At 47.8% G+C, this 72,089-nt stretch overlaps 1 long non-coding RNA gene and 1 pseudogene across 1 annotated transcript; one reads left to right on the top strand and one right to left on the bottom strand.

The window, feature by feature from the left end:
• The first annotated feature begins 21,112 nt into the window (after nt 1-21,112).
• Nucleotides 21,113-21,423, top strand: LOC112303740 (ATP synthase subunit g, mitochondrial pseudogene; annotated as a pseudogene).
• A 6,962-nt stretch (nt 21,424-28,385) lies between these two features.
• On the bottom strand, nt 28,386-32,590 carry LOC123479664 (uncharacterized). The gene is made up of 4 exons (XR_006655350.2): nt 32,386-32,590; nt 32,134-32,262; nt 29,645-29,739; nt 28,386-29,485 (listed from the first exon to the last, which is right to left on the bottom strand). It is a non-coding gene; the product is annotated as an uncharacterized lncRNA (long non-coding RNA).
• Nucleotides 32,591-72,089: the final 39,499 nt, after the last annotated feature.

The raw sequence follows: 72,089 nt of genomic DNA, 5'->3' as shown, positions 1-72,089 counted from the left end.
AGGGGTCCACGGAAAACACCCAGACATCATGTGCCACCTGTGTTCAGTTTTTACTTCCCAGACCCCACCAGAATTGAAACAATCCTTCACAAGTGGGAGGGACCTTGTCAGCCTCATTCTCTGTGGTATCCCAGAACTGGGAGCACCTGGCACATAACAGGTGTCCAATCAATGCCTGGCAAACAAAGCATACATACATGAATGGATGGATGGATGAGTGAATGAGTGAATGAATGAACTAATGCACTCACAATCAACCCTGCTATTTCTTGAAGCTTCAGAGGAAGCCCTGTGTAAATGCTGTAGATGTTCACATAGGGGGAAGAGGAAAGGCTGTTTCTTGTCCCCTAAATACTATCCGGCAGGATGAACTCAACGGGGCTGCCGAGCCCTTCCCCCGCCAGTCCTAGGACAGCAGCTCAGAGCTTCTTCTTCCCACCTCCTCTTCCACTTTCCTCCCCTAAGAAAACCCATCCTGCGGGCATGTTTGGCCACTGCTTGTAGGCAGGACACTCACAGTGACTGGTGGGGAGCCTGGGGGTGTTCCTGCCCACCACCTTGCCTGACTGTGGACTGGCTCCTGGAGAAACTTGTGAAAAACATATATCCCTGGACCCCGCCCAGAAGGTCAGAGCAGGGCCTGGCAGTCAGCATGGTTTTCAAAATTGTAACAATCAGCTCAGCTTGCAGGGTGACCCACCCGCCTGGTTTACCTAGGACTTCCAATGTTAAACCAGGAAAGTCCCGGGGAAACCCGGCCCAGTGGGGCACCCTGTCTGCTCCTGTGCTGGGCCAATGAGCTGCCTCCTGTGCCGTCTCTTCCTTATTGCTGGAGGTTGTGGTCTGATCTGGTGAAGCAAGCTGTCTGAGAATGAACCTTAAGTTCAGCAGGAATGGAGACTATTGATTGAGATGTTCATTTGGAGAAAAAATAATTCTCCATGCATGCCCTCTGGGGGCCTGCCCTGCCATTCAGGGCCAGAGCTGATGACCATTCAACACAGCTCTGAGGGACTCCGCCTCCCTGTGCATTTCTCTCCCTGGGGGCTCTCCAAGGAAGGTGCTGGCTGGTGGGTGATGGACTCAGGTTTTCAGTAGCACAATGTTTAGGAAAGGCGAGTTGCTCCATTGTTCTTTGGGCAACTCCAGGGGCCCCTCAGACCACCTCCAAATGCTCAAGGACAGGGCTACCATCAATTCCCACTATCAGACACCCAAGGGAGACAGAGTAGCTACTCCAGCTCACATCCCAAGGCCACTTGTCCTGGAACTCTAGAAAGTCCTTCTCTGCTGCAGAAGAAGTCTCCCTGAGCCAATAGCAGGATGAAGGAGATCAGGTGCTACCTACAGAGGCAAGTCATCAAACCTCACTTTTGTCCCCCAGTTAAGGCTAAGGGGTCTGTCCCCATCTCCTTTAAAGGATGATGGATAGCATTTTGTCAAATTAACTGCTGACATTTACTGGGTCCCAACCTCTGGCCAGACACTAAGCCAACCACTTCATCATCAAAACAATCCAATGAGGCAAGGGCTATATTTATCCCCCTTTTACAGGTGAGAAAACAAAAGCACAGAGAGGTGACAACTTGCTTAAGTTTACCCAGCTGGTCAGTGTGAGAGCTGAACTGTAAAACCAGGTCTGGCCCCAAACCCTTCACACACAACCAGTGTGGTGCCTCAGTCTAGTGGAAATAGCAGGGGCCTGGACCCCAATCAGTTTGGCCCCAGTCTCCTCCTGTGTTAGAAAATTCATGTGTAAAAGCTACTGATGCTGTTAATGCTCCCCAGGCTACTGTCAAGGGTGCTGGCTGCACTCCTCCCATTATCTAAGAAGGCTTCCCTGCTGACTCCTACTAAAAGAGCAAAAGCCCTACCCCGCTGCCCCACCACACAGCCGCCCTTTCTGTCCTTACGCTCCTCAGCACTAGCTGGCCCACTGTGTGTGTGTGCCTGTGGGTACACCAGTGCACGTTTTGCTTACTAACCGACTCCCACACTCTATGTTGGGCCCCAGTAATGCAGGGACCTTGTCTGCCTTGTTTACCAACATACCCACGGCACTGAGAATGGCAGGTTGGCACATGGGACACGCTCAACAAATGTTTGAGAAGCAAATGAGCTAATAATGAATGGATAGTGCAAATGAACTTAAACTGTACGGTACTTGGCATGCGCTAGTCATGATTTTTTTCTTTTGTTGTGGTGAGAACACGTACCTTGCGTTCTGGCCCATCACGTAGTTTTAAAGGTGCCATGCGGTGCTGTTCTCTAAGGGGAAGACGCTGAACAGCAGATCTCTGGGACATATTTATCTCGCATAAATAAAATTCGATTAGCAACTCTGCCTTTCGGCCCCTGGCGCCACCCTTCTATTCTTTGCTTCAGTAAGTGTCACTGTTTTAAATGCCTCCTGTAAGCGGAAGCATGCAGTGTTTCATCTGAATCCTGGATGATTTGGAATGAGAGTTCCGGAAAACATACAAGTTTTGTTAGAAGACATAACCAAAACAAAAGGAGAAAAACAGTATGTAGAAGACGAAAGGAGTAGAAATATCTCAAGAACTTTTTAAATAAAAGTTACTACCCTGGAGTAAGAAAATCTGAATGAGATGCTACAGTTTTATTATCTGCAGGGAGCAGCGTACTATGACTTAACCCTAGAGTCTCAGTGAATGCCTCGGTGAGCCAAAGGTATTATGAGCCCCCTTGGCCTCAGTAGATCTGCTTGAAAAACATGACCCAGCATTTAACTCTTGTGGTCAGCTCAGACCTGCCTTCTCTTCTTTTCCCACCTGTATTTTTATCAGACACTCCCCCTCAGGAGGAAAATGCCTGGCTACATAGTTTTCCCTTCTGCACTGAGTAAAATGGGATACCTGCCCATCTCCTGGGTGGGCCAGGCACCCTCTGAGACTCCCATGACATTTCCTGGCAAGAGTCAGTTTACAAATGTAGCATGCCTCCTCAGCAGTGCCTGGACCCTAAAGGAGATACGCCTTGGGAGGACTAGGAATTTAGAGGCAAGAAACACAACCAGAGCGACCTCCCGAAGGTAGGAGCCATCGCCCCTTGAAACAGCAAACTCACCCACACCAGAAGGCTCCGGGACGGGGTGCATAAATGATGAATGATCCTGTGTTAAACCTAGACAATGGAAGGCAGCTGCAGCCCAGGGTGTGGCTGGGGGTCCAGAGGCTGGGAAGGGGTCAAAACAGAGGTTTCAATGACATATTTCTGTATGGCCTCTAGGAGGCGCCCCAGTGCAATGGGAGGACCTTAGGAGTCCATGGATCTTGGATTCAAATCCACCCTTCCTACTCATTAGCCACTTGCCCTTCAACACACAGTCTTACCTCTGCCTGTACAGTTTTTTCTCCATCCACTGACAGAAGTCATTACCATCTACCCTCTGCAGTGCAGGGGTTAAGAACACAGGTCTGGAGCCAGGCTGCCTGAGTTGAATTTCTAGCTTACTGGAGAGGTGCCTGTGGGTAAATACCTTTATGTTCTTCTTGATTTTCTCATCTATAAAACGGGTAGAGGAAAAAGATCTACCTCCTATGACTATGTGGAAGACTACATGTGATAAATCAGATGAAGTCTTTAAGACAGTGTCTGGTATGTGCTAAGTACAAAATAGTTGTTACTTTTGTTGTTTTGTTGCTCGCCAATGTTCAGGGCTTGTCATGGGCCTCACATAGCAGGATACGCGAATAGCCCTGGCTGGTGTGGCTCAGTTGGTTGAAGCATTGTCCCATGAACCAAACTGTTGGGTGTTCAATTCCTGGTCAGGGTACATACCTGGGTTGCAGTTTCGATCCCTGGTTGGGGCAGCTGTAAGAGGCAATCGATCAATGTTTCTCTATCACGTCAATGTTTCTCTCTCACATTGATGTCTCTCTCGCTCACTCACTCTCTCTCTCTCCCCCTCCCTCCCTGTCTCTCCAAAATCAATAAACATATTTTTTTAAAAGAAGAATATGTGAGTACACTGCACAGTACCTAACACTTAGCACTTATGTCCCTTTCTTAGGGAAAGTCAGACCCCAAGTCTAAGCCCAAAAGGGGTTCCTGGGACCGCTTGACAAGGAATGTCCAGGCCAGTGCTGTTCCTTGGATGCTGCGGTGGGAAGAGAGTGCACTGGGAAGGGGTTGGCCAGGGCCTGCCCCCCAGAGAGTCACAGGAACAAAAATAGGAAGCCCAGGATGGTATTTACAGTAAGTCCTCAGGCCCTGACCACATTGTCTTGTCTGTGGTGCATTTATTTTGGGGACAAGCACTGAAGTCATTGCTGCCCGAAAATGTTCCAAGCTGGCCCGTCTAGTCTCTGCTTTCCCAGGAGACCCCTGGGGTGAGGGAACCAGACCCACAGGCAGTACCAGAGGGCCCTTGAGTCTAGCAGGCCAACCACAGGCCCGGCTCAGGCTCCTCCCCAGAAAGAGACCCAGGCTCCCTGCAAGGTTTCCCAAGGTGCCTGTGGCAGGAAGCTCTGAGGCGGAGGTGGCGGAGGGGGAGCCCTGTTTCACCCACTCCTGCTTTTGGTCTCACTTTCCTTTTCCTCCAAGGCTGCCTCAGCCTGTCTTCCTGACTCTTAGGGCTCTTCTCTCTTCATTTCTTATAATTCAATAGGAAAAGGGAAGTGGATTCTTCAAAGCCACCTCCTGGCCTTGATAAGCAAACCCACAGACCCAGACTTGGATGCTGGCCTGGATGGGCCTCTGTTAGCTGCTCCCTGGGTTCAGCGACAGTCTGAAGTAGCCAGAGTCACTGAGCTTCTCCGGAGACAGGACTGGCTGTGACAAGGGGTTCCTTTCTGAGAGGTTGCGCTGGCCAGAGCCTCCCCTCTGCCCTGGTGTACTACTGGGGTGGGGCACTCCATAATCCACAAGCCTGTCTGACCCCTGGCCCCCAGGCCAAAGAATCCTGCTCCATTCCTACAGTGTAGCCTTAGGTCACCAGCTGCAAAATGGAGAGTTTGAATAGGACACTGGTTTACACGTCTCTTTATCTTTGAAGAAAATATCCCACAGAACCCTCCCCCACCCCTTGCTCTCACAAAATGTTTCTGGAGGCAAGTGCGGACCTGTAGCTACATCTGCTTGCCAGCATCCCTTACCCGCCTTCCAAAGTGAACTTTAAGGAACCCCTTACATAGAGCTGCCGTGGACAGTTGTGCAGGTTACGCACCGCACGACCTGAGACGGTGCTGTCCGCATCACATTGTGGACTATGAGGATGGCTCCTCCTCGGGCTGTTCAAGACTCAGCCAAACATGGCGGCCCCACAGCACCACAAAGCAGAATTTTTAAATTACTGGACTTAGCTCATTACCTTGCAAGCTTAGAAAGCTGATACTCCTCTATCACATAAGCATTCAGCAGCTACCTCTGTGACTCTTACTAAAGTGAGTTCATAAGGGTTTAATCCACTACCATTCCCTGTGCTATCTTTATATTCACGGGACACAAAAGCCTTTTGAATGCCCATGTTTAAAGGGCATAGCTGAAGAATTCTGGGCTTTGTCTAAGGCAGGAAGGAGATGCAAAAGGTCTACAAGTCTTACTTGTCCCTGACTATGTATTCCAGAACACAAATGCTCTGCATGTCTATGACTGGTACTTTCTAAGGGCCAAGAATTATGCTTCTTGGGCACTTTTACTTCCCCAGAAGACAATGTCATTTTTACTAAACCAAGGAGAGGAAGAAAGCAGATTTAGCCACCACCTACTTTTGGCCACAAATTATGTTAGCAATGCGACTGATGTCATCTCATTTATTTCCACTACCACCCTCTAGGTTTTCATCGTCACCTTTTGAAAACGAGAGATGTGAGGCTAAGATCAATCAAGCATATCAGGGTGCAAAGCTATGACCGGAACTCATGTGTGTGCAAGCCCAAAGCCTGTTCTTGCGCCTCGTCAGAGAGAATCCTACCTGTGTGCCAGGTACCAGAATCCCCAGAGGATTGTATTGAAATGTGTGTTCCACTTGAAATCTGAATTTCTGGAGGAGAGTCCCAGAAATTGCAATTTAATCTCCCTGGGATTCTGATGCCTCCCCTGGTTTGGAGACTGTTTTGGAAGATAAATTGCATTTGGTGGTAGAAATAATCTCACGGAGCATACTTTTCACACCTTTGTTCATGCATTGTTTTCTGCCTACAAGGATGTCTTCTGTCTCCCATCCTCAAAGGCCGACTTCTAATTCAACCTTCTCCAGGAAGCCTTCCTGGACTGTTTACCCAGCATGTGGTCTCTCCTTTGTTTCCCACAATTATCTCTTTCTGCTCCTCTAATGCACTAACCATTGCATGTCTTGTAGAGGGGATCCCCATGCTCTGCCAGCCTTAAACTCCTCCTGGACAAACCCCGAGTCCTGCATGTTAGTCTTCATTCACCCACACCACGAAGGACACCAGATGCCTGGGCAGAGCCCTAGATGTGAATCAAAAAGCATTTACTGAATTGAGTCGGGTTAAATCTAATGGTCAAGATACTTCATTACAAACCGGTTTATGCGTGGCCAGCCTACCGACCCCTCAAAACCCTTGCCTGTTTTGGGCCTCTTTGCCTTTGATGACCCAGATCCTTGGACCAGAAATAATCTTTCTCTCCAACGGTTCGATTTCTCTTTCTACTTCAAGCATCATCTGCACTGATCATTCCCACCCAAGCCAACTTTTATTACACCTGCCTCTGTGAAACCCTGGTCAAGATAAAACTTACCGTAAGTATATTTTCTTGTAAGCCTCTCCCACTGGGCTACAAAGTTCTTCGTATTGTGTTCCTAGGACAGGCACATATTAGAGGCCCAATATAGTTAGAATGAATGAGTAAATGAATGAATGAACCAAAGAATGGGTGGGAAAATAACCAGGCCTGGGTAACACTGCTTGCTCAAAAGATCGGCCAGTCTTTCTCCCCAGAGTCAGTGCTGCAGAACGGGAACACAGAGCAGCGGCCCGCTGCCCAGACCTGAGCTGCACAGACTTTCCCAGGAGTCATTTGGTAGTTCTGGGTGGAAATGGTTTTGCACGGACCCCTTTGGCCGGCTGCCCAACACCTAGACAAGGCCAGGGACGTGGTAGACAGTCTCATCTGTCTTTCCTTCTGACCTTCCTTCTTTCTCTCCCTTCTCCGTTGAGTCCTCCCTCCCCCAAGGTGCCACTGTGGACTACTGGGGGCATTTTCTGAAGTGGATCCCAGACTTCAACAATGACCTTCACAGCACCACTCATGACAGAACAGGGGCCGTGCGTGGACCTCTTCCTCCTGGCCTCCCTGCCCAAGTTCCACGGGCATCAGGAAGGACACACAGTCAGGGTCCCTGAGGTTTCGTCAGCAAGCCCAGACCCAGGTCACAGGGGTCAGTATCTGTCCCCATTTGTGCCTGTAATCAGGAACAAATGCGGCAACGACTCTGGACTTGCTTTTCTAGTACTTTTTAAGAGACCTTTAACCACAGAATTTTTATTAGCTCTCTCTCTCTCTCTCTCTTTGTCATTTAGCAAATGAGAAAAATCTCCACAAATTGAAACCAGATGTGTTTGCCTGGGCTATCAAAAGCTACGATGTTTTTATCATGTTCGTTTTTATTTATTCAGTCTCCTTAGCTCCCTAGTCATGAGGCTCCAGTGTTTCCTCGTTATTTTGAAAACCAGGAAATCTTGGCATGTGGTGAGCTGCTTCTCCACCAGGCCCGTAAGCCGAACCATTCTAGATGCTTCTTTGTTCAGGGAGGTGGGGGAAACATGGAAAATGAAAATCTCCGCTCCATTGTCATGCATTCGGGCAAATATGTCATCCTGTTTATATAATTAAGCCCTGATGTAGCTCCTAATTGTGAATCTGGCGTAATTTTGTATCTTATTAAAGTACGTGATGTGATTAGAACAGTGTAATGTATACCGTATGACTTCCTCCTTCCATGTATAAACCGGGCCAGGTTTTCCCGGTGTCTTCGAACTTTTACATAGTCCGGCCATCCCAGTGAGGCCGGGGCGCACAGAGACCACCCCATGCATTCAGTGTCATTGACATTCATGCAAGTTGGCACCACGCCCACCAGCTTGGTGTTCAGACCCATAGAGATTCATCTATTCAGCTCCATTCCAGGCCGAGTGAGGAGAAAAATTAATATTCCTAAGAGGAAAAAGACCAAATAAGCTGCTGAGAAAAGTTACTTTCATTTATATCTTTACCACTTATGAGGCACGCATGTGAGCAGTTAATGGCAAAGAGGACGAAGCCCAGAGGGGGTGCCAGACCAGCAACAGCCCCTGGGCCGCCTTGCAGCCCCGAAAACTCAATTAACCTCGCAGGGCCTCGCTCCTCTGTTCATTAGTATTTATTTATTTGATTTTCTTAAGCTTGCTCTTTGTGGTAAAAGCAAAAAAGAAATCACCTCAGGGCACAGGCACAAGAGAGTAACAATTAATTAAAATACATAAAACAGAGCTGAGATGGCCAACAGCCTTGAACTTGGAGACAGCCAGATAAGCCTTTTTAAAGGCTTATCCGCTGAACTTGCCAGATCTGCAGGAGGAGGCCAAGATCACAGCAATGAAGAATTCACTAAGTGGGGAAAGAGGCTTCAGCGTTCAGAGATCTCGGAAATTGTTAGCAGCCGTGCCTGGCTAACCAGGCGCTACGTACAAAACCTCTCTCAAAACTGTGGATAGCTCTCGGCTTTCGGGTCACTGTCAGAACTACCAAGAATTTGGAAGAAGAGCAGGTTGAGAAACTGTGTATTCAAACAAAGCATTGACACTCCGCCCACCCCCCAACTCAGAGCCAAGCCAGCACTCCTGCCGGGGGTTAAAAATACAGGGACTCAAAATAAGGTTTCTCCGAAGAATTGGCAGTGTCCAGCGAGGGGGAAAAGTGCAGTGGGGAGCTCAGTCTCTGGAGGAGTGCCAGCAAAGATGGAGACCTGCTCTGTGCCGGGGACCACACCAGGTACTTGTGTGATAGTTCCTGGGGAATTGAAACACCAGGTCAGGAGGGACCGCGAGCAGCAGGTGAGGCCAGCTCAGCCCAAGCCTTTTCCACAGAAACACTTCCGCAAGCCTGCCTCCGCACAGCCCTCTGTCTCCACGGTGCTGCACTCAGGTCCTTCCATTCACCCACGTGCCGTGAGTATCAGCCCCTCAGCAGTGTCCTCATTCTTCTCAATGGCTACAATTATAGGCATGTATAAATGTATCATTTCTTAACTTTGAAAGAGCCTGATCATGTATTTGAAGTTGTTCCCCGTGACGTTATCACAAGTATGGATTCAATAAACAATCGTTATACATACGCCATATAAACATTTCTCTTGAGGTCACATTTGTAGAAATGAGATCACTGGGTCAACGAGGAAGTGCCTACTGAATGCTGGTGGATACATCGCCTTTCCCGGGAGTTGTACCTTTACTGAACACTCTCAGAGAACAGGACTGTCACATGGTGTCATGGAAAGTTGACGACTAGCTGTGGTTCTTTGCCTGTACTGGCCTCATCCCACAGAAGCCTCTCTGGGCTACCAGTTCATACAGTCATGAGGCTGCACCCCCGGGTGAAGCATGGGCTTGTATTCCTGGAATCACTTGAACACATCCTGAATACTTGAGTCCAAGGGAGCAAATTTCAAAGAAGGAATCTCTCTGGTCTGAGGTCTGCCTTCCACAGCCCCATTTCTTTCTGTAGGATCTGTCTTTTCTTTATGTGATTCTTACCAGCCATTACTTCTTTTCCCTCCTAAGGTTGCCATCTGGATTTGACTGCTAGACAAACACAGAACACACTACCCCAACATCTGTACAAGATCCATAAGTACAATGCTTGGTTATTGGCATTTTTCTCTCTCTAGTCACTGCTGCCTTAAAAAAAAAAAGTGGCACGTTTAATAAAAGGCCCTTGTCCTGCTGACAATGTTGCTAAGTTTGAATAGATAAACATAGACAGAAAGTAGATGGGAGCCAGCAACAGGCAAATGTTTCTGCACAGTACGGGAGGAATCTGGGCATCTAAGAGCATCCATCGAAGAGCCATCAAGATACTGGGAGGCTGATGTTGTGTTGGCTGGGGAGGCAAGTGAGCCTTCTCCAGAGATCCCAGGACCCACGGACCTTTCGAACAAGCAGGTTATCTAATGTTTACTCAGAAGCAACTGATGATGCTCTGATATAAACTTCCTCTTGGTCCTTCTATGTTAAACCATTGCTAAGGTCAATCACTGTTTTAAATGTTGGGGGTAGGGGACAAACCCTTTCTTGGTTCCTGATTACCAAGTCCTTTCCTTATCTCTAACCAAATCACAGCCCCAAACCCTACTTTGTTTCTCATTCATAGTGTATCTCATTAACTAGCAGGGCGCATTTGTTTACTCCTTTACTACTTGTCTCCCCTCTAGAAAATAAGTCCTATAATAACAGCAATGTTGTCTACTTCCTTTGCTTCTTTGTTTCCATTCCCTAGAACTATTCCTAGCATATACTAGGTACTCAATAAATATTTGTGCAATCGACCAAGTAAGCAAAGAATGACCACAGTACGTGGAAAAGAAAACATGAACACATTTGGACATTGTTTAAAACTCAGCAGACTAAAAATTGAAATGTCCCAATGTAGCTGAGAAAACATCTTTTTTATAAGGAACAGAGTGAAATTAAACTCTGAGGGTTTAAATTAAGGGAAAAAAACATTGGTCCTCTTATCCTCATATTTCACAGACTAATAGCATTCACAGACTTCGGTACTTAGAAGGATTTTATGAATTTCACATCCTCTGGAAAGACATGACTTCCTGCCACGAACAGGGAGGGTGTGAGTCCTGGTCCAGATAACCATGAGCATCCATGAGTAATTGTGACCAAAATCCAGCCTTGCGCTGGGAAGCAGGCATACGTCGCTGAGGTCAGCAATTGGCTTTTCCATCTTCAGTTTTGTGCCAACCCAGACAACTTGGGCTGCACCAGAGATAATCCAGACTGTGTTCACACTTTTTCTCTGCTACAGAATAGCAGAACACATCATAGTTCGTGGCGAGTAGGAACAGAGGACTCACTTGACTGCAAGGGTTTCACCATCAAAGTACGACTTTTCCACTCACCCTGACCCCTTCGCCATTCTCCCTTGCGTATTCAGAACAGCCATTGCTGCAAACTAAGAAGATGCCATTAGCCAGATATTGAGGTCATTAACTCCACCCACACAGAAGGGCAGGGAGGCTAAAGAGTCACATTCAGGCAACCAAAGCAAAGTCTGAACAGCAGTCTCTGGCCCAAGTAACCCAGAGCCACATACAGCGAAGCAAGAAGCTGAATAGCTATTGTGTGAACTACCCAGAATATCCGTGCAGACAGCCCCAACTTACTTGAGAATTGTTCTCGCCTGGGCTTTAAGGAGACCATGGAGACAAATGGTGTCAGTGGGAAAAGTACCATAGACATCCATCCCAGTGTGCACGTACCCTCGTTACGGGAACGGTAATAAAAGCATCAAATTCCTCGACAGTCGGCACCAGTGAAACATCCTGGCATTGTTTGTTGGAGAGAATTCGACATACATCTGTTCAGATAAATTAACACTCTCGTTTTGACTGTCTTTTCTGGCAGAAATAAATAGTTCACCATGCCAAATTATGAGCTGACCTACAAGATCTCTTCTGAAAAAAAAAATAAAATATAAGCTATGCAAAGTACTTCGTTATATTTTAACGCCAAAATGAAAGTGGTTCGCTTTTCTTTTTTTTTCTTTTCTCCCAAAACCTCTTGCTCTCTTACACTCCATGTAATGCAAATGTGATCGCGATTGGAGGAGGAGGAAGAAAGGAAAAGGAAAATGGGCAGGAGGCATGTGGGAGATGCATATTACAGCTTATCAAGGGGAGAGAATGACACCTCATTTTCTGTATTAAAAAGCCCAGGAAACAAATCAATCAACCATTCATTTAGTGATTCTCTCCGAACATCCCACATCTGGTATTACAACATAGCCTGTACCTTTCCACATTTCCATACTACTTTTTTTATGAATAAAGTCAAAATTAACCAAAGAAGCCAGTTTCAAAAAAAAACCAAAAAACAAAAAAACTGGAAATGACAAGTGGGACTATCTTTTCCTAATTTTTCTAACTCTATGATTTTCTGCTTTTTGATTGGGGATTAGTGTATAAACAGTAAAATCTTAAACATACAACTCAATGAATTCCTACCTACGCATAAACTCATGTGGCACCCCTGATGGGAAGACAGAGGACATTTCCAGAGCCTCAGAAAGTTTTCTCCTGGGACCTCCCAGGCAGTACCTACCTCTTACCCCAGGGCTGAACATGATGATGTGATCTCTTTCACCTTCATTTACTTGTCCTCACTCTTGAAATGTATGTACCTGGAATCCTGCCTTATGGTCCTCTTTTGTGTCTGTCTTTTTTAGCTCAGGAGGACAAGTCTGAGGGTCATCCATGTTCTTGTAACTATAGTCAGTTTATTACTTTTAATCCAGCGTAGTAATCTATTGTGTGAACACTCTACAGCGTGCTTATCCGCTTTCCCACTGAGGAGCACGTGGGCGGACGGCTTCCAGTTCTGGACTGTTACGAAGCAGCTGCCCTGAGCGCTCTGCTGGGAGCCTTTCTGTGGACCCAGGTATTCGTTTCTCTTGGGAATGACATTGCTGGGTGGAAGGGAGGCAGAGATTTCACTTTATTAGAAACTGCCAAATAGTTTTCCAAGGTGGTTATACCACGCTCCTACTTGCTTTTAAAATGACCGCGTTTTTAACTAAAAACACCTTGCACCCTCGTGTCTTGACCCCTCCCCTCCCACGAATGGTTTGTTCCTGAGATACAAGCTATTACACGGAGGGGTACCACGAGAGGTTGCAGGCTTTGGAATCCGATGAGCCTCAAAACCCTGTTCCCTCGCTGATTTATTAGTTTCCAGACTTTGAGTAGGACATCTTCAATTGCATCAAGGCTCCATAGGTCTTCCTGAAGCAACCACATGGCATCGACTTACTCTGTCGGTTTGTTGGGAGGACAAAGTGAGGTGATACAGATGGGAATACCCTGCACTGGTTCAGAGAGAGCCAAGCACTGGGTAAGAGCTAAGCCCCTCTCCCTGCATTTCCTAACAAGCACCGCCCCCTTCAGCTAAGTTTTGGGGTCTCTCCCTCTCTCCTAGGCCCCAGGGGGCTGAGGAGGAAGGAAGTCGAGAAGAGAAAGACTCTGAAGTTTACAAGGTCAGGGGACCAGATACGGATCCGAGTCCGTCTCCCCACAGCAGAAGGGAAAGTCTCTATTTACAGTAGGACCCAGATGGAAGTGATTTGTTCAGAACCGTCTTATTCTTGAGTGTGATATTTGTCCACATCATAAAACCACAGGCTACAATGTGTCTGACATTATACCAAGTGATATAACCCGTCCTAATGATATTATAATAAATCCCAAATGAGGCAGCCATCACTCGGCAGCCTTTTCAAAGTGTTCCTGAAATAGTTTTTACAGAACAAGGGATCTGTGTGCCAAATGCAGATGCTCACATGAGGCCGGAGGAGTCAGCTCAGGCATACACAGGAACACAGCTCTGGCTCAGTTCTTGGCTGGAGACGTTTTCTTTTTATATTAATCTATTGGCTTTTTATGAAAAATCAAAATACTTCTTTTTTATTTTTTATATGAAGGATGAAATTGGACATTTTCTAAGTGCAATAAAATGTCCCCCAGGGTGCTTTTTTTCATTATTATTCTTTAAATCAGCAGTTTCTGTGTCTCTTCATTAGTAAAAGCCAATGACCTTCATCTTGGCTTCACCTCCCCCGGTGCTCAGAGAACGCTGACCACATTTCCTGCCATTCTGGTGGTGGAGGCTTGTTTTGCTCTGTTTTTCTGCTCACATACATAGGTATGTTTCTGAGATACCATGTGATCTGCTTCCACCAGCCCGGGGAGCTTGCTGACTCAGAAACCATGGAATTCCTTCTAGGACAAATGTGCAGCCCTTTCTGCCCTTAAAGGCAAGAACCACAGGAAGTCTTGTGTCTCCCTTAACGGGGTTGGAAGCACCATCTTGCTGGACTGTGGTCTTGGAATTAGGAGGACCTGGAGCAAGAAGGAATATCTACTCCACCTCACTCTTGCCATCACCAACATGCCACTGCCACCACAACCAGCATCCCTGCTTCCGTGTCCAAATCCACAGCCCATGTGTTTATCTCCCTCGTCATTTCCCTGCCCATCTTCCCTGCAGTCATCAGCCTTCTGGCCATCTCCACTACAATGGCTCATCGATGGTCAGGATCTTCCCATCACACCTCTTTCCTCTCCATTTCCCATCCCATGTGGTTCCATCACTGCTCCAAACTGTGGGTCCAAGACGCAAGTATGTGAGTTTTACAGTTACTGGAAAAGATGACATTCTTTTAATTCTCTCACTAGGACCACAAGGATGGATGAAGTGAGCCTAACACTGCTAGGGCTCATTTACTGCCTCTGGGTAAATTAAATATACATTTTTTAACATGGCAATTAGAGCATACTGGAAATTAAATGGAAATCTATCTGTTTTACAACTGTAAAAATATATAATATCTCCTATATCTGTTTTAAAACATAGAGCATCTTAGTAATAACCTGTTGATAAATGTGGAGGGCATTTATTAACAAACCATAACACTTCCTACCAGACATGGAAAAAAGCCATAGAATAGAAAAGCACACCATTTTATTACTTGGTAACATGGAAGGACTTTCCGTTATTTTTGTCCCATTAAGTTACGTGACTTCAACCTGTAAGAATGGTGAGGGCAGGACAGCAGCCCCAGTGAGTCAAGGGCAGAGTGTTAAGCCAAAGATTGTTCTCAATCCATAAGCTCTAATGTCATTTTCCCCACTAGGTTTTGGACTTGCGTGGGACCCATTACTTCTTTCTTCTTTCCTACTTCTCCCTTTTGGGATGGGAGTGTCTATCCTATGCCCATCACATTATGTGTTTCATATTTTGGAAACACATAATTTGTCTGGATTCACAGGTTCACAACTGGATAGCAATTTGCCTCGGGATGAATCATACCTTGCGTCTCACCCATATCTAATTTAGACACTATTTAGATGAGACTTTGGAATTTTAGACCAGAGTTCATGCTGGGATGAGTTAAGACTTTGGGGGCTGTTGGGATGTGGTTCATGTCTTTTGCATATGAGAAGAACGTGAGTTTTGGAGTGCCAGGAGTGGAATGTCATAAACTGAATGTGCCCCCCACCTCCAATTCATACATAGAAACCTAATCCACAACGGTGCTTGGAGGTGGGGACTTTGAGAGGTGACCAGGTCATGAGGGCAGAGTGCTCGTGAAGGGAATTAGTGTTCTTATAAAAGAGACCCCAGAGAGCTCCCTCTTGACCCTTCTGTTCTATGAGAACACTGAGGCATCCATGAACCAAGAAGTGCTTTCCCACCAGATGCTGGCACCTTGACCTTAGATTTCAGCCTCCAGACCTGTGAGAAATAAATTTGTTGTTTATAAGCCACCCAGTCTGTGGTATTTTGTTATAGCAGCTTGAACAGACTAAAACACAGACATCCTCCACTTCACCATTATTGCGCGTTAACAATCCAATTTCTCTTCCGTATTCAGGGTCCATTGTGCCAGCCAGCATGGGAACTCCCTTCCTTGTGGGTTCCCTGGCATGAGGCATCCAAAGAGGCCAGGAGGCAGTCTCAACTTCCATCTAAATGACCCGTGGCTGTGCCCTCTGTGTAAGAACACTTCTCCCTTGGGCTCTAAATCTTCTAGACCAGGAAAACTTAAAATCGTAGGAGCAGGGTGCAAAACTTTTGCTCTTGGGTCATTGGGGCAGACATAAGAAAAGCTCATCCCCACACCTGGCTGTGGGGAAAACCAGTGTTATTTTGGTCACTGGTGTAGTGCTGTTACTGGAGGACATTATTACTCCAACCCCACAAATTGCTGCCACCCAGCTAGTGCCATAAGGAGTCTTCAGAAGGCTTATTCCAGAATTCTATCAGGTCAGCTGCTTAAGGGTAATGGAGAACATTACAAGGCCAGTGAATTTAACGGGCATGAGCCCATTGGTGATATTCATTTCCTGTCAAGTGACTTCTTGGTCAGAGGTGATGCCATGTGGGCCACTGTGATGGTGAACAAGGCCTTCTGTGAGTTCATGGTGGCTTTGGCAGAAGCAGGGCGGGCAGAGAAGGTGCATCCATATCCAGAGCAAGTGTCTGGTTTAATGAGAACAAAGCACTGCCCCTTCTAAGACAGAAACAATTCAATGTCAGCACCCTGTCACCAGGCTGGCTCCCTGGGGATCCATGCCATATTAAGGACTCAGGACTACCTTGATCCTGTTGGCAGGTAGAGCACCTGATCAACCTTTGTGAATGGGAGTCCCTGTCACTGAACTCATGTAAAACCTTCGTCCCTGCAGCCATGGCCATCTGGTTGAAAGATACAGACCTGCAGTTGACAGAGGACATGCCAAGAGACTCCTGGGTGACATCTTATTGGAGCAAAGCAGGAAGTAGGGAGCAAGGCTAGTAGGAATCAGGGAGACCCAGGCTTTAGAGAACATGCTGGATTACCCAGAGCTTCTGATTATGCATGGATAGGTCAGAAAAGTCAGGGTAATGTCAATATCTTTCTCATAGAGCATTCTGGAAGCTTCTCGATGACCACAGAATCTGTAAGTGATGGCTGAATGCATCTGCTCGGACACCCCACTCAGTGGGCATTCCCCAGAGGCGAGAACTTATTTGGTCCCACTTACTGGTGGTGTGATTTGGGGGACCCACAGAGAGAAGCAAAAGCATCAGAGCTGATGGGGCTCTCCTGTGGCCCATTCTCTCCTCTTCTCTGTGGCCATCATAGACTATTGATGGCTCCTTGGTAATGGACCTCCCAGAATACCAAATCAAAGCAATGATGTGAGCTCAATGCCTCCCCCTCTTCTACTTTAGCAAGCTTTTAACTTTAAAAGCCTCAGAGAAAAGGTTCTCCTTTGTTGTATATTTCAACCCCTCCACTCCTGATGTGGAACCTAATTAGTATTACTTGATGGCACAAAATAGCACTCAGTGAGAGATTCTCCCATCCCTGCCCCCGGCCTTCACCTGTCTTTTGTCTTCCTTCTCTCCGATCCATGACATCACAAGGGGATGTGTGCTGCAACCTTGGGACCTCTGACACATCCCTCTGGCCCCCTGGAAGCTCATCCCCCTCTAACAGCAGTTAGGGTTTGGGCAACATTGTGCAGGGGACACGGGCTCAAGTGGAGGTCAGAGAGCTGGCTTTGCAATCCAGGCTTTGCCAAAACTTGACATCTCTGCTTCCTAGTCCATAAACTGGAGATGAAAACAGCCCACTAAAAGAGCTTTGTAAGGGGTAAAGATGCATCAACTTGTAAGTAACAAAACTATTTCTCAAAGACGGGCAGGTGACAGTGCATCAAAGTCATGGCAAAGCCAGGACAGACGATGGCTGCTGCACTGGCTGTGGGAGGTGACAGACACCTGGCCTCTCTGGGGGTCAATTCCAAAGTTTGTTCTTGAAATTGTTCGTTACATTTTTCAAAGTTATTGTTTCCAAGGTATGTTTATTTTAAGAAAGGGGAAATTATGGTTATATTTTGAGACCCAAATCATAATCGCAAAAGGCCTACATGCTCAAAGTGTGACCAATACCACCTCTATCAGATGAGCGAGGGTATTATTTAAATGCGTATTCCTAGGCCCTGGTCTTGACCTCAGCTTCCACGTCTAAAAACTGGCTTAATAGTAGCTCTTGCCTAAAACCTTGGTTAAAAAGACTTTAGCTGGAATAAATGAACAAGTGAAAAGTGAGTCATTTGCAAGGGGAGGAACATAATTTGCAGCTGGGTAAGATGACCCCTAACTCTCATTCAGATCAGGCCTTTATTACCTCAAATCACTGAGGATGTCTTGGAACTCAAACAACCAGCAGAGTGGTCCCCATTCTTGTCCACAATATACCCTGGCCAAATGTGCAGGAATTGGGCCCCTTGGTTGGGCACTCAGCCAAGGCAGGAGCTGTTAGGAAATAGGAATGTGTGTATTTATTGAGGAAAATTAAAATGTGCCTACGACTTTGCACAGAGGCGATTTATGAGGTTTTATGGAAGTGTCACCAAAAGGCCCACTCAGTCACTTACAATGTCAGGTCTACAAACACCTGAGAGCTCGGGCAATAAAGCTCCCTAATGGAGTCGGTGAGAAGGCCATGGTTGTGGAGGGGAGTGTGAGCCGAGTGGTGCAGGTGCCTGCGTCTGTGTGTTGTGTGCAAGTGCGTAGATTGGTGGAAGTCAGCGTGCATGCACCGGTGGGTATGCATATGTGTGGGCACTGTGAGTGAGTGGCGTGGGTCACCCCAGGGGGTTACTGAGCCACAATGCAGAAGTACACCCATTACTCACCCTCTCTTCAAAGGACAGCAGAGAACTGGCTGCTCCCGGGAAGGCTTAGTCATCACTTGCTGCTAAGACCAAAGGCCTTGAGGATGTCAAGAAAATCAAACTTTCAGGGAAAAGTACCTCTGAACTGAGCATTCAAGAATGAGTAGAGGCCAGCCAACAGGAGGAAGAATGGGGGCCCAAACTCCCACCCTCTCTACTGGACCTAAACCCCCTTTATACCAGGTCTCTGGAGTTTCTGTGATTCTGTGAACCAGCCCCATGCCTATTGCTCTCCTGGGAATACTGCCCCATGTTCTCTGTCATCTGCCCAGCCTTCCTGCCAACCCCAACAGCACAGATATGGGGTCACTAGGTTGTCTCCTATGAGAGAAGGTTCAAGGAAGTTCACAGAAGGTATGTTGTTAAAGAGGAAGAGAGGAAGGGGAAGGAGAAGGAACAGGAAAAGGAGAGGAAGAAAGACTTTCAGGGCAAGTCCCTAAAACACTCAGAATCAATCTTCATAAGAATGGCGTTAAGATGCCAAAGCCAGCACAGCCTCCCAGTGCAAAAAGGAGGGGTCCCACTTCCTCTCTCCCTTCCATTCCTCTGCAGCTTGAGGGAATCTTACATTTTGCAAGATCCCTCTGGTTGCCTGGGGCACACCATCATCACATGCATCTTCTTGCACGAGACAAAAGTCACTTCCCTGTAAGACAGGAAGGAGCTCAGGACAGGCGTGATTTGTGAAATGAAACCAATCCCTTTGGTTTTTTACCCCTGGTGAGCCGGAACAGCTGGCCCAGCTTGGAGTCAGAGGTTAGGGGCCAGGAGTCTATGAATACCAATCATGTGCTACATCCTCGGCTGGATACTTCCACCTACATTCTCTAACCCTCATCCAAACTCTGAAAAGGGAAATCAGCACAACTCTGACATGGACTAACACTCTGAGGAGCCAAGAGGCTGTGGTATCTTTTCAAAGGCATAAGATGAGGAAGGGCAGAGCTGTCTTCCACTTGGAACCAGAGGTCCCACCTCTTGTCCCCCCAGCACTGACTGCATCCCACTCTCTTTAAAACACAGCACCCGCCTCACCCTTTTGCTTGTCTTCTGTCCTTCCTCCTACCAGACTGTGAGCTTCTGCAGGTTAGGAGCCAGTTCTGCTCTCCCCACCACCAAACACCACTCCCCACCTCCCTGTTCAGCATGGAGGAGGAAATGTTCATGGAAAAGGTCAGGGAGGAAGAAGGAAAGATGGAAATGCCTGGGCAGCTCCCATTCTAAGCCTCATCACCACTTCTGACATCAGTTAAGACTCCCTGACGATGAGGAGGAAAATGTGAAAACCAACATCTCTGCAACCTGAGCCTTTTAGATTTACACACACACATACACACAAGCACACACACGCAAGCACACACAGAGTCTACCCTCCCTTCTGTCCCTGAACATCCACCAGCAGGCAGGGAATATGACCAGCAAAGGGATCAATTTCAGGCCCTGGGCCCCCACTCTCAGCCAGAGCAAGCACTGCCCTGGTAAAACGTCCTTTCAGTCGGGGTTACTCATTCTGGGAAGTGAACAGGCCAGGGAATCTATTTACCTCTGTCCCTGCTCCCAGGGACTAGCACCCAGTCCATCATATAAGGGACTCTCAGGGTATGAAGACTCCATGACCCGTGGTGCCAGCCAGTGGCCCACAAAATTGTGCCATTGAGCTGGCTGGCTCAGTTTGTGGAGTGGTTGGCTGGGAACCATGGCTAGGTCTGATTTTATCGCAGAGTCCAGGCCGTAGAGTCAATAGAACAACCTGGAAAAAAATCTAATGAGTGGATTACAGTAATTGATGTTACTGACCTTAGATCCTCCCTAAATCTCTTGTAAGCCATCACTCAGGTTTTCAGAACAGGGAGCTATCAGCAGAAGATCTTGACTGTGAGCAAACATGATGTAAAGTTATACACGCTGGACTGCAGCATGCTAGGTCAGGGCTTTCAAACGTCCAAGGGCAGAGGAACCACCTGGGGATCTTGTTAAAATGCAGGTTCTGATTTAGTCGGCCTGAGATGCTGCATTCCTCAGGTGATGCTTCTGGTCCATGGCTCACACCAGAGTAGCAAAGAGCCCACGCTCAGGATGGCTGGTGTTGGTCCACTCCCTTCAACACTCAGAAGGAGCCCTAGCTCCTGTGAGAAAAACGCCAAGCCCTCTGTGTTGCAAACTTCTTTCCCAGCCACAACCTCACGACACCCCCTGCACCCCAACTATGCTCCAGAAACACCCAATGACTGTCTATTCCGCAGGCTTCCCAAGCCCTGTACCACCTGTCTGCCCTTACAGCTGCTGGTTTCCTGCCTGAAATGCCCACTCCTTTAAGATTTTAGAAATTCCTACTCATCCTTCCTCCTTCCATCCCCAGAACCTGTTCTGCTTCTGCTACTTGCTACCTGTAGAGACTTAAGTGAGTAATTTCACCTCTATAAGCCTCGGTTCTCTCATCTGTAAAATGGAGATGGTAATAACATCCACCTCGCTGAGGCTTCTCTAAATATTTAATGAGACGGTACATGTAAATGTTTAACAAGATGCCTGAGACATACTAGGCAATCAAAATAAATAAATAAATAAATAAATAAATAAATAAAGAGGATGTTCGGCTGGCCAGTAGGGCCACAGATTTCCCGTCCTGCAACCATGGACCAATTTGCCCATCACCTTGCAGACAAGGCCCCAGGGCCGGTCAATGTAGCCGTGACCTCCTCAAAACCTCAACTGGCCACATTTTGGCCCTATGCCGAGGTTGAGCCGATTCTTCCAGCCCCTGCTGAGATTCCTACAGCTATTCGAAGCTTGTTAAAGAGAGTCCACGGTGCTCAAACTGGTAGCTGCAAACAGCTCACACTTGGGGAAGCTCTGCTGAATGGCTTGGTGGCCACTGAGTGCAGATGTGGTTTTACGTCGGCGAGATCACAGGCAAGTGGGGCATCACTGGCTGTGATGTGTGAAGACCAGTCATTAACATCTGTTTCATTTTGGTTTATTATTTGAATGTTCTTGGGCCATGAGTGACCAGAACGGTATTTGAATTTTTTAAAAAGAATATTATGATAAATAAATAAATAAACAAACAAACCATCCAACCTGAATGTCATCTTCTCTGTGTAAACTTCCTGGATTTTCTCATTTACCTGGACTGGGGGGGCTCCCACAATACTGCTCTGTTTGTACCTGCAGGACAGGACGGCGTCTTACCTCTCTCTGCTTTTCCGGGATCTATCACTGAGCCGAGCACGGAATGAGCCCCTCCCTCAGCAGGGGGCCTGGGGCAGCCACAGCCAGGAGCATTTGGGGTGTCTGAGCTATGTGTCTGAGGGGCCTTCTGTCACAGGCCCAGTGTGGCTAACTGGAAAACTCAGGGAAGCAGAGACTTTCCCGGATAACTGAGGCTCGCACACACAGGCGAAAGATGACTCTTTATTCTAAAATAGCTTATTCAGATTCTCCCAAACGTATTTCGTGCTTAAACAGAACACAGTGATCTTCATAGAACCTTCCCAAGGTGACCTGGGCACATCAAGAGGATGTTAATCCCTGTCCCAGGGATGGGGTGACTATGTACCTGGTTCGTCTGGGAGAGTTCGGTTTTGCACTCATTGCCGGGTGTTACTATTTGTGGCATTCCCTTTCATTCTCTTAGGGTCTCCAAGTTTGAACAGAGATGATCAGGTCACCCTAACAAGAACCAAAGTGATCATCCAAGGGTCCCCTAAGATAATTGTTGTGGGGTTTTTTAAATATGGCCTCAAAATTCTTTGACATTCCTCTCACTGAGAGATGGTATTCCTGTCCCCTTCCTTGAATCTCGGCAGCTTTAGGACACCTGGGCCAATGCCCGTAGCAGAAGGGGCCCCTGGGCAGTTTCCAGTCCTAGGCTTTAAGAAATTGGCAAATTCCACCTCCTGCCTCTTAGGATGCTCCCTCTAGGAACCCAGCCACCATGCTTCAAGGAAGCCCAAGACACGCTGTGGAAGGTGGGGTCCTGCAGAGGGGAAGCCAGAGCCAGAACCAACTGGCCAGCCAGGTGCATCAGTCATCTTGGAAGTCGATCCTTAGCCCCACTGGAGCTGTCCAGCTGATGCAGAGGGGAAAGCAGCTGTCCCTTCCAAACTCTGCTCAAGTTGCAGATGTGAGAGCAAACGAAATGATCGCTGTTGTTTTCAGTTACTCATCGAAGGGTATCTTTAGGTACCAGTGGATAATCAGAGCATTTGCCCCAAAAGAAAATGCTGCTGGAGCACTCAGACTTTGGACTTCTAGCATCTGTTAGAAATCAGTCACCTGCCTTCTCCTCAAGGTCAGACTGACACTGTCGTGCCCAGTAGAGCACGTGAGGAAAGATCACAAGTTTCCAAGACAGAATCTCTGGGTTTCGGTCTCTATGAAACCTCAAGAAACTTACTTGTCCTGTCTGAGCCTCAGTTTTCTTCTCTGTAAAATGGACATGGTAAGACCTAGGTCACCACGCTGCAATGATGAAGATAAAGCAGGGGTTGGGATTGGCAAGCCTTATTGGTAAGGGCCAGAGAGTGAATATCTGAGGTTTCGAGGGCCACACAGTTTCTGTCACAACTACTCAGTTCTGCCATTGCATCAGGAAAGCAAGCACAAACCCACCTATAAATGAGCTGGCATTGGCTGTGTTCCAATAAAACCTCCTTTACAAAAATAGGATTTGGCCGGCAGACCCCTGCCATAAAAGACTGGGGATGTTCCTGGCATAAATACTAGCTACCATCAGCATATTATTATTGCTGTTGATAATATTAAATACAACTGTCTTTAGGCAGAAAAGTTTGCCAGGGATTTCACCAGCCTGGAACCACAGGGTTCACCAAAAAGAGTTCACCCTGAGATAATTAGCAGTAGCAGGGTGAGTCACTCTAAGGGGGTGACATGGAGGAGTTTCATAAATGCTCTGTCATCTCCCTTCTGATCAGCCTTGACCAAGTCATCTTACCTCTTGAAACAAGGTAGTTCATCTGTATAATGAATGTGTGCATGGCAACCCTTCTGGAAAAATCGATATTTCAGATCAGAGCTAAGAAACGTTCTCCTGTGTTTGTCGTTTCTTTCAGATGACAGCCCCTCAGCAGGGACTTGGAGGAGTTCAGCCTTAGGGCAAAAAAAGGAAGTGGATAAGGGAGGAAGAGAGGGAGGGACGGGGCAGGGGGTCAACAGCTGGGAAACATGCCCCTGATAAATTTCCCCTCTCCTGGGTGCCCCATTCAATGATATGCTCGTTCAGTTCTGCCTGTTGCCTGCCGGTTCTGGGCCAGGTCCTGGGCTGGGGGCAGGGTAGCTAGCAGTGAACTAGACGCCCCTAATCCCGGCCCTCATGGATGGGGCCCACATCCAGTGAGGGGAAGAGACCATTAAGTAAGACATGGCAGAAACAGTGTCGTGCATTATGAAAGGGGAAGTGACGGGTGGGGACCACTCTTTGGGGGTTGGGGACCTAGCCCAGTTGGGGTCACAGGAGGTCTCCCCAAGGAAATGACATCTAAGTCAAGACCCAGAGAAATGAGTGGGGATTACTCACCATTCCCTGCCTTCCTTCTGTTCTTGAATTTACCCCTGTGCTTAGAGCTCTCCTCCTACCATCTGAACCAAATCTTCCCTTGCCTGCACTGCTTTTTGACACTTTTCTTTTTCCTCACTTAAACCTTTGCCTGAAGCGTCAATGCTCTTAAAATAAAAACCAGAAGCTCACTAGGCCTTGTGTGATGTGGCCCCTGACGCTACACCAAGCCTTGCTTCACTCTCCCACCAGTAACTCTGCTCTGGCCACCCTGGATTATTTTCCAGGCCTTCCTACCACAGGCCCTTGGCCTACGCTATTCCCTCCACCTAAAACACTTCTCCCTCCTCTGTTTACCTAGTTAACTCCTATCTAGCCTTCAGGGAGCAAATAACTCATTTCCTCAGGAAGACCTTCTCTGACCTCCCCAACTCATTAAGAGCCACTGCTTTTAAGCTTTCAAAGTCCCTCTCCTTAGCACTTATCACAGGTACAGTTTCCACAATCTAAGTGAACAAGCCCCATCGTCTCATCCATGTTGTTTATTGTTCCAGTCCAGCCCCAGGAACTGGCACACAGTGGAAACCTAGCTAGCATATGTATTTCAAGGAATACAATGTTGGATGCAACGCCCTAGTGCCATAGCATCTCTGCTTTCAAACTCCTGAGACTCTGAAACCCCACTGAGCCCATACCTGTTCTTCGGTTTGAGTTCATAGTAGCAGGTGTAGCAGCGTGAAGGAAAACTTTACCACAGAGTCAGGAGGGCGAAGTCAGAGCCCCATCTCTAACTGCCCTTTGGGTCTAAGGTTTCTCACCTGTGAAAGTGTGGAATAACAGCATCCTCTCCAACCATGTCTTGGACTTTCTGTGCATCATGAGGCCACTTCAAGGTTATATGCTGTGGAATGTATTATGGCCCAGCGTCCACCAGAGAATCCAGGAAGAGGCATCGCTCTGCCTGCTGGGCCCCACTGCCCTGTCCAAACTGCACTGGGGCTGGAAGGACAAGCTCTGGGAGAGACCCCAGGAAGAGGAGGGCGTCGGCAGCTGCCTGTGCCGCCCTGAGCCCCGCGGTATTGATCCCCAGTCTTGCAGAGGGAACATTTGCCTTTCTTCCCCTTCCAAATAATTAAAGTATAATATTTTATGGCCTGATAAAATTTACTGGGACCCTTGGCATGTAATTATAGTGCTTCTTTAAAGGAGACCCCATAAAAGATGCATGATTAGAAAGTTAAGGATCTGGATAGAATTACAACGATGTGACAAATAATTTACAAGTGATATTAACTGTCTAAGGGGGAAAAATTCCAATAACCTCTGATGAAGGCTAACAATTAAAATAATAAATTCCCCAAGAGCAAGGGTAAACCCTTCTTCTTGGTCAAAGGCTTACACTCCACGAGCCCAGGAAGAAGAATAGGCCTTCTTGTCAAAGTCAAGTCCTGGTCTCCCAAGGCATCTACTCTTTCCGTTTGTATGTATGTATGTGTGTGTGTGTGTGCACATAGGGACTTACTAGTTCAATCTTTTTAGTCATTTACCCACCCACCAATTTATCATTTTTTTATGTCTGGCCATTCTTTCATTCCACTATTAGTTCTATTCATCCTTCCTTACATTCATCTATTCACCCATCCCCCTATGTATCTATTTCCATCTGTTCACTTATCCTTTTATTAATTTATGTGTTTGTCTACCCAGTCACTTATTTTTATTTTTTCCCGCATTTATCCATTCATCTCTCCATGCCATCCACATGTACTTCTTACTTCTGCTAATCAGATTCTTTACTATGTTGTCAGGCAACACTGTAAAATACAACTGTAATATGAGCCACAAAAGTAATTTTAAATTTTCTGGTAGCCATATTAAAAAAATCAAAAAAGAAATATATAAAATCAACTTAAGTAATAATTTATTATTTAATAATTATTTTGTTACACCCTAGTATAAGCATTTTCATATATTTAATACCTTTATTTTAACATAAAATACAACTAAGTTAACAATTTTTACTAGTTTTCTTTAACTCACTCTAGCCAAAATATCATCATTTCCATATTAACCAGTATAGAAATATTAGCCAGTTATTTTGCATTCTGCTTTTCACCCCAAATCTTTAAAATTCAGTGTGCATTTTACACATGAAGTTCCGCTCAGTTGGACCAGCCACATTTCAAGCACTCAACAGCCACATGTGGCCTGTGGCTCCTACCATCTGGGACAGCCAGTTCTAGGTCTTCGCAGACGAATCAAAGAGAGCTTTCTCCCTTGAAGAGTTCCCACTCCGCCGCCACTCATGGTGGGAATCAGGGGAAGGGACTGGCCAGAGAACATGTGTGAATGACCCAAGGACCTGGGCAACAGTGTGGGGACCAACTGTGGGAGCAGGGGATGGACTAGACAGAGGAGGGCACGGGGGGAAACTGGGACAACTGTAATAGAATGGCAATAAAAAATGTTTTAAAAAAGGGAAAGAACACTGGTTGCTATGGCTCAGTGGATTGAGTGCTGGCCTGTGAACCAAAAAAGGGAAAGAAAAACACACAACCACGAGTGAGCTTAAAAAAAAAGCCAGGACAGGTAGAGTAGGGTGTGAACACTACAAAGCACGTTGGCTTTTCCCAGAAGCTTGAAGCACAGCTAGACTTTATTTTGACTGTGCTTTAAACTGTTTACCTGTAACTTCCAAAGTCACAGTCTTGGATTGCAAAGACAGGAAAGCTAATTTTGCAATTTACTAGTGTCCAGGAATATTATTTTGTCAATGAGAAGACACAACTTATAAACATGTTTGAAAATACAAATCATTCTTGCTGTTGGTTGCAAGTATTAAAACTGAGTCTGTAATGACAATGGTTGGTTATCAACATAGATAAATTTCATCCCAAACTATGAGTACCCAAACTCTTTTTCTTGGCTACTGCCATTGTGAGTAGCTGGAGGGAAACTATCGATGGGCTGGAATTTAGAAATTTATGCCAGCATTTAACTTATTTCAAAGGGAATCGAGAAATAAAATTTCTGATGGTACTAAAAACAAAGTTCCCACTCAGGAGAAGAAAGAGTAGAGTTGACAACCATGAAACTCAGTACATGCGTCTCGCATTTTTTCATTGATTCCTCACATTTAAGTCATAAGACACTCTCATTTTACACGTGGTGAATCAAAGACATAGAAAGAAGTGGTAGAAAGTTCTAGAATCAAATCAGTGGAGTATTCCAAAACACTGTGTGAAATGCTCAAACAGAGAGACGGCTGTCTAGGTCTGCTCTGGCCAGTGAGGAGTGGGAACCGGGCGCTGGGCCAGCCTGGGAGTAGGGAAGGAACCACACAGCAGAAAGGTCTTTCCAGACAAAGAAGACAAGTGGAAAGAAAGATTCACACTCCTTTGTGCCCAAGTAGGTCCCTGAGTTCTTCAATGATCTCTGGACAGACACCCAGGGTGTGAGAGAACATGTTTGGGAGAATAAAAGAATTCACACAGATCAAAACTAGCTGTTTGCACCAAAAAGTCATTGTCTCCTATCCATCATAATAAAGAGAGCAAGTATTCTATGGCCAGTTCACTGTAAGCTGCCCAAGCCTGAAGAGTTTGGTGACATTGTTGATGCTGGCAAGGCCCTGGTGACAAGAATGATGAGCTCACATCACCGAGCATTTACTCAATGTTTCAAGCACTTCACCTGCACTGTTTCCCTGACACCCTTATTTCAGAGGAAACTAAGGCACTTTCCCAGCTTCCTAAGTGCCATCTACCACGTGTTACTTGCGTAGGCCTACCCCCATCCCTGCCCAGTGAGCATTTAATTAGAAACTAGCTCAGCCAGACAGGACACAAGCTGAGGGATGGCCACTGGGGGTGTGAAGCCGAGGAACTCATAATGGCTTTTTCCAAATTCACATCCAGGGGAGAAGAGGAATCCTTCAGAGTTCCAGAGCTGCACTAGCCATCCACACACTGTAGAGTGGAGACAAAGACAGGGAGCTGTCACGTCTCTGTAGGGGTGGGGGACATGGTCAGGAAAAGGTGGTCACAGATGAGGTGACACTTGGGCATCATGAAGCTTCCTCTGTCTCCCCCAACAAAAGCAATCTCTGCCCTTCTACAAACTGGCCCTTTTGTCAGGTCCTCAGAGCACAGGGTCTGGCCCTGCCCTTTGGAAGAATTTCCGCTCCCTGCACCACCCACACTCCACCCCCACCACCTTCCCAGGGCAGCTGGCTCATTCTGTAATTCCCCTCCAAGCCCCAGGGAAGGCTTACACTCACTCAACATTGTAATGGATCAATGAAGAAATACAAACACTTGGATTGCTGAGAATGTATATATTTGTTTAAAAACGCCTGTCTTTCTCAGGCACAGACAAAACACTGCCAGCTTAACACCTCCCAGAGATGTACCGTGGGAATGATTTCAAGGTCTCCCCTGTCAGGAGCAATATCGATCAGAGGGGCTTCCCAGTGGCCTCTGCTCAGGAACGGAAGAGACCTCCGCCGAGGAGTGAAAGTGGTGGTGGTGATGGCGTCGGGGGGACATGGAGCCAAAGACAGGTAGAGACAGAGTGATAAAGGAGAGAGGGAGAGAAAGCCAAAGGAACTAAGGAAACAGGAGGGAGAACAAAAAAAGGCAAAGGCTGAGAGAAAGTGATAGACTTACAGTCAGGAGGATGAAGAAAACAGAGACAGAGAGAAATGGGGCCACACTCAGACGAAGTCAGCCGAGCACCAAAATATGGATGAAAACCAAGTGATCAGTGAAATGGAGAGAGAAAGAGAACAGAAATAGAAAAGAAGGAGGAGTAAGAGGAGCAGGGTGAGATGTCTAGAGCTCACCCAGCACCCAGCACTTAGCACCCAGCACCCAGCACCTGCCTCAGCCCTTTGCTCAGCTATTTCTTCTGCCTGGGAGGCTCTTTGCCCACTTCTTGCTTGGCTCCTACCCATTGTTCTCCACCACAAAAGCACCCCCAGTTGATTTCCTTTATAGAACTTTTTATCTTTTCTTTATTCACTTATTATCCATTTCCAGGGTCACCATTGCCCTGACATATCCCCAGTGACTAGAACAGTGCCTGGCATAGAGTGATTAATAATTGAGGAAGAAATGGATGGATGGATGGATGGATGGATGAACAAATGAATGACAGTAAAGGTGAAATCATTCCCAGGAAGTCCACTCTAGCTACTCAAGTTACTCAGGTGGTAAGAGCATGATTTTGTGGTAGGGTTGGGTGTTGAATGAGAACACATGACTTCTAAACAGCTGGGCAAAGTCAGAGTCCATCTGTGATAGAGACTGGAGTGGGAGTGGAGTGCGGATCCTGCCTCTGATGCCAACAGGACGTCAGCCAGACCCAAGAGGATCCAAGGGAGAGGGTGGCTGGGAATCTGAGTATTTTCCATGCTGCTTTATGGGCCCCTCTGGAGTTCCTTCCAGACAGAAATGGTTCCATCCAGGACTTGGCTTGGTCTAATTGTCCTATGGGAAAAAGCATATGAAGAGCGCACACTTCTCAGGCAAAGTTCCTAACTTGTTAAGGTTCCCATCAGTACCATAAGGACTAAGGCAGCCTCCCTCACATGCAGGGCTCTTTGCTGCTACGGTAAGTGCTCTCCGGAGCCATTGATCAAGACCAACCTCTGCTGATGCTGAACAGCACTCGGGGGAAAGTCCCAGTCCAGATCGGAGCGTTCTGGCCTTCCGGAAGTCCCTGGTGAAGGCCAGTCAGCTTCCTGGAGCCAGATAAGAGATCATTATGTGTATTTGTATCTTGAGGCTGGCATGGAAGTTGTCCTTGGGGAATCACTGGGCTAACCTGGCTGCAGGAGACACAGGGACTGGGCAGCCTAGGGGGAAGGACTCTGGGCATGAAATCCCAAAGTCAGGGGACTTCTCCAGGTCACCTATAGGGTGACTCAGGAAGAGTGACTGGGTCCAACAAGAGCATCAGAGGCAATCCACAGCTCCCCACCACCACAACTCTCTGCTGTTGACCTTTCTGTCCTCACCCACACTTACACAAATGTAACATAGCTGTTGCATAGAGCAAATTCAGGTTCACATGCTGCTTTCCAGGTAATAATAGTATGATAAACACCTTGTATGTTTCTACGAGACCTTTATCATGGGCAGTGCTGACTTTACATGGACGACCATGATTTGACTTACCATTGCCTTATGGGTCCTTCACGGGTTACCCAGGATTTTGCTGTTATAGATACCGATGCAATAAACATTTTTGCTTATACCTCTTCCTGTCTTCAAGATTAGTTTCTCAGGATAAATATCAGGGTGCAACAATATATTGTCATATTGTCCCCCAAATTTGTAATTTGAATGGTCACAAGTTCTCTCTGTGTGTATGATTCCTTCAACCAGGTCCCACCAGCACTGAGCACTGATAAGACTTTTTTTTCCTTAGGTGGTTGGTGTAACATTTTCATTCCCTTGGACAGAATTAAGTTTAACCATTTCTCAAGATGCTTGTTCACCAATTACATTACTTTATATGTGAATTTTGGCATATAGATTTGTTCAGCTCATCTACCCAACCCTTTTCTGCATGTGTCAATTTGGGTGTAAATCACCACCTCTGAAGAATGAGGAGTGATACACTCAGGGGAAGGAGTTATAGGTCATGGGCAGGACTCAAACTTGGAGCCAGGTCCTCCCAATGGCATAGGGACAGCCACGCTTTCCCCAGCCAGACATAGACTGGGCCAGACTGGAGGTTAATGATATTAAGGTGCTCTGTGCCCCTGGCACTGTGCTCAGCATTTCCCATACCTATTTCACTTAATCCTTACAACAATACCAAAAGAAGACCTTAGAATCTCCTTCTACAGATGAAACTGAGAGAAGTCAAGTGATTGACCCAATACCAACCAGACCAGTCAGGATTCGAACTCAGATCTATGGGTCAGTAAAGCCTATGATATAACCATTGCACTAGCCTATGGATGAAAAACATGATCAAAAGGATCTTTAAAAATAATTGATGGACTTCATACCATCTGTATTAGCCAAGAGTCTCAAGAGAAACAGAACCAAAGGGATGTATAGAGATATATATACATAAGAGATTTGTTATAGGAATTGGTTCACATGATTATGGAGGCCAGGAAGCCCACGATCGGCCATCTGCAAGCTGGAGAACCAGAAAAGCTGCTGGTGGGGTTCAGTCTGAGTCCAAAGACCTGAGAAGTCCCAGTCTGAGTTGGAAAGCCCAAGAACTGGAAGCTCCGAGGTCTGAGGGCAGGGAAGATGGGTGTCCCAGCTCAAGTGAAGAGAGCAAGTTCACCCTTGCACCCCCTTTTGGTTGTATCCAGGCCCTCCGCAGGCTGCATGATGCCCACCCATATTGGTGAAGGTGAACTTCTTAATTCAGTCTACTGATTCAAATGCTAATCTCTTCCAGAGACACCCTCAGACACACCCAGAAATAGTGTTGTACCAGCTCCCTGGCAGACCCTTCTAAGCCCAGTCAAGTTGACACATAAAATTAACCCTTAAACATTATCTCTATCCTAAAAGACCACACAGTCCCCTGAAAAGACAAATAAAAAGTGTCACAGAGCCAGGCGGCATGTGTCAGCAAAAGCACTTGTGATTAGGGAGCAATGGGGGCATAGTCATAACCCCTGGCTGTAGAGCTAAGGAAGGCTTCCTGGAGGAGGTGACACCCCATGGGTTATTGAAGCATGAACGAGAACTTGCCTCGTGGATGAGAGTCAGGTTGCAGAGTGGAAGGAGGGCTGAGAGCTGGGGCTCACAGAGAATGTGTGCCCTCAGGTTAAAAGTGCTTATGGGTAGGTTTTGGAATCAGACAGGCCCAGTTTTAAACCCTGCCTCTTCTTGCTTGCTATGTGGTTAGACAGTCATTTCACGTTCCAAGCCTCATTATGCCCATCTGCAAATGAAGATAATGTTTCACCAGCTGTTGAGGGGATTAAGAGCACAGGAAAGTAAAGTGCTCAGTCCATACCTGGAAGACAAGTGCTCAGAAATAGTACCTATTGCTCTTGCTGCCATCACTTCTCTTACCTGACCTTCCCCTTCTACCAGTAAACCTGAGAGTGTGATCCATGAGAAATGACCCCCAAGGACATGTACCTGTGAGCACTCACCTTTCTGGCCAAACAAAGCCACCAGAGCACAGTGAGAGGCTGGTTTCCAATCCCACTTCAGCCGCTTACTGGCTTGGATCTAAGACTTTGAACGAGGCACTTACTCCCGTTGAAGCTCAGTTTCCTCATCTGTAATGGGGGCAGCAAGCCCTGCCTTATAAGTTATCATGATGCATGCTTGCAGTGCTCGGGACATCATGTGCACTCAATGTTTGATAGAAGCCCCCACACCCCCCACCTGCTTCTGCTCACCACACAGGCACTGACTGCTGTGGTTCTGAAGTGCACGTCCATGGCTGAGGTCATCTACAGCAACAGCAGCCTCATCTGGGAACTCAGCCTCCAGGGCACCCAGCCTGGCAGGGCCTATGGGCAGTAGCTTCTGCCCCGGAGCCTAATTTCTCCACATCCTCCCCCAGCTATTGCGGGAAGAAGCATGACTCACTGAGGGAAGAGCATTGGCATCATCTCCCCCGCCGCACGGGGCCAGCCAGCAGGCTTGTGGTTAAAGGACCTGCCTGGGTTGCAAAACAAGCCAGTTTGCTGTGTTCCGGCATCACGTGACTCGGGTGGGCACTGGGGATGGCCTCTTCTTCCCTCGCCCACTGACTCACCGCACACCCGCTGGCAATCACATGGGCTCCCTAGGCCTCAGTTCCCCCTAAATGTGCCTAGATGCTGGGCTTGCTTACTGAATTGGAAGAACTACTTCCTGTTTTCCTTTTTCTTTTTTACTGCAAAAATGTATAAATATATTCCCATTCTGAAAAAAATGCGAAGACTATTTTTATAATATAGATTTATAATACAGGATATACAGAAAAATAGAATGGGAAAGTAATCTTCTGTAACAGTAAATCCGGTTATTATCCGTGGTGTCTTCAAAGGTCTTATCTTATTGTTTTAATTGATGTTGATGCTACATAAGAAATACATACATAAATGCATTCTTCTTTTTTAAAATATTAGAATTTTACTGAGGATACAAGAGTTCCCTGACAGATGTCACCTTCAGTCCTGGCCCCTGTCCAGAGGCAAACCCTATTATCAGCTAAGTATTCCTCTTTCATATCTCTGTTCTTTGTATGGTATGTGTATATTACATAGAAGCTCATAAGAAGGCGGCAGGGGGTGGGGGGGCCAGGGGGAGGGTGAGGAGCATTCCCAGACTTTTTTCAGACTATATGCATCTTTCTACAATTTGCTATTTTTCACCCGTCACAATGTCCCAGAGATTGTCCACTTTGTTAAACGGAGGCTCCACTTATTTCTTTTAATAACTACTTAGCATTTCATAGTAAGCATGTGCCATCATTTGTAACAGTTGCCAAGTAGTGGACTTTTAAGTTGGCTCCACTTTTTCAGTTTATCAACAATATTAGCAAACACCCGCCTACACTCTTTTGCACACATGCAGGTGGTTATCGAAGGTTAATGCCACACGGGATTTGACGTGGCCTCTGGGGGCTAGAGGCTGTGCCAGCCTATCCATACAGTATACACAGACAGGCACAGACAGAGACTCACAGGCAAAGGCAGGCATGGTGGGTCTGAATGAGAAATAGGAAGGGAGAGAAGGAAGGAAGGAGAGACGGAGAGAACAAAAGAAAAAGGAGGAAGGCAGGCAGGCAGGCAGGAAAGAAGCCATACGTCCACAAGTGTCATTCTGGGACAAAGAGCTCCTCAGTAGCTGTCTCCCCACCTCCCTATGCAGAGGCTTGTGAGTCCCAGGGGGCAGCTGGGAAGAGGGGAAAACACAGCTGCTCTAGATCTGCCATTTGGCTCAGTCACCTCGGGCAAGTGCCTTGGCTTCTCTGAGATGCCATCTTGGCTATAACTTGGAGGTCCTGCTTCCAGATGGTCATGGAGCTGCCCTGCGTCATAGAGGGAAGCCCCTTGGACACGCTGAGGGACGTCCAGGGAAGTCCTGCATCACAGAGCGAGGCCCGTAGGGCCAAGGCTGGGCTGCCTTATGCCGAACAACTGTGTCTGTAGGGCGCATTTCTTGCTCTCCAGGGGAGAGGTTGCCCAAAGCTCGGGATCTTGGTGGTGGCCGAGGTCAGCTGCTTCCCAAGGGGAGAGATCCTGAGTCCCTCTGTGGGTCCCAGGGGCGGCTCCTGAGAGGACAGCTGGTGAGAGGAATGGCATGTTGGGTGGGGGTTGGTAGGAAGGTTTTGCTGGCTCGGGTTACTATATTCAGAGTGCTCTGCCCTTTGTTTTTGACTGATTCTCTTTAACTCACTCCATGAGGTGAGTTTTATCATCCCCATTTTACAGATGAGAAAACTGAGGCACAGAGAGGCTAAAGTCACACACTGGTGTGTGTGTGTGTGTGTGTGTGTGCTTGTGGGGTGTGGAGGGGGGTGTCTGTACCTCCTTCAGGTGCAAAGCCAGGGCAATGCTCTCTGCCTTGTGAGGGGTCTGGTGCTCTGAACTCAGCAGCCCAGGCCCAAGCATGGCCAGTTGAGGGTTTTGGTTCTGCAGCAACTGTAACCTGGTGGGTCAGAGGCAGGTGGGGTGGGCGGTAGTCTCTGTGCTCCACCAGGGGGTCAGCCAGCAAGATGCCCCATCTTTCTCCTCTCCCCTTGCTCCTCACTGTCCTCTGACCATCACTGACCAAGATGGGACTATCAATGTGTCCCTTCCCCTTTCTGGGCCCCAGTCTTTTCAGCTGCAAAGGGAAGAAGTGACCCTTGTTATTCAGACCTGAGCCTCCTTCCCACAGGTGAGACCACCCTGAACATGGGGAGGAGAAGTCGGCCAGATGGCCTTGACCTTGGAAGCTCACGGTTGAGGGAAACAGATCTTAAATACATAATCACACACACACACACACACACACACACACATAGTAGACGTTCAAATTGTGCTTGGTGCCATGAAGGAAAAGCAGAAGATTCTACAAACTATTGTAACAGGTTGGTACCACCCCCAGTTTATGGATGAGGAAACTGAGGCTCAGCAAGGTGAAGTACGTTTCTCTAGGTGCAGCTAGTGGCTGTGATTCTTTCTGTGGTGGGAGAGGCCTGTGGCAGGAGCAGCAAGGTTCAGAGACCTTTAGACAAAGCTAATGACATTTCCAAAGGGGGTCCTGCGACTTGTTGAAATGGAAGCAGCTTCCACCACACAGCAGTCTGATGAGCTGAGCATAAGTGAATCAGAAACACGAGGTTGCTGTTTGTCTGGATCCGCACAGGGGTTTGGCAGTCTCCAAGTTCCCTTGGCAGGCAGGGCTAGGACCCTGCCAAAACCTGGAATCCTGGCACAATAGCATGGACCTTCCGGTCAGGCCAGGCCTCCGGCCTTCCTGCTGTTCAAATCAGCATCCCAGGCTCTTGTGGCTTCTTCTGTTGCTTCTTCCCACACTTGAGCCCCAGGGACAGAATGGCAGGAGAAGTCTCCACAGCCCCATCCCTCGTGGGAGAGAAATGGCACAGATCAGGGTTTCTTGGAGTGCTGTCAAAGCGGCAGTCCCCCTAGTTGCCAGGAAACCCAAGGGCTGGGAATTGTGGCGGGAGGACCCATCCATGCAGCGTGCTGCAGGAAAACGCTCTGAGTGAGAAGGAACGGGGCCCAGCAGCAGGGAGCGACTCACCGAGGGCCTGCATGGAGGCCACCTCCCCTGGTTCCTTTAAGATGGCAAGGTGGAATTCTGAAAAAAAAGCAGCTTTCAAGCTGAAAGAGTTAGGAACGGACCTGATTACTTGGTTGTTGGTTGGTTGGTTTGTTCGTTTTGTAGTTGCCAAACTTCTCTGAGCCTTTAGTGGGCTGCTGGGATGCTCCCAGATGGGGAAGAGGACCACAGCAGGTTCAAGCTCGTCTGACAGAGGAGCGTTTTGTCATTCTGCAGGGGCATGAGCAGGATGCTGCTCAAGTGTGTTCTCCCCACATGTGCCAGGACACAAACTCCGTGCGCACAGGGATCTCATCTGTTTCATCCATATCCCTGGAGTCCAGTACAGGGCCTGCCTCGTGATAGGTGGTAGTAAAGAATGGATAAATAAATAAATGAAGGCAGGGCACTCATTGCTTTCTTCTTTCTTGTTTTCTTCTTTCCCTTCCTCCACTCAACTCCTTCCTTTTTCCTCATCCCCACCTTTCTTTCTTTTCTCCCTTCCTTACAAGTATTCACTATGACAGGCATTATGCTAGGTCCCAGGGACACATAGGGAGATAAAGCAGGTCAGCTATGTGTTAACTAATTGCTTCATTACAATTTTTTAAATCCTCACCTGAGGATATGTTTATTGATTTTAGAAAGGAGAAGGGGGGAGAGAGAGAGAGAAATTAATGTGAGAGAGAAACACTGATTGGTTGCCTCCCATACACGCCCTGGCTGGGGACTAAGCCCACAACTTAGGTACGTGCCCTGACTGGGAATTGAACCCACAACCTTTTGGTGTATGGAATGATGCTCCAACCAACTAAGCCATCTGGCCAGGGATGCTTTATTACAATTTTTGACTGTAGGTGACTGACTGCCTTCCTACTTCCTTTCTCTTTTGCTCTCTCCATCTCTCCTTCCTTCTTTCTCTCCCTTCCTATTTCTCATTCAGACTCGCCCTGCCTCCCTTTGCCTGTGGGTCTCTGTGAATCCCTGTCTCTCCCTGTCTCCATATACTGTATGGATGGGCTGGCAGCCAGCCTCTAACACCCAGAGGCCGCATCAGATCCCAGGGAGGGATGACTTCTGGTCCAGACCATTATCTGGAATTTGCAGGGAGGCTATCCTCTCTGAAAATGGCCATCCCGCTTTGGGAGAAAACCAGACTACCACTTGAATGCTGGGCAAGGGAGACCAGAACACTGGTATGACTCTGGGAAGACTCAGGCTCCAGGTACCTCACTCGCCCCAACTTCTAAGACCAACCAGTGTCAGCCAGACAAGCTGGGATACGGGCAGGTCAGGTGGAACCATTCAGGAGAGAGGTTCAGTGGGGTGTGGCAGGAGAGAAAGCAGGAGGTGGATGTTCAGACCAAATGCTGTCATTAATGCCAATTAAGAAAATGGCCCTTTATCGCCATCTAGTCATCACCATCACAGGCGTGCCCCCTAGACGCCCAGCAGGATGCAACCATTACATGCCCACCCCATCTCCTCCTCCTACTCTTCTCCCATCCCCTGGGGGAGAGGGCTGTCCCTCTGGCTGCACCTTTACTCATGCAGAGCTCCCTTCGACAGAGTGCAGTACAACTTGGGAAAGGGCTGCCATGAGAGGTAGTGAGCTGCCCATCTTGGGAGATATTCAAGACAGTAGTGACTTTCTACGTCTAGGGTAGAGAGGATCATCCCTGAATGGCTGCCTTCCATAGCTAAGACCCAAGAGGCTTCAGGAATGAAACGAATTTTTAATAATCTATATTAATACATAAATCATACACACACACACCCCACTGCACAGTTACCACTCTAAAGAAGTGGCTCCATGATTCAGACACATTAAAAGGTGTAGGCACATGGTGTTAGGTCTCAGAGTCACATCACTGTGACCCCAAAGATACCTGTCTTTGTTCTTCCAAATTTCATTCCAAAGAGACATGCATCTGCTTGGAGTTTAAGAGTCCAGGCATAAGAGCCAGACAGACCTGGCATGAGATCTGCTGCCAGCCAGCTGTGCATCCTTGAACAAGTCACTGCACCCTCTCGGCCTCAGAGTCCAGATCAGGACAGGAGCCCACCTCGTGGTGGTGAAGAATAAATGAGGTTATTATGAGACTCTCAGGTTCCCAGCGAGGTTCCTGGCACATAATAAGTGCTCAGTAAGTGGGTTGCTGTTTATGTGGTAATAGGGCAAACCCTCATTTCTTGAGGGTTTGGCTCCAAAGAGGGATGTAAGAGTGACAGTGGAGGGTGATAGTCCCCACAGCCACATGACCCAGATAGTATAAAGTTTGGCTTTAGCCTGAGCAGATGCTGCCAGAGCCTTTGTCCCTGCCCTTCTCTGACACAATGGACTGTCATTGGTCTGGACCCCCAGCGCCCCTGCCCTGCCCTGTGCCAACCACCCAAGTCTTCCACTCTGCCCCAGACTTGACATGAATCCTTTAACCATTAAGCCCTGAGCATCATGTTCTCTGCCCTCAGAGGTTTCTAAACAGTAATTAGGCAGTGGAACACCCTGCCGGGGCGGGAGGGTAAACATCGTTAGTGTAGGAGGGGATGTGGGGTAAGTGGAGGTATTTGGATGGTTGGTGCACGGCAGGAACAGGGCTGGCACCAGGGTGGCCAAGGCCTGGTGCATAAGTTCCATTGCCAAATCCCCAGGGACTTAGCACTCTCTCCTGGGGAAACCTAGCTCTGAAGCTGCAAGAACAGGTGGTATAATAGAGAGGACTGGCTTTGGAGTCAGGAAAACCTGGCTTTAAAATCCATCCCCATTATTGTGAATTTGGACATAGTATCTAACTACGTACTTAATAGTACTTAATAGTATCTAATAGTACTTAACCGTGTAATAGTATCTAACTATGTACAATGAGCATAGATACATAGTATCATCTACAAAATGGGAAGGATCATATCAATCTCATGGAGTAGTGGTAAGGATTTAATGAGAAAAATGGGTGTGGAGTGCCAAGCACAGTGCTTAAACAGAATGAGGTGCTATACATGGCACCTGCTGCTACTCACATGGAACCACCAGGATGTAGCCTCCAAAGTCACAGAATAAGGTGACATGAATGAGTATCCAAAATATTCCCTTAAAAATTTTGTCTTTGGCCCTGGCCAGGTGGCTCAGTTTGTTGGAGCATCATGCCATACACCAAAAAGTTTTATTCCCAGTCAGGGCACACGTCTAGGTTGCAGGTTCGATCCCTGGGTGGGCTGCATATGGGGAGGCAACTGTCTGATGTCGATTGATGTTTTTCTCTCTCTCAAATCAATAAACATAGCTTCCAGTGAGGATTTAAAAAAATTCTCTGTATCAAGATGCATTCAGCTACACCGATGTAACAAGCAAGCCCCAAAGCTCAGATAAAACCACAAACTTTTCTCTCTCAGCGCCCCATGTTTTTTTATGTGTCAGTCATTTGGGACCCCAGGCTCACAGAGCAGCCACCCACTGTCACCAGGCCTGAAGGAAAGAGGCAGCAGCTCTGGAGGTTCTTGCCCTGGCAATTAAATACTTTGACCCAGTAGCAACGCACGTCACTCATCAGTTAGAACCTGTCCCGTGGCCCCACCCAAACACCAAATTGTTCAGTCGCCTGTGCACTACTGACAAGGAGGAGAGAACTGGGCACCAGCAGGCATCATTCATCACGACCACAGAATCCACACTGGGGACTCACAGACCTCCTCTCGGTCTGTCCACAAGGCCAGACTTTCTCTCCACTACAGGAACAAATTGCCTTTTCTTCCCTTGAGCTCTCGAGGGTAAAATAGACATGCACTTGGGGCAATGTTGCATGAAAGTATTTAGATCTTTAACTACCAGCGTCCCTGCAAGGCACTCATGCATAGAAAGGCACATAGACTTGAAGTTGACACCCAACTAGCAGGTTTACTTCCCCCACTCAGGTTCACTCTGTGCCTATACTCACTGAGTAGATGAATGGCCAGAATCATCTATTTGTTTAAATTTTTGTTTTCCCATCTTTCTGTTTCAAAGCTGAACTGTGTGAGTTAAATGGCTGTAAGATGTAAAGCCCTTCACTAATACTACTTTCTGGGGTTCCCCTGGCCCTCACGGTGGAAAGAAGGGTTCTCCAAAGCTATGTCTGTTTAAGTCCCCATCCTGAGAGCAGCACTGCTGAGGGCTCTCGTGTGTCCCCTTCCGATTCGGGAACATAGCCCCATTCTTCTCCCCTGCTCTTCTCCTTCCACAGAGCAATCGCAGCAGAGGGGTATGGTCCCAGCTCCCTCTAAGACCCTGATGAGCTGCGGACCAGCCGCCTGCCAAGGGCACAGCTCAGCCAGTGACTCCAGCGAAGAGGACGGAAGATAGTCTTGATACTCAGAGACTCAAGCTTTCTGTGGCAGCCCTTGGAAGCCAACTTCCAAGGCCCTTGGTCCACTGAAGCCCTGGGTACCACCATCCTGTGGATACCTTGGTTCTGAAAGTTCTTTGGAGCCACAAGTCACGATCCAGCTTGAAGTAAGGCAAGTTTCCAGCTGTGAGATGGTACAAACCATATGCTACAACCAGTGTTTGCTTGATTGGTGTGCGTATATATATATATATATATATATATATATATGTATATATATATATATACACACACATATATGTATATATACTCCACATACACACACCATATAGATACCATACATACACCGTGTGTGTGTGTATGTGTGTATGAACCTGAACCTCAATGTGCTCATCTACAAAATGAAAAATAAGTATTTGTAACAATTACCAAATACAGTTCCTTCTCTACCTAAGAAATGACTTAAGGCTCCAGCGAAAGCCAAAATTCAGTGCATGCAAATGAGCACGTCCTGAGCCCCAGCTATGTACCAAGCAGAGCTAAGGGCTTTGCATACGGGTTATCTTATAATTTCAGCACCTTTGAAGAGAGGCGCTCTGTTCCATGTTGTGGATGATGAAACTGAAGCTCTGACAAGCGAAGTGACTCACCAAACCTGGTGGAGTTTGGACTTGAGTCCTGGTCTGTCTCCCTCTGAAGGCCACGTTTCTTCCTCTTCACTCTCTTGGATGCACCCTGGGAAAGAAGTCCTTATGGTCTCCACCTAGATGCCAAGCCAAGCAGGGAGTAGCAGCAGGCCGAGAAAGAGGGCAGTGCTGCCAGGCTGGTCCTTGCAGACCAGAGTCTGTGTGGAAGGAGGCCAGGGAAGCTGGGAATGTGGATAAGCCCCACCCAGATGCTTATTCTAGATCCACTGGTCCATTTCTTCAGAAAGTGGCTTCCAAGCCTGGACTTGTAATTAATTACAGGTGCAGTCACCCTACTGTGCACCCAGATCAGGTGTCGAGGCATAGGGTATCCATACGCGCTGTACAAACACCTTTCTTTCACAACCAACTTGACAAATGAGCGAACACTGGTGAGCGCATGAAGCCATTCTCCCTGCCTGGTCCCTGAAATAACTCTGACATCTATCCCCTCCTTCCCTTCTCCTGGTCACACCAATTCAGGTCTTCCCTGCCCAGATGTTTACAATTTATTTTTGGCTGGTTTCCTGGCTACCAGCCTGTCCCTGTGTCCAACCCAATGCCCTACGAGTCATCGTCATTGAGTTATCTTCCTAAAGTGTGAAACTGCCCCCGCCTTGTCTAAATTCAAAACAAACAAAAAGCCTTTAATGGATTCCATTACTTTCAGGATCAAGTCCAGGTTCCTAGTCATGGGTCTCAAAGTCATTCACAATCCAGGTCCTTTCACTCTCCCACTTCCTCAGGAGCATCCCCAGCTCTGTCCACAGCTAACAAACTGCTCTCTCGTCCACAATGGTTTCTTTTATGCTTCCATGTCTTTATTCAAGTGGTCCCTTTACCAGCATGGCCTTCTCCTAATTCTCACTTAGTGAAACCCCAGTTAACTGCATCAGCAATGGAAACCATTAAATATGAGTATTCAGCATCTTCTCTTCTCCTGAATTCCTTAGGGGGCACAATCAGGATGCCTGTAGAATATACAGACTGAGGTATCCAACCAAGAGCTGAGGCACAGGTAATCTGGGGGAGGTATATTTTTTAAAAAATACAAGAGAGCCGAGGGTAGAAGAGGCCTGTGGTTTTGATAGTTGAGGTTGGAAAATAAAGGGAATTGAGGGAGACTCTGTGGAGAGGTTACTGAGTGGGAAAGTAGGAGAGACTTTTTTGTTTTCCTCCTCACCCAAGAACAGCATGGTTGGAACTGGAGAATATTGTGATAAGTGAAATAAGCTAGTCAGTGAAACATAAATACCATATGATCTCACCTATAAGAGGAATCTAATGAACAAAATAACCTTATGAGCAAAATAGAACCAGAGACAGGGAAACATGGAACAGACTTACAGTGGCCAGAGGGGAGAGGGGAGAGGAGAGGAGTATAATGGTGGGAAGAAGGGAAAGGGATTCGTCAAAGAACATGTATGAATGACCCATGGACATGGGCAACGGGATGGGGATTGACTGTGAGAGTGGAATGTGGGCTGGGCAGAGGAGGGCAAAGGGGGTAAAATTGGGGCGACTGTAAAAGAACACCAATAACAATTTTTTTAAATTTTAATGCAAAAAAAGGACATGCCTAAAGAGGAGAAGGGAGGGAAGAGAAACATCGATGTGAGAGAGAAACATCAATTGGTTGCCTCTCTATGTGCCCTGATCAGGCTTGAACTCACAACCCAGGCACATGCCCTGAATGCAAATCAAGACCTCAATGCTTTGGTATGCAGGACAACACTCCAACTAAGTGAGCCACAGCGGCCAGGGCTAGCAGAGATGTTTACGTGTAGCCCTCTCCCACTGGTACTTCCTCCAGTAACTGAATAAAGACTGAAACTACCTCCAACAATCATGTTTACTTATTCACTCTCTCACACATTACAACACCAAAATCAGACTGCACCATGGTAGGAAGGAAGGGTCAAGATTTATTCGAGTTACACATTCTTTAGCGTTTAAATCAAAGCTCTTGAAGCTTGCCCCAACCACCTTCCCTGACCCGATCACCTTCACTGACCCAGCAGAATTAGTCATTGCTCTCTGTGCAAAACCACAGCCCTTGGTCGTATAAATCTTGTTGTAAGACTTCACATGGGATATTGTATTTGACGACGTGTTCTCTCTAGCATCAGTCCTGAGGTTCCGAGAGACCGGGGGTGGCCATATCCTCCCCATTTCTGAACCTCCAGTTCCCAGAGCAAGTCTTGGCATAAAGTGGCAATCGGTTCTTCTTGAGTATACCACTACATAGTGGGCTGTCTTATGAGGTCTTCCCCCACCTGCCCCCATACCCAGTTCCCACCTGGGCCAGTCTGGGATGGGCGGCGCCACTAAAGGAAGGCCCGCCTCACTCCTGGGCGACACCACTGTCAGTCTGGGTTCTGACCACTTCCAGCTGAAGATGGAAAACAAAAATGTGTTTTGTTTTGTTTTTTTTAAGCATCTGAACATTCAGAATCACAAAAGGACTTGTCCAATTCAATTCTAAATATGTGCTTTTTGCCTCTTCTCCTTTTCATTGCTCAGGATCAGCCAGGTCCAGTAACATTTTGCTCAGCCGTCACTCTGCCTAGAAGGTCAAATCCAAGCTGGCACCTTTGCCCCACTCATGCATATGAGCATCTCTGGAGAATCTGGAAAGAAAATAATTTCCAATGCCAAGCAGCCTTCAAGCGATCAGGTTGCATGGTAGCCCTGGGTCTGGGAAGATCTGATGTCACATGTCGTCCCTCTCCCCCATGGGCTGCTGGGATTGCCCGAGTGACAGAAGGACCTGAAACATGTGCTCCCTCCACTTTGCTGAGTCCGTGAAGCCTGAGGTGGCAGCACAGAGAGCTGGGAATCAGGCAACTGTTTTCATCCCTCGTTCTTCAGAGGCACAGACCTCAGACACCTCCTCAGCCTCAATGGATGCTGAATAAAAAGAGAAAGTTAGAAACAGCCATGGGTGACCTAACCCTATAGGTGGTATGAGCTGTCTCGAGAAGTGCCGTCCAGGAAGTGTGAATGAATCCAGAAAGTGCGTGCCCCTGAAGGAAAGTGACAGTGTCCACCCAGGGGGAGAGACAGAAATAGCCCTCCCTCGTGCCCTGCTTGTGTGTCCACCCTTCCTTCAAGTGGGTCTGCTCTTCCAGAGTCTCCTTCTTACATTCTGAGAACCTGCATATTCCCTTGAGGAAGAGAACAGAGGGAGGCTTGAGGCCACCCCTTGGTGTCAGCCAGGTTGCCAACCTCTGAGCAGGATTAGTCAGAGCCCAGAGTTCCCTGCATCCATGTGCAGTACGGCCATGAGGCCTTGATTCCAAATCTGCCTTTACCAACAAATGGCCAAGCAACCACGGGCATTACCCCGCCTCCCAGAACCACAGCTTCTTTAAAATGTGTATTTCAGTGGCCTGCTCTGGGATTTGATGAGATCATGCATGCAAAGTGCCCAGCAAATAAGAAGCTCTCAGTACTTGTTAGTCATTATTATTATTACTATTAAAAACATTGGGCCCTGGCTGGTGTGTCTCAATGGATTGAGTGCTGGCCTGTGAACCAAAAGGTTGCTGGTTCAATTCCCAGTCAGGGCATGTGCTTGGGTTGTGGCCCAGTTCCCTGGTTAGGGGCATGCAAGAGGCAGTTGATCGATGTATCTCTTGCACATCGATGTTTCTCTCTCTCCCTTCCCCTCTTTCTAAAAAAATAAATAAATAAAACAGAAAAAATAAAACAAAAACATTGGCATGCTTCATTTGGGAGACTGCAACAGACAGTTAGATTTGCTTGTATGCACCCCCATCACACCCTGAATATCCCCCTCTGTACCTTTCTCCACATCGGTCATTTCTGTCCGGTGTCTGTCTGCCCTCAAGGCCTGCGAGCTCTGGGAGTGGATCACAGACCACATTTATCTTGTTCTCCACTGTCTCAGGTACCTAGAATCAAAACAAAGGCTCAAAAACTGTTTGCAACTGAATTCATTCACCTTCCACCCATTCCCACTGCAGCTTCTTTTCTCCGCAGTTTTTGACCATTTGCATGTTAACCTCAACCACCTTCTGCCCCTCTTTTTGCCAGTCCTAACCCTACAGAAACCGAAACCCTTTGGTTTGGGAGTAAGTGTACTGAGGTCTCAGTTTACACGTGTCCACAGATGACTCCTTGAGCCTCCCCCCTCGGGCCCCCAGGAGCACGCTGGAGGGAGGAAGGAGCAGGACCAGGCGAAGATGGACTGTTCCGAAAGTGCGGTGGTGCAGACGGGGTGATCCGTTCTGTGTAACATTGGCAAATGCAGGACAGGAAGAAACAAGCACACCAGACACTCCACCAGCTGTGAGAGCCAGGTGCTATTATCCCCATTTCACAGATGAAGAGACTGCGACTCAGGAAGTTGAAGTCACTCTTGCCCAGGGCAATTACAGCTCTCCGGCCACCTATTGAGATGTATTTGAAAAAGAGCATCTGAATGGGCGGGCAGCTGAGCTCACCTCCCCACCCTGCTCCCCCACCCCCATCTCCCCACCCCACCACTCCCCACCCCGCCCCATAAGGTGCTGGATGGTGTCTGTAAACCCAGAGGAGGCAGCGTCATCTGGCTTAGACTGGTGACATTAGATATCAGATTGAGCAACTCAAGCATCACTCCACCTTCAAACTGAATCCTCTGCACTGGAGACACCATATCCTGCAGCTCCATGGTGGTGGGTGAGGGAAAGTCAGAAGCCCACCCTATCCTCTGATCCCAGGAGGAAACGTAAGGATTCAGGCGCCCTGGCAGCCCATGTTGAGCATCCCACCATTGAGGCTGGAGGCTGGTTATCACCTGCATTAGTGGAGACAGGGGCTGAGTGTGCCCTGGGGGACCCACTAGGGGACCAGACAGAGGCCAAACACCCCCAGCCTCCACAGCGGGATCTCTGCCTTCACTGCTCCTCAAGCTCTCTTGACCATTCCTAGCTACCTTTCCCCTCCACATTTCCTTTCCCTCTGCCCAGTTCTCTCCATCTTTCCTCCAGCAGGAAGCAGCGCTTGATTTGGAACTATGTATACGACTATATTATTTAGTGTTTAGTATTTGCCAATCACAAAGTGTCAACCCGACTGCCGTATCTAGGCCTTAGAGGTATTTTACTTATGCCACATAGAATGTTTTAGGAAAATCTGAATGTTTTGCCAACAAGAAAATGTGTAGGACTTTGTGTAAAAATGCATATCTGTTTTCTCTTGCATAATTGGAAAGTTAGCAGTTCTAATCTCAACTTCTCACACAGAAACAGTTGGCTGAAATTGAAAACAACTTTCTTTTTCGGTCAGAATATTTTCCCCACAGCATGTTTTCCTAAAATTAGCCTGCTTCACGCATTTGGTTACCTGGGCTGGGTATATATCTGTATTTAATACTTTCTGTTCTATTCTTAACTCAAAAGTTCCATTACACAGGAGAGAAAACTGAGGCACCAAGAGCTGAACAACTTGCTGAGATCACTAGGGGTTGGCATCCCCAGGGTCTTCCCTGATAACTGCTCTTCAGCTATTCCCCAGGGAGAAAAAAATAGCTCCCTCAGCCTGCCCTGTTCTCTACCGCCCAGGACCCTTTCCTGCCAAGCCTGGAGGCCAGGAGGAGCTACAGAACATCAGGATGATGCAAGTGAAAGATGGACTCAGGTGCGTGGGGACCAAGCTCTCATCATAACAAGGCCTCCTCCCCGGCAGGTGGCCTGTGCAGCCAGAGGCAGGTGAGGACATTTCTGAGGCCTGCCTTGTCCTAACTTGCCCGCACTGTTCAGGGCTCTCAGGCAGTAGGTCCCCTGAACTGGAAGCACAGACTCCACTACCTGAGATTTATTCACAGCCCTACTCCTCAAAGGTGAGACTCTCCTGTGCTGGAGGCACACATATGTTCACACACATGCACACAATCACACATATACACACAAATGAACAGCATGCAAAATGTGTACACAAACATGCACACACCATACACGGCACACACACAATACTTGTGTGCGTGTGTGTGCAGAACATGCTTGTGCATGTGTACACATGTGCACGCAAACATACCTGCACCTATAATCATGTGTGTGCATGCAGTGTGCAACGTGTGTGCTGGCAACGTGCAACACACATGTGCACACATGCACAGAGACATGCACACACACGAACGTGCACGTGTGTGCCCACATAAAACTGAGAGAGTGAAGAGTTGAGCAGTAAGAGGACAAAGGGAAGGAAGGAAGGGATGAAGCGGGGAGGGGAAATACATGGGCCAGGCACTGTGCTGTGTCTCTCAAGTTTATGTTATTCAGTCCTCTCCGCATCCCTTTGAAGTGGTATATTTTTGTTTCCTCTTTTTGGATGGGGAAACAGCAGCTTGGAGAGCTTGGACAAGCAGCCCGGATAGTTTGCAATAAAGCTGAGATTTGAACCGTCCCCTCTGTCTGCCAGCGTGTTCACGGTCGTCAAATTCTCCATACATGCTGGATGCTGTGCCAGGCCTGGATAACACAGCTAAGTGGGAAAGCATACCTGGCACCTACGCTCACAGGGTTCCCCGTTGTGGGAGGGAGGCAAGCATTATGCAAATAATCACACCAGTAACCTTGTGATTATAAATGTAATGGGCACAATAAAATTAAAGCACGGGGCGCCATGCATGTCTGTAGGAGAGGTGCCCTAACTTAAACTTAGGGTGAAGGAAGGCCTCCCTGTGGGAGTAACCAGACCCCAGCATGGTCTCCCAGATATGGTTACTATCTTCTCATCGTCTCCCTCCCAGGATGGAAGAGAAAATGAAGCTACTACAACCTCGAATCAGAAGAACTCTTTTACTAGCAGTTTCAGAGGCAGTCTATCCTACAAAAAGGCTTGGGAATCCAACTGCTGGCATCTTGCTGTAATGGAAGCCTGCGGCCCTGGCCCGTCTGGGACTTCTCGCACCTGGAAGCCCACCGCTCTGATTTGCACGGGGGTGGAGGCCAGCAAGGACATTACTGCTTCAGGGTACGAAGGGCTCCTAGAGCTGCACAGGACTGGTGTTCAACAGCGACCCCCTGTGGACAGGACGAATTGACAATCCAGTGAACAGGTCTGAATTTCTGTCTCACCTGGCATCTGGGAACAGAACAGCCCCCCTTCAGACTATTAAAGGCCCCAACTGTTCCTGGAAGAGAACTAAGCCTGAATGACTTGGGATACCTGGGTTCTCCCTCCTACATTTTTCACCCCATGGAAATTTTGGCAAACCTCTTAACCTCTCACAGCCTCACGATCTTCATTTGTCATTCTGAAGTAACCCACGCTGCTAGGCATGTTTAGAGATGCCATCTGTTGTAACTCTCACTACAACCCCTACACAGGCGCTGATGTCCAGTTCACAGAGGAGGAAACTCAGGTCCAGAGGGGTTAAGTAACTTTCCCACTTCACGTCAACTAGCACGCAGCAGAGCCGGAATGCAGATGCAGGCTCCCAAGCCCAGAGACTTTAGTATTCACTTATTGCCCCATTCAAAATATGTACTGGGCACCTCTCTGCTCTAGATGCTGGTCTACAGCAGTGACTGAATAGGCAAACACCCCCACATTTATGGCGCTTACCTTTCCACTCAGTCATGTGGCCCTTCTAAAAATAGTGACACAGATGAGAGGGGCAACAGGTCGGTAGTGACCTCAGGCAGCCCCAGGACATGTGCCAGTTTCAGAGAAAGGACAGCAAGACTCACTGGCCAACACGGGCCCCACCCACAGGCAGAGACAGAGCCTGATCAGAACCACTTGTTGCCTGCTGGGAAGGGCAGGGTCAAGTTCTTCAGCACCTGTGGCTGAGCCGGGGCAGGGCAGAGAGGGAAAGACACCCTGGAAATGGCAGGTCACAAATCTGCTCTCTCCCACTACCTGAAGCCCCCTCCCCAACCTGTCCTCAGCCAAGCTCGGAAGCAATTCCTCAATTTTACGATGCGCTGTGTGTACTTGCAGACCCACCATCATCCGTAATGGGTTGTTGTTTTTATTTTCCGTTTATAGGGGAGCCTGAGTTACTACCTGTGGTCACCGTGGCCATTAAACTGCTCCAGGGACCGAGATTTACATAGCAGCCACGTGACCTGCAACAAGCATCGAGGGGAGAAGAAGACGTTTACAGTCTGATTAGAGCGGGTGATTGATACACGGGGAGAACAGAGAGCAGCCTCATCAACCCCCCAAAACTAAACTGCCCTCACGTACAATGTACTCCCCAGTGATAACCACGGGGGTGAAGGACCAGGAGATAAGGAAAGGGCTCGGAACAGGTGCGCACACACCCCCTGGGACTGACCTGGAAGAGCTGGGCAGTGGGTGGGGAGGAAGAAGGCTGGGAGGCCCTTCACTCCTCCCCACCACTGTCTCCAATTAATGTAGTAATTAAGTCTATTAACTGAACAAAGGTTGCTGACAACCAGTTAATAACATGCTGCAGCTTCCACAGCTTTCATCCCAAGATCTCAAAACACATTATAAATAATTAAATACTATTATTTCGTGATTTGTGTAATCACAGAACTTTACAACCATCACTTTTTTCTCTCTTGGTGCACGCAGCTCAGCACCATGATCTCAAATGAGGAAACTGAGGCACAGAGAGAGGCCAGGGGCACTGGCCTAGATCATCTGACACCTCACACAGATCTTGATGCCCGCCTGCACTCCTGCTGTCCTCGAGGACTCAAGGACCAGCCCCCAGGCTGACCCCACACCCAGGCACAACTATGCAAATGTCCCCTGCTAGAATCATCCTTATTCCCCCTGGGGCAGGTGGAGGGATCCAGCTGGACAAACCAGCCACCTCCTGTCCTGGCTGCTGCCTTCCCCCAGTTTTACCACTTGACCTTCCGCCTTGAACACGGTCGTAAAGTGCACCCCTTTTTCATGTGGTTGAGCAGAGGAACAGGTTTTGATCTTTACAAGCAAAGTACGTTTCCACCAAGTCTCCATAAGCCAGTGCCCTCCGCATCTGTTCAGACGCTGCCTCCTGAGAGCTATCATTTTCTAATTCCCAGAACTCACATGCTTTAGGAGCTAAATTCACACTTGTGTGCCGGGCCTTATATCCAAAGAGATGTTTCATGATCGTCTACTGACAGAGCTGTAGAGACCAGGCCAGGGGCCACCCAGGCCCGGGACTGTGGGAAGCCAGGAGCATCCCACTCACCCATGCATGGGCATGAACCATCGTGACCCCTCTGCCATGCACTGTCCAAGGCACAGGGTGGGCATGAGTAATTAAGGTCCCATGATTGGCCTTGGACTGACCTCTGCCAGCATATAGGTATTGTAGATTAATTTTTTGATTACCTATCTATTTCTCCCATCAACCGGAGCTCCTTATCTCAGGATAGTTCCTGTAGTTCCTGAATACTCTGAACAAAGCTATCTGGCAGATGTGATTATACCCATTTTACAGATGTGGAAACTGAGGTTTAGGGTTCACTAAAAAGTGATAGGTAGTCAATACACTTAATTGTGATGAAACTCGGTTTCTTTGGCCCTAGGTTTTATGTTCTTCTCACAATCCCCCAATTAGTGCACCATCCAGGCCATCTGAACTGACGGTCAGAGTAACCCAAATTCATGTCCGCCCCAGTGCTCTGGGGAATCAAGACCGTATCCACTAGGTACAGAGCAAAAGGAGAATTGGCAAATGCCTACCCTAGTCCAAACCAGAATATCTGTGGGTGAGGAAGAATTTTTATTATCAGTCTAATTGCCAGCACACAAAAAATTCAGTAGATCGAGCCAGATTTCTTCATTGCATTAGAGACAACGAGCTGTATCTGCATGTGAGTGAAATCATATCAGGCCTTACCTCGTTTATAAGGATGAAGCAACTGTGTCCTGTCTGTGATCTGTCCCTCAATTTTATTCATCAAGTATTTATGGGGTACCCGTGATGTGACAAGCCCTGTGCTGAATGTCAAGGTAACATGGGTGACTAAGACAGTCCCCACCCTTGGAAGTTCCTAATCCATAGAAGCCGTGGCATGCAGCTCCCAGCGCTGGGGCAGGTGGAGGAAGGCAGGGAACTTGGACAAATGCAGTCACACCCCAGCGCAACGGGGTTGAAACGAGTTACGGACTGTACTAACCAGGAGGTAAGGCCACCGAGCAGAACAAAGGGGACTACAATGGCTTAGATTTGTCTTTTCTCTTCTCAGGGTCTGGGGTGACCATTAAAATATCCCTATAATACCTAGCAGTGTTCAAGGATGGGAGGCTTATCGTGACACTGGCCTTGATGTACCTGCTGTTTGAACTCACGCTCGGCTCCCTGCCAGAGTGGGCACAGCAAGCTCTTCCATTTGTCCCCATGACGATGTCCTCCCTGGGTTGGAGAGGACCCTGTTCTCATTGACCTGTCAAGGGGACACACCAAAGGGGCATTCCTCACTTGGACCAAAGTCTAACAGCATTCTATCTGGGGTCTTGGGGACTTGGGTACAGGTCATTCTGAGGCTAGACTGGCTGGTGCCAAGTGTCTTCTCCTATTAACATTCATCCTGGGTATCTGGAAGCTCATCTACCTCAAGATGAATCCATTCATTTTTTTAATCTACAAGAATGTGAATCTAAAATATTGGCAATGGCCTTTGAGGCCCATATCCAAGAACTGTAGTGCTGGTTCACTAGAGACTTGGCTTGCCCATTGGTCCTAGAAGGCACCTCGGGCTCTCATGCAAATGAGGACCCTTGCAGCCCCCCCCCAAAGATGCCCGAAAGTCCCAGCTAGGCACATCGATGAGCACCATGCCCTCTGAGGCTGGGACCTCACAACCTCCCAGACAATTGCTTCGACACCAAATAACTCCCTGCATTTTGAGCTATTGAGACACTGGAGAAATATAGCTGAGATGAAGCGGACAGTGGAAGCAGTTGCTTAGCTCCTTCTGGAAGGAAAAAGCACCTCCTGCCAGACCCTTGCTAATCAGTCGGGCGCATGGGCTGGCAGTGAGCTATCGGCCACCATCACTCCACAGCAATGGCAATAGAGAGGATTCGACTTCAACATCTGACTTTGTTGCAGGAATGTGTTGGTATAGACAGAAGAGTATGTAGGGTAATTAAGGACTGTCAGCGCTGCTAGCCATTAGCTGGGCCTTGAGAAAGACCGTGAGTCCCCAAATAAGTCAATTCTTGACAGCAGCCGTGAGTGTCAATAAGGGGTCAGACCCTGTTCGGAGCCCAGAAGCAGAGGAGGCCAACACAGGCCCTCCCCTTGGGGAGCTCACATCAAGTGGGTGGAGAATGCAGCCACATTAGCAGGTCATCACAGAAAGGGGGCCTGAAAAAAGGCAGTGAGCCAAGAACTATGGAGGCACAAAGAGAGGGCTGCAGTGTCTACCGATGAAACCCACAAGGCTCCCATGAGGGGGTGCCTTTGGAGATGGGCTTTGAGGGATAAATAGACTATCATTGGATGAATGAGAAGAGAACCTTCAGGAAGAAAATATAATGTAACGCTCAAAGTCAAGAACTGCGGAGTCGGTCTTTATGGGATTGGAGGTTAGGCCAGTTCCCACCTCAGTGACCAAGAGATCACTCTCTCCGTGTCTCCGTTTCCCCACCCACAAAACGAAGCCGTTCTGGTTATCAGATTAGACCATCTATGGCAAACCACTTGACACAGTGCCTGGGAACTGGCAGGTGTCCAGGAAATGTCAGCTACTGTCCCGTACAGAAGGAAAAGCGTGAGCAAGGTGAGCAGGTCAGTGGTTTGGGGCTTTGGTTCAAATGAGGGGTGGTAACAGCCCAGTTTAGGATTTGGGTGTTTATGCCATAATGAGTGGGAAGAACCTAGTGGCTTCTGACCTGGACTGTGCCACCCTGGGTTGGACTGGGGACCATGGACTTGTATGCAGGGACACAGTAGGGAGCCACTGACCTAGAGCCTATAAATGAGGATGGAGAGAAGGAGAGGGATCCTGAATATACAGTATTAGGAGGTGGCACCAAATGATGATCAGTTTTATGTGTCAACGTGGGTAGGCTACAGTCCCCAGCCCTTTCATCAAACCCTAGTCTAGGAGTTGCTGTGAAGTTACTTTGTAGATGTGCTTGAAGTCCATAATCAGTTGACTTTAAGCCTGGGAAATTGTCCTGTATAAGGTGGGTGGTCCTGAGTCAGTCAGGTGGAAGATCTAAGGTTTCCCTGTAGAAGAAATGCTGCTTGTGGACAGAAGATCCAGCCCACGCCCAAGAGTTCCAGGCAGCCCTGCAGATTTCGGACTTGCTCAGCCAGCCCCCACCAGCACATCAGCCAGTTCCTTACAATCGGTCTTGATGTGCATCTTCCATTAGTTCTGTTTCTCTGGCTGAACCCTGATGTGCAGTCACTGATTAAAAGTAGGGGTAAAAGAAACCACATCAGTCCTCAAGAGTCCTCACAAAGCCTTGGACATACGGTTCCTTTCTCATCCTTGTGCCAAAGTCCATAAAAACCTCCCTTTGATGCGGCTGCCTTTTCTGGACCAGGCAACATTCCTGCCTCAGTTGGCAACTCTATAGAACAGATCACAGAAGTCCAGTCTTATCGACTCTGACATATGGATCAGGCACCTGGGTCAGGGTCAGGTTTTTTGTTTTATTTTCTTTTGTTCCATATATATATATATATAGTTTTATATGATTTCCTTTTATGTTAGGCTGACCCTTTGATGTCTTCAGGAAAAACTTGCCCCCCACCCCCACCCAGGGTTTCTTTTAAACTACCAAAATCACGGACCACAGCTGCGGATCCTGAAGGGTTCTGCGAAGAGACGGGCTAAGCAGAGTTAGAGAGTGTGAACACAGAGATAACTGGGGACAATACGATGTTTCCCTGGGGCCCCTGCAATCTGTGTTGGAAGCCTCCCAAACCTCGTGTCCCAGAATGTGTGGCTAACAAGTAGGCCAGGGAGATACAATCTCTGATCACTGTCCCAGGCCTGTCTCACACACCAGCTACTTTAATCCTTGTGACAGTCTGGTTGGAAGGCTCAGAGGCTATCTGAGGTTGGGCTCCCTGAGACAAAGTTTCATTTTACTCTGATACACTTTCAAACTTCAAGAAAAGTTGCATCCTAGTGTAAGATGCTCCTACAGCCTTCTATCCAGGCTTGCCAATTGTTATGCTTTGATATATTTGCTTTATTCTCTCTCTCTCTCTCTCTCTCTCTCTCTCTCTCATCATCATCATCATCATCATCATCACTTAAAAGTAAGTTAGAGACATCATGTACCTTACATATTTTAGTGTTTATGTCCTCAAACCAAGGACATTAGTTCACAGAATCATGGTACAATTACCAAAACCATGAACTTTAACAGTTACAATAATATTACTACCTGTACAGTTCATATTCAAATTCTGTCAACTGTCTCAATAATGTCTTTTACAAGCTTTTTTTTTCCCAGTTCAAGATCCCATTCAGGATCATGCATTGCATTTAATTATCATGTCTCTTCAGTTTCCTGTAAGTGGAAACATCTTCTTAATCTTTATTTGTCTCTCTTGACCTTGCCATTTTGGAAGAGTATGGGCCAGACACTTTATAGAATATTCGTCAATATAGGTTTGTCTGAGACAAAGATGGTTGGAAGTGTTCCCGGGAAGACGCGGTGGGGTGGTGAGAAGCAGGAGCAGGAAGAGAAGGAAGTCAGCAAAAGTACACTAGGAGGCCAAGACTCCCGGAGGGCAAATCTTACTCAGTCCCACAGGGAAGCTCTGCAAACAGTGTGAGTCACGCCTCAGAGTTGTCTCAACTTGGGAACAAGCTGCAGAATATATATCCCCTGCACCCAGGAGTCACATTCAGCCAAGGGAGGGGGTTCCTGCAGCCAGAGGGCACACCTGCTGGCTGTTGACTGTTGTGGATAAAAATAGTAGAGAAATCAGGAGACATAAAGCTGACGACAGTACACACTCCAAAGAGTTTGACTTCCCCAGAATCACACGGCTGAGAACGGACAGAACTAGAACCCCAGCAAGCTCCATGCCCTTGACCATGCTCCACCACCTCCCTGAAGAAGCCTGGGATAATCCCATGGCCCAGAGAGATAATGTTTCAGGCATCACTCTTTTGCTGGAGAAATGGGATATTTAAAAGAAAATTTAAAGCAGTCACATTGTGTCTGCATTTCAATTTATATGTGTTTTTTATTTTATTTTCTTACCCTTTTCCTTGATTTTAAATGTTGTGCAATGAGTTTATATTCATGCGAGAATGAATAAAAGCAACAAGCGAGGTGCAGAGCATGCACGTGTCCACGGGGTACTCAGGTGGCTGGAGCGCACCGTGTCTGAGAGCCTGGGCTCCGGTGCCAGGCCCCTGTGTCTAAGCCCTGACTCGGCCAACCACTAGCTATGTCAGGGACAGGCAGAATCGGGGCCAGGGACATACAACCCAAAAGACAAAGCTCTAAGAACATGAAGAAGTGGGCTATCACACCTGAGATGCCACTTCTTGCTCAGCCTTCATCCTCTTGATGGAGGATCTGCCTGGACATTCAAGGTCGTGTGAAAAAGCACAAAACCCCATGCAGATCATTCTTCCACCTGTCACTCCCCTCCCTGACACCTCTCAGTGGCTTCCCGTTGTCCTAGGACTAAAGAGAAATTCCATAAAGTGTCATCAAGGCTCTTCATGGGTGAGCCCTCATCTTCCTCTCCGATGACTTTTGCTGCCACCTCCACCGCAGTCACCACCCGACACGTTCTCTTACAGACTTCCTCCTGAGCCGCTTGCCTTTCCCCAAACATGCCCTGCAGGTTCACCATTCCATGCTTTTGCATGGCTTCCTCTTTCCGTAAGAGATGTCCCTGGGGTACTAGGCATTTTCTGAGATGGCTCCCTATGACCTCACCTTCTGATGGTCTTGCCCTTGTGAAACTTCCCTTCACATGTGAACTGGACCTCATAGCTTGGTTCTCCTGGCAAAACTGATGGTGCTTGTTTCTGAGACTAGGTTATAAAAGGACTCTAGCTTCTGTCTTGTTCATCCTCACTTGCTTGTTTCTTCTGATGGAAGCCAGCTTCCGAGTTGTGAAGAGGCCCGTGTGAAGGAGCCCACTGAAGGGGGCCGCTGGCCAACAAACAATTAGGCACTGAGGTCCCCAGTCCAACAGCCCATGAGGAATTGAATCCTGCCAACATCTACATGAGTGAACTTGGCCAACAGCCACAGGAGTGAACTTGGAAGGGCATCCTCCCCCATTTGAGCCTTCAGATGAAACCTAAGAGCCAGCAACCCCCTGATTGGAGCCTTTGTAAGAGACCCTGAGCCAGTGAACTCAGTTAATCCATGTCCTGATCCCTGATCCAGAAACAGTGAAATAATGAATGTTTGGGTTTTAAGTTTGGGGGTAATTTGTTACATGGCAATAGATAACTAATACCTTTCAACTTGGCAAAGTCATATTCATTTACTCAACTGATTATCTGTCCTAAGAGGTTTCCTGTCCTTGACCTTGGCTGGGCTAGGTAGCCTTCCTGAGTGGTGTCACAGTGCCCTTGGGTATCCCCCATCACCACTCCAAACACATTGCATTATAATGTCCTGGCAATTTGTTGGCCTCTTCCTCTGGAAGGTGAGTCCTCTAGAGTCACAAACTGTCCCATTCACATCTGTGACCCCAAAAAGCTAAGTGCCTGACACATAATAATAATAATAATAATAATAATAATAATAATAATAATAAAAACAGCTAACAGTTGTTAAACACTTACTGTAGACCAAACTAATTTGCTTTTCAAACTTGCTCACACGGAAGTCTCCAGGTATCATTAAGCCCATTTTATTGGTAAAAACTGAGGTTCAGAAATGTTGCCCATGGAGTTAATAGGTAGCAGAGCTGGAACTTGAACTCAGGCCTTGTGGCTTCAGAGTTCCACTTCTGTGTACTAAACACTTGTTGACTGATTGGCCAGCTGAAGATCGGCCGTGTGACCATGGGATTGATGATGACCACAGACCCAGTACGACTGGCCATTCATGTGTCTGCCCCGCAAAGGAGCGAGAGCCCCACAGACTTTCAGAGGTCGGTTAGAAGTAGCAAAGTCAAGACTGAGAACAGCTGGGTTTGGATTTCCTGGAAAGCCTGGGCCAGAGGCCAAGACTGTACTCAGGGAGCAAAGTTGAGTGACAAGTTTAGGAGCCATTGAGTCCACAGTGAGTAGCCTAGGGGTCAATGTCCCTGAACCAGACAGGGCCACAGAAGGGACCTAGGATGGGAGACCTGGATCTCTGGAAGCTCACAAGTATTTTTTCACCTAATCAATTCCCCTGATATTTATTGAGCACCTACTACATGCCAGATAATGTCTAGGTTGAGGGATACAGCAATAAATGCACCAGACAAAAATCCTTGTCCTTGTAGAGTTTATATTCTAGTGGAGATGGAGAGACAGGCAGACAATTAAAATAAATACTTATACTATAAAATAGAAGGTTTTAGGTGCCATGAAGGGGAGATGTGGACACATTTAGTGGGAAGATTATCGGATGTGGAAAATGGGAACAGCTTGGACAACAAGTGTTGTGACTCCCACTGCGAGAAGGGGAGAGTCTTAATTTGTCCTAATGTTAGTCCAGCAAGCTTTTCGTGGAGTTCCCTATCTTTAGTACCAGGATTCTGTGACTCAAGTTCATGGGTATTAACCTGGGTTAGTTCTGGTTAAAAACAGAGTCCCAAGCCATCTGGGGCACTCTGCTAAGATCTGGGCAGCCATAGCAATCCAAGGAGGTCCTCTCTGTGGGTACAAAGGCCAGGGAGCAGGAGAACAGACAGTGTAGAGTTCCACCTGACTAAGTCAGTAGACACGAGCAAGCCGCTAGAACACTGGGACAGCGGACCCCAGGCTCCAGTCTCACCAGGCACAAGGCATGCTGGTCAAGGGAACAGAGGGAGAAACTGAGATGCGAACATTGACACACAGGCTGAACCCAGGAATGTCAAGGGCACGCCTGGCTTCACTGGGTGCTCACCAGCAGCATGAGTGACTTTGGGTTCCATGCAGTTCTACAGAGACTTCTGGCAGCTGCCGCCCTGGTCAGGACAGACATCACGGAAGTGAGGCTGAGCCTGCAGTGGGAGTTGCCATCAAGTTTCTGAGTTTCTGTGACCCACATTCTGTGACAGCACCACCGGGGGCTCTTACACGGATACTGTGCATCACCGCCATGTCTCAGATCTGACCTCACTCTTTAACCATCTGGGCCAACCCCACTGACCCACTGAACTCCACTTTGACCTTCTTAGGTATGACACCAGAGGCCAGGTTTGTCTCAGAAGCTCACAGTGGCTTTTCCCTCTGCTGTCCCTTTCTTCTCCCCAGTAGTCTGCTGGGTTGACTTCAAAATGAGCACTAAGGGCCAGTCACTGTGCTCTTGCGTCCTCAGAGCACCTTTAGCAAGGATCTACATTATGCATTTTCTATCGCCCCCTTGTACAGATGAGAACCCTGGAGCTCCAAGGATACCAGTGAAGGAAGCATGCCCCCCAGAGCCCAACCAACTCCACGCGATTCCACCTTGTGCTCCCTCCATGAGGCCACGCAGCCCCCAGCCCACGTTCCTCACCTGTAAAACGGTTTCAACCATGCCTACGCCGTGCAGTAGCCGTGAGAATACAAGGACAATCTATAAAGCCCTCAGCACAACACTGTGTAAATACTAGCTGGTGGTAACAACAGAAATGGCATCATTCCTCAGCTCTCCTGAGAAATTTTGCTTATTACCTTGATGGGAAAAAAGGCAGGAAGGGAATGGGTATCCTAGGGAATCCTAAGCTCCTTCTCTCTCAAACAAAATCTGCACCCCAGCTCCTGGGCTCTCCTAGCTCCAACCAGACAGGTGCTCATTGGTGAGAATCAGGGCCACACACAAGCCAGGAGCATTTGTTCAAGAATTAAAAGTCAGCCCGCATTGGCCCTGCTATTAAACTCCCTGTGGGTGAGCTGGGTTAACGGTGGGGCCTCGTGTGATAAGCCATTAATCTCCACATGTAATGCAAGAGCCGTACAACTTACTTCAGCCCTAATCTCCCATGAGTTACAGCCTCTTCTGTGATTCATAAAACAAATCAATCACACCTCCCAGGCTCTCATCTATTTATTACTGCTTTTTAAATGCTCGGAGAGGGAGAACCTGCTGGATGTTATTCATCCCTTCCCTGGCTCAGCTGAACTCCACACGCTGCAAGGAAATGGCCTCCAGGCCCCTCCTCGGGTCACAGACCGAGGTTAGGTGAATCACCACGAGCTGGTGATTTTGCATCCATAGCCTCTGGAAGGAGACTTGCTATCACTCTCCATAAGGGCTGGGACCACAGGCCTGGCCATCATTGACTTAAATCTGGGAGGCTTATCGGTGTGGCCGATTGAAAACGCAGGCATAAAAATTCTTTACACTTCCCCATTGGAAGGTAGGGCCTGTGTTGCCTCTCCTTGAGTCTGGGTGGGCTTGTGACATTTTTAATCAATACACTAAAGCCGACATCATGTTACGAGGCTTCCAAGGCTTGTCATAAACAACCAGGCAGTTTCCTCCTCATTCTCTGGAACACAGGGCCACCATGTAAGGAATCAGGCTGGTGTGGAAGCATGCAGGTCCAGCCTTGTCCAGCTTCCAGCCATCCTGGCCAAGGCTCCAGATCATGGCTGAAGCCAGTCATGGCATTGGACTCTCCAGCCCTTTGAGCCTTCTCCGATGAGGTCTCAGACATCAGAGCACAGAGTCTGGCCAGGTTTCCTGTGCCCTCTCTGAATTCCCAACTCACAGACTCCCTGGGCATTAAAAAATGGCTGTTTTCTATACCACTAAGTTCGAGATGGTTTGTTACACAGCAGGAGAAACTGTAACAGTCAGCAAGGAAGCACAGCTGTAACTGAACAGAAGGGAAAGCACTTGCTCTGTGCCTGTTCCCTGCTCGTCACTTAGCATATTTTAGTGTTTTCATTAGTTCTTATCAAAGTCCTACAAAGTCAGCACTACTGTTGCCCCATTAGAGAAGATGAAATGATTCTTTGTAAAGACAAAGCCACACCTCAAAGCCCAGGAAACTAATTCTAACCCTGTGCTTGCTCCTCTGCCTTCATGGACTACTAATCAGCTTTGCCTGAGCTCGCTGAGTATTTCCACTACTTTTGACTAAATTTTTCCAAGTAGTTCAGATGTTTGGCTTTAATTGCTTAAGTAGTTCAGTTATTTTGCCTGATATTTTTTTGGTATTTTAGGAATTTTTACCTAAATGATCTGTTGAAATTTGCCCATTGGTGGTAAGTATAGGGAGACCATGAGGGCTGTAGCTTCTTGACCACAAGTACAGGCACTAGATGGGGGTGGATACTCCACAACAGACTCCCAAACCTGGGGCCTCAAGGCCAGGCTGGCAACAAGCAGGGCCAGGACTGTAAGGTCCCCTCTACCAGCCATGCCCACTGGACACTGTCCACAGAAGCAACCAGAGGGCAGTCAGGACCTCCCACTTAGCCCCAGAGCCCTGAAGAGCACGGCTCCTATCTTCTCCCCAATAATGTTGGCTCCTGAACCCACACAATGGCAGATGGTGCTAGGTCCAGCCATTTAGCAAGACTCTCAGCCCAGTTTAGACAGTCACTCCGGGTTCCGGCAGTCCATCCTATACCCTCCAGTCACAGGACCTTTAAACTCAATGGCTGGGATCACATCCCACTCCCACCCCCCACTCCCCTGGTTAAAATCTTCTAATAGTATCTTCCCACACTTGAGGGACAGGGTGGGGGGAAATCCAAACTCTTTACTCTAACTGAGACTCCCAAACAAGAGTGCAGGTGAGAATCACCTGCAGGAGCCCGCCCCTAGAGTCTCCGATTCAGATCTGGGGTGGGACTCAGGAATGGGTACTTCTAACACGTTCCCAGGTGATGCTGATGCTGTTGGTCCAGGGCCACACTGGGAGCGTCACTGGCCTGCATGCGCCAGTATACTTTGTCTTATACTTCCCTTCTCCCAATCCAACTGTTGCTCACTTGCCCAAGCCACAAAGGCCCCAGCTGGGATCCATAAACCCACTAGACTGCTTCTTGCTTTCAGAGCCTTGTTCCTCCACCTGGCTTGCACTCCCCACTCCTGGACCCCTTCTCATCCTCCAGGGTTCAAGTTAGTGCCATCTCCTGAAATAGCCCTTCCGTCCCCACCCCCAAGGATGCTCTCCCCTTGCTGCCTTCGATCACTCTTTCTATCTCTTTGTTTCTCAGCACATCCAACACAGTGGGAATTTATGGCTCTGTTTATTTGTTGGGGTATCTGTGTGTGCCTGGGTCAGAGTTTTCTAACTCCACTTTTAGATGAAGGCTCCTTCCAGCCTGACTGTGTCTTAACCACCACAGTAATCCCAGGACACAGCTCAGTGTCTGTCACACAGTAGGTGCTCAGAAAATGTGTGTTAAACAGGTACATGCCTAGTCGTGGCCAGGTGGCTCAGTTCATCCCATTGGAGTGTCATCCCACACACCAGAGGGTTGTGGGTCTGATTCCCAGTCAGTGCACATACCTAGGTTGTGGGTGCCATCCCCGGTCAGGGTGCATAGGGGAGGCAACTGATCAATGTTTCTCTCTCACATCAATGTTTCTCTCCCTCTCTTCCTTCCTCTCCACCTAAAATCAATTTTTAAAAAATACCCTTGGGCGAGGATTTAAAAAAATAAGTGCAGTACCTTATTTCACTCTTATTGACAACCCCGTGAGACAGGGATTATGAAGCCCATTTTACAGATGGAGAAACAGAGATCCAAAGACTTGAAGTCACATGTCCAAGGCCGAACAGTCAGGTATTAAAACCCAAGGCTGTAGACTCCAAAGGTCTTAACCAACACTCTGCACATCTGGACGGTAGACTAGAGGAACAGGGTTACTGAGGGGGAAAGATCTGGATGTGCCAGAGAACACGAGTGTGCTGGCAGCAGGAAGCAGGCAGGAAGACCAGCTGGCACAGACCACACCCCCACCCCGGGATTCAGGAAGCCGCTGCCCCAGGGCACTGTGGGGTGGTCACAATTGTGCCATTGGATGTGAAGGCAGTTCCACCCCCACCCCATCAGACTCTCCCCCGCTGGCCTCTCATTGGTCTGAGCAGCAGGTGGAGCAGACTAGGGACACTGGGAAGGGGCAAGGTTCAGGGCAAAGGCTGATGCTGGGTGCGAGGGGGGAGGGGCAGAGCTGAGGCAGCCTGGGAAGAGAGACACCAGAGAACCTCAACTCCCACTAAATCTCTTTCCAAATGCTGAGGGGTCCGTGGTCAAAGGTCAAAAGGCTTCAACTTCGGGGCATGGATTTCACTGCCTAGTTGTGCAATGACCACCCTGGGGTCGCTGCTCCAGAGGGCTGTGGTCCAGGGGTCAGGCCCTGTTTGAGACTGCAATCCAGCCTCAGGCCACAGCTGTGTGGTATCTGGGAAGCAGCCAGGGAATTACAGGTGGTGTCCTGGAGAGCCCAGAAGGAGAAAACCTCCCACCAGACACTCCAGTCCTGCGGAGGAAGGGGAGGGAAGGAGGTGTGGCCTCCAGCTCCTCCCTCTGAGCACCAGCCCTCTTGGCGCAGGAGAGGCAGGAATGGAGTACCAGCTTGTGAACGCCAGGAAAAAAGAGGTCTCCGGCCAGAGACTGGTCAGAGCAGAGGTGGTGGACAGATGCACGGACAATCCCCCAGTATCCCAAAAGACAGATGCTCCCAGAAAGTGATACATCTCTCACAGGCAGCTCAGGCGCCCTTTCTCCCTCAATAGACCAATGTAGAAGCTGGGTCTGCTAGCAAGAGCCAAGGGACTCTTGCCTAAAGGCAAAGAGATAAGAAGAGGTGTTGCTCATCTGCTGTATGCGTGTGTGTGCACACGTGTACGGGTGTACCTACGTGCAAGTGCACATTCACCAATGGGGGGGAGGAGGAAGTGGAGGGTGGAGAATGTGACAAAAATTGCACCCAGTTATTAGGGCCTGGGTAGCAACACAGACAAAACTGAAGCTGTTTTCAGGCACATCATGAGAAGGCAAGGCTCTTCAGAAAAGACGGTAATGCTGGGAAAAATAAAAGATGGCAGGAAAAGGGAAAGACCAAGCGTGAAATGGACTGACTACGTAACAGAAGCCATAGGCAGGAGTCCACAGGGACTGAGCAGGGCTGTTGAGGACAGGACACTGTGGATGTCACTCATTCATGGGGCACCAGGAGTTCAGGTCTGTTCAGTGGCACATAATACACATGATTCTGGCAGCAGTCAGTAAGGAGGCAAGACCAGCCCAAACCTGTCATGAGTCAACCCACTGATACTCACTGAATATGACCATGTGCGCAGGCCTGAGGCCCTGGCTTCCTGGAGCTCACAGTGCAGTGGGAAATGCAGGTGTTAAATGTTTGCACAGACGAGTGTAACAAATGGAAAAGGAGAAGGAGCTGGGTGCTCAGGTGTTGTACGCCAGAGGGTTCCCCCAGCCTGGGCCATCAGGGCGGCCTCCTTGAGAAAGTGAGATTTAAGAGGACCACTGACGGATGACATAGAAATGGACTAGGACAGTGGCAGGGATGCAGGACAGAAGGGCCAACATTTTTCTTGTGATGGAGAACAGAGAACAAAAGATGGCCTGAGATGGAGCCAAGACAAATTAGAAAGAGTCTCAAAGAAATAAAAGTAGTAATTATTACTCTAAAGCACACACGCAACTAGTTTAACAAAATGTTGCCTTAATTATATCTATCTTAATGAACAGATAAAAACAGTTTGTAATTAGTTCTGCAATTGGTTATGTGAAAAGATGGTTCTTCAAGGTCTAAAGCATGTGGTCCCACAGACAATTAATGAGAAAGAAGATGCTTCTTCAAGTGCTAAAGTATACTGTCCTCAAGAGCTGTCACAGCCGAAGGTCTTGTTTTCATCTTTCCTTCATGGTCCTGCAAAGGTAAATTTTATCCTAGGCAAGCCTGGATGGGAAACAAGAAAATTAAAAAGAGCTTTTACTATAGATGTGAGTGACCCTATGTATATAAGGACTCAGTGAATCAAAGGGCCCTAAATGAATGGATATTCCTCTGAGGCAGGGTAGCGGGGAGTAAAAGAAAGAGAAGGAGAAAATGTGAGGGGAGAAAAGAGAAAGAAAGGAAAGGAGGGAGGAAGGAAGAAAAAGAGAAATAAAGGAAGGCAAAAAACAGAGAGAGAGATTGGAAAGGAAAGTGTATGAAGGAAGGGAGAGTGGGGGAGGGGGGAAGGGGGAAGGGCGAGAGGAAGGAGGGAGGAAAGGAGGGAGAAAGGGGAAGGAAAAAAAGAAACTTTACTCCTTCCAGTATGAAAACACAAGGGCTCTCTCTTCCAGTGGCAGGACCTATGGATCACCCATGAGTACAACAACTTCTTCCTGTTAAGTCAGTCCATCAAGAGTTATTTATTTATTCATTTAATCAAAAAGATTTCCTTTGCATTTGTTAAGGGCCCATGCCCACATGGGGAATTGGGAACGTGATGAATTAGACCAATCTAGCTGGGAATGATCATGAACTTGAATGAGAGCAGACCAGACTCATTGTCTGGGAACCTATTGTCAGAGAATGACTGGATGTTTACCAGGTCTTTAAGAGCCCCAGAAAAACTTAGTTCCTTAGCTGGCTCCTTTCCCATTTTTTAGTATAATTTACATACAATGAACTACACAGATTTTGAGTAGACTAGCCTTTCAATGTTAACTGAAACCCAAAGAGCTTTCCCATCACCCCAGAAAGTCGCCCTGTGTCCTATCCCAGCAAATCCACCTTCCCCTAGAAGCAACCACTATGCTGATTTCTTTCTCCACAAGTTAGTTTCACCTGTTCTTGGACTTCACATAAATGGAGTTACACGGATGAATGCTTTTGTGTCTGGCTTCTCTTCCTCAGCATGTTTCTGAGATTCACTGGAGCTGTTGCGTGTATCACTAATCTATTTATTTTTATTGTTGAATTGTATTCTACTGTCTATATAGGCCAGAGCTTTTTATCCATTCTCTTTTTGATGAATATTTGGGGCTATTTCTGGTTTTAGGCTATTGCGATGAAAGCTGCTATGAACATTTTTGTGAAAGACTTTTTATTGAATACATATGTTCATTTCTTTCAGATAAGTACCAAGAAATAGACTTCCTAGGTCATAGAGTATATGCAAATTTAACTCTGTAAAGCGAAACTGTTTTCCATGTGGCTCCATCATTCATACACCACTGTGAGGTTCCGGGTGCTCCACATCCTCGCCAACATTTGGACTTGTCTTTGTTATCTTTTTTGCTGTAGACATTCAAGAAACTCAGCTTAGGACACTGTAATTCTTTCTTAAATCTTAAGTGGGAATGTTTTCTCTAGAGTGCCAAGAATGCTTCAGGTGGCCTCTGTACCCATACAACTGTATTTTAAAATTGGTGAATATTTGGGGGTGTTCATGTTTCTGAAAGAAGGAACCACACTTTCAAAAACCAAAGAAGCACCACTCTAAGGAAGAGACTGACATTTGCCAAACGATTCTTAAGAAGCCTCTCGGCTCAGCAGGTTCTAGGATGAAAACCAGACCCAGAAGGCAATCCACCACCTGCTCCTCCAGGGTGGAAAGGGAAGGGAATTCCCACTCTCACAGCAGGACACTCTCGAGGGCCTGTCTGAAGCTGGCTCCCTGAGGATTCAGGCTTGCTCAGGTGCCTTTTGGAGAGTAAGAAGGATCCCCACCCTGGCCGCACCCATGGACATTCCTCCTCGTGGTATGGCTGCCCTGCAAAGGTGAACTATGATGAAACCACCCTTTCCCCAATACCCCTAACAGCCCCCCAGGCAGTATCCCCAGAAAGCTTCAGTGTCACACCAGGGCAACTGAGGGCTAGAGTCCACCGATACACCTTCATCTTCAAGGACCTCAAATATCGCCTCAAAACGAAAATGCTAAGACCTTAGAAGCCCTGTGTGAATGAAGCCCCTCCCTGATTGGTCTAGGTCTTCACTGGCCAACACCAGCCCCACGTGGCTGTCGGGCCCTGGCTGTGTGGCTGGTCTGAGTTGACATGTGCTTAAGGGGGCGGGGGGAGGGAAATAGTAAAATATCTCATTAATAATTTTTAGATTGATTACACGTTGAAATGATAATATTTTTAGATGATCAGGTTAAATAGAAGGTATTATTAAAATTAATGTCATCTGTTTCCTTTTTTAACACAGCTACTAGAAAATTTAGAATTGCACATGTGGCTTACATTATATTTCTACTGTATTCTTATCCTGCCCTGGGAAGCAGGACTTTTACTTTTAAAAACAAGGCAGTCCCAGGCAAACCAGAATGAATTGGTCGTCCTGCCCCAAGTAAGCACACCAGACCTGATTCTCAGGGCCCTAGGGCAAGCTGGCCTTCGCAACCACCCACCAAACTTGGAGATGTCTGAGGATGTTCAGGGCAGACATAAAATTCCAGCTGCTGCAGGCCTGTGGGTCATTGCCTCCTCTAAACCCAGTGAAAAACACACCCACTGAGGCAGCAGGAGAAAAGAGAAATGGGGGAAGCCCTTGGCTGAGCTCGGGGATCAGCCTCCTCGGAGCTGTCCTGTATGATTGATCAGCTTGTTTCCCTGCACTCCCTGAGGGCAGGGGCGGGGTCAGGGTGGGGAGTCACCTGGCTCCCTGCCCAGGCCACAGTTCTGCCTAAGGGACAGGGGACCTGCCTGTAGAACAGGGGAACCTGCTCACTCCCTCTCTTTCAGCTGGGTCATCAGCCCCAGCCCATTCCCCCAGAGGGTGCGTAGTGGGTGGGTTTCCTTGGCTGAAGCCGAGGAAGGGGCTTTTTGTCTGGAGATCTGCTCACACTCAGACACTACTGGCCTTGTAATCATCAATCTCTCCTAGTCTCCTTTCAACACATCCCGGTGTCTTCAACACTAAGCCACTTGGGAAAGGGAAGGGACAGAAATCCACATGTGTTTCTGCTTCCCTGTGGATTTGGAGACTATCGAAGCTGCTATCCAGGGGAGGAGAACAAGCAGAGTTTCATTCATTCACTCAAATAGTCACTGTGCGCCTATTATGTGCCAGGCACTGAGAAAGGTGCAGGAAATACAACAAGTAGGGGAAACAAATGATAAAGGACTCATTACAAAAAGAAATTTTTTTTAATGAGATGAGATCTGACTGAGTGCTCTGAGAACATTTATCCAAGATCTATCCCAGGCTAGGCAATCATGGAAGGCTTCCCTGAGGAAGTGGCATTTACATCAACATCAAAAATGAGCAAAGAGATAAGTTAACACTTCACTCTGTTCCCTGGACCCTCAAAGATGGGGTCTCCATGAACGGAGACCTCTGGAGGTCCCCACATTATAGACCTGGGTTTGACTGACTTCTGGACGAATACACTCAGGCCTCACAGAGGAAATAAATAGGCTGTTACCAGTCAGAACTGACTCTAAGACCTGAGTGAGGAGCCCAAGAGCCCAAGCATAGCTGAGTAAGGAGTAGTCTCAGGACAAAGCACAGAGCATAGAGTAAGCCTTTGGTCTCCAGAGCCCAACCAATCTAAATTTGATTTTCAGGATCACCACGCTCGATCCTTGTATCACATCTCTGAATCTCAGTTTCCTGACCTGTAAAATGGCACCTGTTCCATGAAGTTGTAAGAACTGCAAAAGACACACACAGAGCTTAGCAAGGTATACATGGTCAGTGCTAAATAGAAAGGGAGATTTTTTTGCTATAAATTATCAGTGCTGCAGTGATAAAAAAAAAAGAAAAGAAAAAGAAAAATACACAACACTGTGGGAACTGACTACCTCCTATCATTTATCTTACAGTAACAATTATTTCAAAGAAACTCGAAAACTGGCAAAATGCCACATTGAATCTCAAGGAAGAAACATTGGAGCTGAGCCCCGAAGGGTGGATGCGGGACTTGCAGAGATCAAGGAGAGGTTTCCAGGCAGAGGAGTGTGAAGAAAGGCAGGAAGACCGGCATGGGTGGGGTGCGTCAGGAATGGCCCCGGAGCGCCGAGGGGCCAGGGGATGGCAGAGTACCAGGCCCGAGGGCCGGGCAGGGTGGAGTGGGCGCACCTGCAAGGTCATGCTAAGAAGTTCTGACTTCATCCTGCAGACCATGACAAGGCTGGTGAAGATTTTGGAGCTGAAGGATGACTTGCTGGGGTGGGGTAGGCGGAATGGAGGTTGCCTGGGAAAGAGAAGCACAAGGCAGGGGCCCAAGGAGGAGGCTGACACAAGCATCTAGAGGAAGAGCTGGCAATCGTTATTTAAAGGGCCACCTCAAACACCTCCCGTCACCAACACACCCCATGCTATGTCTTGGCCCCATGCCTTGGCACATGCTATTCCCTCTGCCTGGAATTCCAACAAACTTACCAAAATTAATTGAGTCATTCATTCATTCAGCTACTACTTATTAAGCACGTACTCTGTGTTAAGCTCATAATCCCTACTCTCATGAAACTGATGGTTTAATATAAGAGTCACCAAACATTTTCTGTAAAGGGCTAGAGAGTAAGTGTATTAGGTTTTGCAAGTCAAAGTTTCCCCCTGCAAATTCTTGACCTTGTTGTTGTAAATCAAAACTGCCCATAGACACTATGTAAATGAATGGGCCTAGTTATGTTTTGATAAAACTTTATTGATATACACAGACACCGAGCCAGATTTGGACCAAGGGGCTGGTCGACTCCAATAGAAACATCATGTGAGCCACAAACATTAGCCATTAATTTAAAACTTTCTACTGGACACATTTTAAAAAGTAAAATAAATGGGTAAAATTATTTTTAATTGTGTTTTACTTAACCCAAAACATTACCATTTCAACCTGCGACCAATATAAAAAATTATACATATTTTGCATTGTTTTTTGTCCTAGACCTTTGAAATTCGGTGTGCATGTCACACTTCACAGCCCCTCTCAGCTCAGGCCCCCCATGTTTCTGTGCTGGGTAGGCACATACTGGTGAGTGCAGGCCCAGCGGAAGTGGGGATTCCGCCTGGGGAGTGACAAGGACAAGAGACTATCCCACAGCAACTGAGGGCATGAATTAATTATGATCCAAATCCAGTTTGACCACTTGCTTGCTGGGTAATTCTGGACATGGTTTCTAAACAAGCTGGGTCTATTTTAAGCCCAAAGTTTCAAGTGTCTTCAACTCCCAGGTTCCTACCAGCTCAATTATGTGGAGGTTCTGGAATTCAGAGTTTGGGGGATGGAGTCATCCGTTTGGACTGTCTCTGCTAAAAAGCACCTTTGATAACAGTCACCTTGGAAAGATCAGGGTGAGGCCTGTGGCTACTTTGACCACTCACCCCTCCTGGGGCCTTGGAGGCTGCTCCTCAGCTCAAGAGGGGTTGGGAGATATCAGATACGGAAGGGATAAGAGGACTAGCTTTCCCCACTCGCTGGGGAAGGTGTGCCCACCTCCAACACACACAAATGCACACACTCAGTCCCAGGAACCCAGTTGTTCCCTTCCCAACACTAAGCCAGATGTGACAGCTGTGATCTCCAGCCCATCAGGGAGTAGGACGTGGGAACAGAAATAGACTCCACCTGAGTCAGAGGATGAGTCAGAACATTCTGGAGAGCTTCAGAAGGGAGCAGCAGGAGGGGCTGCTGGTAGGAAAGGGAGCCAGGCCCCCAGGGGAGAGGGAGGGAGAATGGGTTGTTTTCTCAGGCATGGAGCCAGGGGAAAACGTCCTGGGTGGACTGGGGTCCTGAAGAAGGGCCTGCACTGCAGGGTGCAAAGTGGAGGGGCATTAAGGGAAGAAAGTGCCTTTTGAGGGGCCAAGCAGGGGAGGGTTCAGATGGAGTATATGGATGCTACTGTGTGCACACAAGACACCTACAACACCCACAACCAGCTGTCCTCAAGAAAGACTCAGTCCCAGCCCGTCTCACTGCTATAGAAGCATCTCTCTAAGCCCCAGCCTGCTCACTGAGCAGGATGCTACTGATATCCGGTGCTGAACTGGGGAAATGGAGGAAGAGGCAATGCTGGGTGTCCTATGTGACCCAGGCTGGGCCAATAGGGTGGGGCTAGCTCCTTCTGGCAGGATTCTACACAGTGTTTGTGACCCAGCTTAATTCAGGGATGTGGTCAGTGCTGGGGATCAGTCATGCTGCAATGTGGGGAATCTCAGAGAGCTCGCCAAGCCATCAGATTCAGGCAATAGACTGGCAGAACCCAGCGGGGGGCACAGGATAAGGAGAGGAGACAGGGGCCAGCAGGTGAGGTCACCAAGGAGGGGTGAGTGCTAGGTGTCTGGGCAGACACAGCAAAGCCTCTGGAGTGTCCCCACATCATGGGTTTGATTTACCTCCTGGCTGGCACATTCAGGTCTTAGAACAGGGACTAGCCTGTCCCTAATTAGGACTGATCCCCAGACCTGGGAGGGGCCCTGAAGGATGAACCCAGGGCCCCAGCATGGCTAGAGAGAGCCTAAGGGCAGAAGTGCCTCCTCCAACCCATCCCAATATACCTGTTCTGTGCTCCCTGTGTTCACATCACCCCATATAACTCCTCATCTTAGTTTGGGGTCCCCAGAAAGCAGATCCCAAGACAAAAACTTTGGTGCTGGTAGCTGATTTGGGAGGTGATCCCAGGAAGCAGGAAAAGGGAAAAGGGGTGGAAGGGGACATTCCTGAGGTCATTGTAGTAAGACACGGGGCCTGAGTGCACCAGGACCTCTGAGAAGTGTGCAGAGGACCTCCCAGAATTTCCCCACTGAAAAACAGGAGACTGGAGGCTTTATCCACTGATTTCCAGCTTGATTGAAGATGACCCCCAAGAAACTTCATTTCCTGCCATCTGCCCCTCTGTAGTTCTGGGAAAAGACCACAGATAGGAATCAGGAATCTGAGTGGACACCCGGGTATCTGCCACACCTTCCTGCACCTCAAATAAAATACAAACCCCCTCCTATGGCCCCAAAGGTATCATATGGTCTCACCCTTGTCTACTTTTCCAACCTCCTCTCCCTCCCCTCTGCTCTTCATCACCAGCCATATTGGTCTCCTCTTCATTCGCAGAAACAGCCTAGCCCCAAGCCTTCACCCTAGCTTTTCTGTCAACAGAAACTCCATGTCCATGGTCATGTGGTCGACCCCTTGTGGTCCTTCAGGTTTCAGCACATGCATTCCCTTTACGAGAGATCTCCCTGGCCAGCCTACCTGAGTCCAGCTCCCCTGTTATGCTTGCTCAAATCCCAGTGGCTGCTGCTAAATCTTTAACAGCTGGCTCTCAGAGAAAAATGAAAGTCCTGACTGTTGTGTTGGCCACGTTTCGTGACGTAAAGCCTCCCATCAAGGTCAATGTCAAAGTAAGAGTATGAGGTCACCGAATGTGGATTTGGGAAGAGAAGCAATAAAGCATCATTATAGAGTATTGCCATGGATACAACAGAAGTAAATAACTTCAAGAGCATAGATAATAGTAAAATAATTAAGAAGTGATGCATCTGGTTTTTATTTTAATATAATTTATTTAATTATAAATTTATATAATTCAATTTTTCATAATGGCTGTGTTTAACAACCAGCTCACAAAAGTCTTGAAAATTTAAGTTGGTTGTTATGAGCTGATATGAATTAGCTCTAAAACCACCTGATATACCCATGTTCTTTCCCTCTGTGCACCCTTTAAGATCTGTAATTATTTTCCTCTTTGCCTTACTCAGTTTAGGCTAGCCCTCCAGACTGTGGCTTCCATGAGGGTGGGACCATGACTGATTTATTTTCAGCTGTGTCCCCTGAGCCCAGCATAATGCCTAGCCCACAATAGAAATTCAATAAATATTTGTTGAATGAATGTATAAATGCATGAATGCATAAATGAATGGGTGAATGAGATCAATGGATGTCATAGGGTTGGGTACCTCTGCTTGGGACTGCGGAGGGAACACCCACACTGACTCCCACAGGGCTTGTTGGGGTACACCCAGCAGGGTGTGGGGAACAGGACAGGCCTAGGGGTTCCAGGAAGAAGAAGTCCGGCTGTAGGAGGAGAGATGAGTCTGGAATCAATGCTGAAGGCTCTTGGGGTCTTCCAGGCATGGTTTCTGTTGAGGCTTTACCCCCTCCCCACAGCTCAGTTGTCCCACAGGTGGCTAGGGCTCTCAGACACATCAGGAGTGAGTAGAGTTGTCTATCACAGCCCTCCATGTGAAACTTGGCAGGGGAGAGCTGAACAGACCCAGTCTGCTCTGCTACATTTGGGATCCCAGGCATTCATGATCCCTGTGCAGGCTCCATCCTCCACACAGGTGTGGGCAAGGACCTCAGGAGGAAGAGCAAACTCAGCAAACCCATGCCTATGGGTTCTCCAGTGTCAGTGCCACCTT

The sequence above is a fragment of the Desmodus rotundus genome, chromosome 6 (assembly GCF_022682495.2).
Source record: "Desmodus rotundus isolate HL8 chromosome 6, HLdesRot8A.1, whole genome shotgun sequence".
In the NCBI taxonomy this organism is placed as follows: Eukaryota; Metazoa; Chordata; class Mammalia; order Chiroptera; family Phyllostomidae; genus Desmodus; species Desmodus rotundus.
Note: the sequence above shows the minus strand (reverse complement) of the source record. Positions and strands in the feature narration are given on the sequence as shown.